Genomic DNA, 72,089 nt, shown 5'->3' on the forward strand with positions numbered 1-72,089 from the left:
ACATGACTGAGCACGCATGCATGGAGGGGAAATTAGAGTCAAAAGAAGGTTTAGGTTTTAAAATTTTTGTCAGATGGGAGAAATAACAACATATTTTTATGCTAATAAGAATGATCCAAGAGAGGAGAACTTGAGATGGAGGAGAGAGGAGAAATTTGTGGGAACAAAGTTTTTGGTTCTGTGAGAGGGGACAAAGTCTACTGCACACTCCATTCATAGTATCTGAGCAGAGGATCTGGGTGCAAATGCAAGGTGGGAGCCCGTGGAAAGCCTCTTCTGTTTTCTCATTAAAATAGGAAGCAAGGTCACCAGCTAAGATGGGGCTCAGGGAAGAAGGGTGGGAGGTATAAGGAAAGAAAGGAAGCTATAAAAGAATTTTCTAGGACAATGGAAGAGAGAATGGACTAAGAAAATATGATTGCCAGGCAACATTAAGAGTTCATGTAAGGTAAGGACCATTAGCTTCAAATGAGACCAATCACTATGGTTGTAAGGTTTTCTCCTGGGACATTCTACTGAGTGGGTAGAGGGTAAGTATGAGAAAAGATGGATAGGATGAGACATGAGGACAAGCCTACCACAGGACTCTGGGAAAGTGGTCCTCTCATTCGAGTAGCACACTCAGGTGGGGTGGGAATTGCAGCTTTCATAGTTTGAGGTGGGTATTCATTGTGAAAAACAATACAAAATTGCAAATATAAAATTATTTCTAAAAATTGATATTTAGATGAGACAATACATCACAAGTTAAGGACTTTGTGAAATCTGACCTCACAAGATTAGCAGAACAACTATCCAGCAGATTACTCTAATTTTTTTTTCTGAATATTCTTTGATCACCTCTTTTAAGGATAATGATTGTATAATATTTTCTTTGCAAAGATGAACTATTCCCTTTCTCTAATGTGATTAAATTTTTATTTCTCATCATTGGTAATTTAGAAACAATGCTTTCAGCATCACTGCTTGATGTTAGTAACATCAAATAGATTTTTAGAACTGTCATATTTAGAGAAAACCCCTATCAAGTTTCTTTCATATATGATGAAAGACTTGCCAGGTTTTCTTGGGCAGAGGTCACTATAAATTGATCACATTCATGCACCTGTTTGTGGAATGTCCTAGTAGTGGCAAATCAAGTTTTATATTTTCTTTGTCAATGTCCTAATTTCATGACAAGTCAAAAAAATTTACTTTAAATATTTTCCTATATGCCTATGTGTTTCATCCCTCTTCATTAAGTGGAATATCAAGAATCCAGGGTTTTTCACTGGATGTTTATAATTAGTGATCATGTTGATGAATGAGAACTTCCTTTTTGTTAGTTTTAAATGAAAACCAAGGTTTCCCTTATAATTTTACATTTTTGAGTGTTGGAAGAGTTTTCTACAGACTAGCTTCTGGCTCTGAATGTACCTTGTTTCTTCTTTAAAATCCACATGTTTCTGAGGCTGAGCTTGGTAGGACCTAAAATACCATGATATGATTTTTGTCCAACACCTTCATTTCATGATACAATGTAAGGCACTGCAGTGGTCAGTGGGATAAGTTAAGTATATGCAAAAGTAACTGAGAAAACATAAAACTGTATCACTCAATCCATACTAAATGTATCAACAATTCAGCTCTCCCTTAGCAGGATCCCCAAAATTCCTATGGCCATTCCAGTGCCACCTGTCATAAGGGAAAGTGGGACAGAAGGGATGTGAGTGGAAGGAGACAGAGGATTAAAGTGGTTAAAATCTCTTATCTTTTAAAATTTTACAAAAACCTATGACCATGTGAACACATTGCTAGGCCCTCCCCAGGGCTTTGGAAAGAGTTGGTGCCCATGAAGGATCCAAAGCTTCACCAAGCTTCATTAGCAGCACAATAAAAGTTTCTCTGTTCTTGTGAGAGACCGAGCAGAAGGATGTCTCACTCTCCTGGACATTGTCCCATCTCTTGTTGATACTTAGAACTGGAGCAGCATCCTGCTTCCAAGCCAGAGAATGAAGCCAGTCTGAAAATGATAGAGCAGAGATGGAGACTACTCAGATCCTCGATGGTATTGTTGAGCCATCGATGAAACAACCTTGGAGCCTGTCTTAGCTCTGGATTTCCTGTGACATGAGATAATACATGATTTTACTGTTTTAATCATTTGTGTTTCTGCTAGATCTATCTGAAAACATCGTGATTCACTATTTATTTTCCTCAAAGTATTTATTATTCCTTAAAATAATCTTTTGAGTTTACTTGGTTTTTTTGGGGGCTTATTTTGGTATACCTAAATGTTAGTTCCATAAGACTTTATCTTGTTTGATGTGGTATCTATATAATTTAAATCAGTGCTCAGCTCATAGTAAGTGATGGGTAAATATTTGTGGAATTGGACAAGTGAATGGGGTGCAGCATTAATAGTGAGGGAGGCTGGCAATCAGTTTTCAGTTTCATTATGTTTTACACTCCCAGCTATGGACCTTCACAGAAAGGAGCCCATGTCACTAAAGATATTCCCCTGGTATTCTGAGGTTGCTATGCTGAGGCACTGTCATTGCAGACATTGCTCCACTCAAGGCCAGTGACTCATTGGTTTCATCCTGTCGACAAAGCCCAGAGCTGCATTGTTTTGTCTCCTATGAGAACTAAATTATGGGCTATCTAACAGTTAAAGAAACAGACTTCTTGGTGGGGGAAAGAAGCAAATTTTCTTTGGTGAGTAACTTTTGGCTCTTAAGTATGCTTTGTTCCTCACATCCCATCTGTCCACCATGTTCTGACATTTCTCCAAACAGAACATCATCTGTGTTTGCCCTCTTCTCTCTATTCCCTGAGTTGGCTCCTTTCTGGAATTATCTAGTATCCTTAGCACTTTCAGAAATATTCTCCAGCAATTCACTCTCCATCTTTGGCCAGTTTCACCCTTAATTTTCTACATCAATAAGTGCTTTCTGAAAGAGCCTTTAGTCATTTCCTGGAGTTTTGGGGGTTCAGGTCACATTTGTTTCCTCTCAGCTTTAAGAAAAATTTGTTGGATTCCCTAGAGACAACAACTAGGGTCTGTAGTGCTAGTGCTAGTGATGACAGGCCATTCCTATTAGAAGCTTAGCAAGGCATAGGACCATACTGCAAACTGGAGAATACCACCTAGGTATGGACCTATCTGTCTCTTTCTTCCTTCCTTCCTCCCTCCCTCCATCTTTATGACCCTCTGCATCTCCTTCTTTCTTTCTCTTTCTTTCCTTTCTCATTTATGATGTGTCAGACACTATGGTCGGAGCTAAGGATACAGAAAAGAATGGTGGAGTCCATGCATTAAGGTGCTCACTGTCTAGTGAAGGAGAAAGACACATAAGCTGTTGTTTACAATGCAGTGTGATGAGGGTATGCATTCAGTTTTATGAGATCCTTTAGAAGGGGCATCAGGCCCACTCCTGGTGGCTCAAGGAGTGTTCAGAGAAGTTGAACACTATGGTAATCTATCTATCAAGGATGAGTAGATTAGTTCAGTTTTGGTAGAGTATTGAGGGCTTCCCTGGTGGCTCAGATGGTAAAGAATCCACCTGCAATAGGGGAGACCTGGGTTCAATCCCTGGGTTGGGAAGATCCCCTGGAGGAGGGCATGGCCAACCCACTTCAGTATTCTTGCCTGAAGAATCCCCATGGACAGAGGAGTCTGGTGGGCTCCATGGGGTCACAAAGAGTCTAAGCGACTAAACACATAGCATAGAGTATTGACGGAAGATATTCCAGAAAGACAAAGCAGCAAGAACAAAGGTCTCAAAGCAAGAAAGTACATGGCACATTCAAGGAACTAAAAAAATCACTATATCACCGTAGTAAGTTAAAGAGCTGGGAGAATAAGGTTGGTAGAATGGCATTAGATGAAACAAAAGAGGGATGAAAAACCATAGCCTAGAAGACTCCAGGAGAAATGGATAGGCATTCATGGGTTTTCAGCAAGGAAGAGACATGGTCAGAGTAGTGTTTCAGAAATATCATTATGGCTAGTGTAGAGAATGGATTGGAAAGGATTCTCATAGTAGGAAATCTAGTTAGGAAGTTGGTGCAGTAGCTTAGGTGAGAGATATGGTGGTTCGACCTGGGATGATAGCAGTAGATGTAGAAAATACTGAACATATTGGAATTTATTTTGGAGGCATGGTTTATGGAGGAATTGGTACTAGTTGTTGAGTTGAAGGAGAGGGAGAAGTCAAAATGAAGATGCAGGTAGACAAGCATATCTTAAATGTGACATAGCTTAAAAAGCTATAAAATGAAAGATTGATATATTGATTTCATTAATGTTAAGAACTTCTATTCATCCAGAGATGCCATTCAGAGAGTGAAAAGGTGAGCAAAAGACTAGAAGACACCCACATGCCTATGTCTACTGGATAATCCCTGTCTGAATATATAAAGAAATTCTACACATCAAGAAAAAAAGGCAACCCAATTTAAGGTTTGGGTAAAAGAGTTGAATAATCACTTAACAAGAAGACTTTCAAACGGCCAATAAAAGCATGAAAAGGTGCTCAGCCTTATTAGTCATTAGGGAAATATGCATTAAAACCACAATGAGATACCACTACCCACCTACCAGAATGGTTAAAATGGCTACAATAGCAGAATGTTCATAAGAATGTGAAACAATTACCCCTCTCATATACTTCTGTAGAAGTGTAAATTGGTACAAGCACTTTGGAAAATTGTTTGACAGCATCTACTAAAGGTAAACATATCTATTTTGAGACTCAGTGGTTCCACTTCTGGATATATACCTGGGATAAATGAATGGCTGTGCTTACCAAAAACTTGTAAAAAATGTTCATATCATTATTCACAAAAGTGCCAAATGTCCACAAACAACCCAGATGTCTATCAACAGTGGAATGGATAAATACATTTGGGTAATAGACATACAATGGAACACTACTGAGCAATACAAAGAACAGGCTATTGATAAAAGCAATAATGTGGTTGATTCTCAAGGACAGAATGTTAGTGAAAGACAAAAGAGTACCTACAGTGTGAACCCACTCATGTGAGCTGGGAAAACTAATCAAATGTGATGGACTCAGACTAGTGGTTATCTTTGGATGTTGGGAAGGGGCACTAGGGAGCTTTCTAGGTACTACAAATAGTCCATATCTTGATACAGGTGGTGGTTACATAGGTGCTTATATATGTAAATATTCATTGAGCTTTATATATAAATTGTTTTCACTTTACTTTATGTATATAATACCTAAGACATAATGAAATAGGAGTCAAGGGTGATTTGCATATTTCTAATTTGAGCAACTGAGTGGATGGCGGTGTCACTGGCTGACTTGAGGAATATAACTCTACTCAGCTAGGGCCAGCAGAAGGGTTTCATGGAGAGGAGGTCAGATGTGGACACTGAGTTGTAGATGCCTAAACATCCTGAGATGTATCAAACTGAAACTTAGGGGAAAGATCCAGGCGGGATTCCTCAAATTAGTGAGTATTTTCACATACAAGTGTGTATCGCAGCCATAAAACCTGATAAAAGCATAGAGCCCCTAAGATTCACAGTCATGAAGGATATCTGCTTTTACACACCTTCATGCAGAAAATAGCATGGAGTAATGAATAACACTGGTGAAAAATAGTGAGGCTAGTTGATGGAGGGTCTTAAATCTTAATCTGAGGAATTGAGAATTGATTCAAGATGTTGTGGGAAGCCATTATGGGTTCTTGAGCCTATGGAGGAACCTAATGAAAATTCTCCTTAAGAGGGATTATCCTTGTAGCCATGTGAAAGATGTGCACAAGAAGGCCAAGACTGGAAAGGAGAAGGCTAATGAGGAGGTCAGTGGTCATTCAGGCTTGAGGTCAGAGTGCCTGGCTGGAGGAGTGCCACCAGTAATGAAGGGGAGAGGATACAAGACCCAGAAATGGTGAGGAAGAGTCAACAGCACGTGACGGCCGATGATGTAGGGATGTGAGAGGAAAAAAACAGTCTAGCTGCACCTGAAATAATATGAGCTAGCAGACTTCTTCAAACCGGCACTTGAACCTATTTCATAATTACTGAGCATATTTAATAAGGTAACATGTGTAAAGTAGTTAGCACAATGCCTGACACATGCTAAGCATTCAATTAAGTTAGCTGCTATTATTCTATCCACAGCTGCTTACTGCTGGAAGAATTCATGCAACAAGCCAAGTTGGTTTCACTTTAAATTCATTATTACCAACCTCAAGTGGGTCTTTAACACAGCTTACTCCTTCACTCGCTGTACCCACTGTTTCAGATCTTTGCTGCCTTCCTCAAGGGCCACGCTCCACTTAACCCTTTCATTCTTGATATATGACCTAGCCTCTTGCATTGCAGGCAAAATAGATACCATCAGAAAACGGTCTCTGTCAACAGTTCACCACCCCATTCACGTGTTTGACAGCATCTGTCCCACCCTCTCCTCAACACTTGTTGTTTCCAAAGAGAGGTGTGGTACCTCTGCTGCCTGCCTACTCTGGATCTTTAGGAAGCCTTGGATCAACCTATCACCTTTATCTTTAACCTCTTTGTCTCTAGAGCAAAGGGAGTAAATGCAAGGGCTCTTACCGCCTGAGTTCACACACTGACTCTGTCACTTACTAACTGTGGGATCCTGGGCCAGTCTCTTAATCAGTGCCACCATGACCTCAAACTGTCAACAGTTATCAAATGTGAATAAGCACCACCTTATTGGGTTGCCGTGAGCCTTCAATGAGACCGTCAACAGAAAGTGCTTAGCCAGTGACCTGTATGCATAGTATTCATTACTGCTTGGGTCTATCAGAATTTGAATATTCTCAAGTGTTTCCCATCTAAAAACAAAACCTAAAAGCCCTTGTAGACCCCACATGTTCCTCCAAATATTGCATTTATTTGTTGTAATATAACAAATGAATGAATAAGCTGTACGTATTATACATGACTCTTCCCCTCCAATTCATTCTTTAAATCTTTCCAGTTTTTTCAGGGTTGCCAAGGGCTGGAATGTTGTGGGATCCAACAGATACCCCTCTGCCCTCATCTGATTTTACCTTTCAGCAGAACTTCCACGGCTTTTGAGCATGCCTTCATGCTTTACTGTCTCAATAACTTTGCTTTCAGAGTCTACCATGATCTTAGTTCTTCTTCTACCATTTTGGCAGGTGCTGCACAATTTCTCTTAAATTTTATTATTGTTTAAAGACTTCTTTGATGTGAACAATTTTAAAAGTCTTTATTGAATTTGTTACAGTGTTGCTTCTGTTTTATGTTCTGGTTTTTCCGCCAGGAGGCATTGTGGGTCCTTAGCTCCCTGAAAGTGAAAGTGAAAGTGAAGTCATGTCTGACTCTTTGCGACCCCGTGGACTGTAGCCCACCAGGCTCCTCCATCCATGGGATTCTCCAGGCAAGAATACTGGAGTGGGGTGCCATTTCCTTCTCCAGGGGAATCTTCCTGACCCAAAGATCAAACCCAGGTCTCCCACATTGCAGGCAGACGCTTTAACCTCTGAGCCACCAGGGAAGCTCCCTGACCAGGGATTAAACTTGCACTGCTTGCATTGGAAGGTAAAGTCTTAACCACTGGGCCACCAGGGAAGTCCTGCTGCACAATTTTTGTTGCCCAGTGTTCCTCTGGTTCTCAAAGCTCTGTCCTAGGCCCTCCTGTCACTTTAATTCTCTTCAGCATTAGTATGGCCTGTGTTATGCTATGGCCACAAATTAGTCTTGAAATCTCAGGAGCTCAACACTCAGGAAACGAAGATCATGGCATCTAGTCCCATCACTTCATGGGAAATAGATGGGGAAACAGTGGAAACAGTGTCAGACTTTATTTGGGGGGCTCCAAAATCACTGCAGATGGTGATTGCAGCCATGAAATTAAAAGACGCTTACTTCTTGGAAGGAAAATTATGACCAACCTAGATAGCATAATGACAGAAAACTAGTCAATCCAATCACATTAGGACCACAGCCTTGTCTAACTCAATGAAACCAAGCCATGCCTGCGGGGCAACCCAAGATGGGCAGGTCATGGTGGAGAGGCCTGACAGAATGTGGTCCACTGGAGAAGGGAATGGCAAGCCACTTCAGTATTCTTGTCTTGAGAACCCCATGAACAGTATGAAAAGGCAAAATGATAGGATACCAGAAGAAGAACTCCCCAGGTCATTAGGTGCCCAATATGCTACTGGAGATCAGTGGAGAAATAACTCCAGAAAGAATGAAGGGATGGAGCCAAAGCAAAAACAATACCCAGCTGTGGATGTGACTGGTGATAGAAGCAAGATCCGATGCTGTAAAGAGCAATATTGCATAGGAACCTGGAATGTCAGGTCCATGAATCAAGGCAAATTGGAAGTGGTCAAACAAGAGATGGCAAGGGTGAACATCGACATTCTAGGAATCAGCGAACTAAAATGGACTGGAATGGGTGAATTTAACTCAGATGACCATTATGTCTACTACTGCAGGCAGGAATCCCTCAGAAGAAATGGAGTAGTCATCATGGTCAACAAAAAAGTCTGAAATGCAGTACTTGGATGCAATCCAAATGACAGAATGATCTCCGTTCGTCTCCAAGGCAAACCATTCAATATTACAGTAATCCAAGTCTATGCCCCAACCAGTAATGCTGAAGAAACTGAAGTTGAACGGTTCTATGAAGACCTACAAGACCTTTTAGAACTAACACCCAAAAAAGACGTCCTTTTCATTATAGGGGACTGGAATGCAAAAGTAGGAAGTCAAGAAACACCTGGAGTAACAGGCAAATTTGGCCTTGGAATGCGGAATGAAGCAGGGCAAAGATTAATAGAGTTTTGCCAAGAAAATGCACTGATCATAGCAAACACCCTCTTCCAACAACACAAGAGAAGACTCTACACATGGACTTCACCAGATGGTCAATACTGAAATCAGACTGATTATATTCTTTGCAGCCAAAGATGGAGAAGCTCTATACAGTCAACAAAAACAAGACCAGGAGCTGACTGTGGCTCATATCATGAACTCCTTATTACCAAATTCAGACTCAAATTGAAGAAAGTAGGGAAAACAGCTAGACCATTCAAGTATGACTTAAATCAAATCCTTTATGATTATACAGTGGAAGTGAGAAATAGATTTAAGGGCCTAGATCTGATAGATAGAGTGCCTGATGAACTATGGACTGAGGTTCATGACATTGTACAGGAGACAGGGATCAAGACCATCCCCATGGAAAAGAAATGCAACAAAGCAAAATGGCTGTCTGGGGAGGCCTTACAAATAGCTGTGAAAACAAGAAAGGAGAAAAGCAAAGGAGAAAAGGAAAGATATAAGCATCTGAATGCAGAGTTCCAAAGAATAGCAAGAAGAGATAAGAAAGCCTTATTCAGCAATCAATGCAAAGAAATAGAGGAAAAGAACAGAATGGGAAAGACTAGAGGTCTCTTCAAGAAAATTAGAGATACCAAGGGAACATTTCATGCAAAGATGGGCTCGATAAAGGACAGAAATGGTATGGACCTAAGAGAAGCAGAAGATATTAAGAAGAGGTGGCAAGAATACACGGAAGAACTGTACAAAAAAGATCTTCACGACCCAGATAATCATGATGATGTGATCACTAATCTAGAGCCAGACATCTTGGAATGTGAAGTCAAGTGGGCCTTAGAAAGCATCACCATAAACAAAGCTAGTGGAGGTGATGGAATTCCAGTGGAGCTGTTTCAAATCCTGAAAGATGATGCTGTGAAAGTGCTCCACTCAATATGCCAGCAAATTTGGAAAACTCAGCAGTGGCCACAGAACTGGAAAAGGTCAGCTTTCATTCCAATTCCAAAGAAAGGCAATGCAAAAGAATGCTCAAACTACCACACAATTGCACTCATCTCACATGCTAGTAAAGTAATGCTCAAAATTCTCCAAGCCAGGCTTCAGCAATATGTGAACCGTGAACTCCCTGATGTTCAAGCTGGTTTTAGAAAAGGCAAAGGAACCAGAGATCAAATTGCCAACATCTGCTGGATCATCAAAAAAGCAAGAGAGTTCCAGAAAAACATCTCTTTCTGCTTTATTGACTATGCCAAAGCCTTTGACTGTGTGGATCACAATAAACTGTGGAAAATACTGAAAGAGATGGAAACAACAGACCACCTGACCTGCCTCTTGAGAAATCTGTATGCAGGTCAGGAAGCAACAGTTAGAACTGGACATGGAACAACAGACTGGTTCCAAATAGGAAAAGGAGTGTGTCAAGGCTGTATATTGTCACCCTGCTTATTTAACTTCTATGCAGAGTACATCACTAGAAACGCTGGATTGGAGGAAACACAAGCTGGAATCAAGATTGCTGGGAGAAATATCAATAACCTCAGATATGCAGATGACACCACCCTTATGACAGAAAGTGAAGAGGAGCTAAAAAGCCCCCTGATGAAAGTGAAAGAGGAGAGTGAAAAAGTTGGCTTAAAGCTCAACATTCAGAAAACGAAGATCATGGCATCTGGTCCCATCACTTCATGGGAAATAGATGGGGAAACAGTGGAAACAGTGTCAGACTTTATTTTTTTTTGTCCTCCAAAATCACTGCAGATGGTGATTGCAGCCATGAAACTAAAAGACGCTTACTCCTTGGAAGAAAAGTTATGACCAACCAGACAGTATATTCAAAAGCAAAGACATTACTTTGCCGACTAAGGTCCGTCTAGTCAAGTCTATGGTTTTTCCAGTGGTCATGTATGGATGTGAGAATTGGACTGTAAAGAAAGCTGAGCGCCGAAGAATTGATGCTTTTGAACTGGTGTTGAAGAAGACTCTTGCAAGTCCCTTGGACTGCAAGGAGATCCAACCAGTCCATTCTAAAGGAGATCAGTCCTGGGTGTTCATTGAAAGGACTGATGCTGAGGCTGAAACTCTAATACTTTTGCCACCTCATGCTAACAGTTGACTCATTGGAAAAGACTCTGATGCTGGGAGGGATTGGGGGCAGGAGGAGAAGGGGACAACAGAGGTTAAGATGGCTGGATGGCATCACTGACTTAATGGACATGAGGTTAGGTGAACTCCGGGAGTTGGTGATGGACAGGGAGGCCTGGGGTGCTGCAGTTTATAGGGTTGCAAAGAGTCGGATGTGACTGAGCGACTGAACTGAACTGCACTGAACACAGAACCTTGTGAAACACAATTTTTCACAAGCTTTTCACACTTCCTCCACCAACCTCTATCTCCTTCCTGGAGGAGACTATCCAGTCAATCACCAAGTTTCTATTTATTTCAAAGCCATAATATTTGTTGAATCCCACCTCTTCTCACAGAAATTGTCATGTTACGCCCCCACCCCCTCCCCTGCCTGGCTCAAAACTATTGAAGGACTTCTTGTTACTCCAAGATAAACCCAAACCTTCTCTCATGAACTGCATAGCTTTGAGTGATGCCAACCTTCCTTCAGTTCCTTGAACACACCTTAGACTCTCTCCTTTGGACCTTGTTTGTTCTTCCCCAAATATTCCTTTTCCATCTCTGTGCAATTTAATTTCAATAGGCAGTGTAGCATCCTGGTGGCAAGAGCAAGTTCTTCAGCTTCAGAATCTAGGAGATCTACCTACATTTTCTATGCCTCAGTTTCTCCATTTGTGCAATATGACACACAGATGCCTTCTGTTAGGGTTAAATGGGTTTGATCATGTAAAGCCTGGCACATAACAAGTGCCCAATAAACAGGTTCTTTTCTTATTCATTCCTTTTGGTCCAGTCTCAGTGTCTAGTCTTTAGTGATGGCCCCTATGCCAGGACCATGGCAGATGTAACCACAGGCCTCTCTGTGTGTCTTCACCTCCCTGAAGTGAGAGTTCATCCCTTCACAGGTCTTCTGTTTCTGGTGGTTAAACAAAACATTTTAACACAAATCATGAAACAAAGTCATACACATACCTCACACCACTCACTCCACAGAGATATCATCATACACACTAACATGTGCCCTGAGCTCTGTAACACAGTTTCAACACTTATCTTCAAACAAAGCAGTACATGGAAAAAAAAAAAGTAATATCCTATGAAACACAGGGTATCACAGAGATTTTACCAGAATGAATCATTTCTATGCCTAGCTCTGTGAAAGAGGCTTCCAGGTGGCTCAGTGGTAAAGAATATGCCTGCCAACGCAGGAGATATAGGAGACAGAGTTTCCAGCCTTGGGTCCAAAAGATCCCCTGGAGGACGAAATTGCAACCCACTCCAGTACTCTTGCCTGGAGAATCCCATGGACACAGGAGCCTGGAAGGGCTATAGTCCAATGACTTGCAGAGTCAGACACAACTAAATACACATGCACCTCTGTGAGAAATGGTTTCATTGTGTGTCCCTTACTGAAGTATGGTGATTGTAAACAGTTTCATACAGATACCACTGTAGGGAGGCATTCATGCACCTGGCTGTGTTAAGCACTCTTTCAGTATATGTCATTAGAGATAATAGTGTGTGTACCACTCATTGCAAAACACAGCATCTCACAGAGATCACACTATGTTGAGTAACACATGCGTATAGTTCTCTTGAACAGAGTATCTTTGGTGGGAATATTTGGGAAGGAAGGAGTGGGTCATTGTGTATTCCTGAGGCTGCTGCTTCTTTGTCTTGCCTGTACCTTCTTGCTGCTCCCATTTCCACTGGCTGCAGTTCCCATAGGTCTGTTTCTGTAGTCCAAGTGACTATTGATGAAAAAAATTAATCTAGATTCTATGTAAGAAAGAAATGGAAAATTTTATTTGAGCCAACCTGAGGATTATAACTTGGGAGACAGTCTTTCAGGAAGCTCTGAGGACTGTTCCTCCTGCTAAAGATCAAAGCACAGTTATCTAAGTTTTGGAAACAAAGGGTTGTGTGTCAAATGACTTATTAGTAGTTTACACAATTCAGATCGACACGTACTAAGTGAGTAGTGTGTCATTATGATCTCTTAGAAGATTAATGAGGAAAGTAGGCTCCTAAGGAGTTACGGAGTTGAGTTGTGGGTCACCATGACTCTATAAGATTAAGAAGGCATGTCGTGTCCTAAGGAAGTCTGGTGAATGCAGATGAACAACACACACTGAAGGGGAGGGAAGAGGCCCGCCTGGGGAGAGAAAATTTTTGTGTTTAAATTTGTCTTGGCTTGCAACCAAAAAGATGAATTTTATTTCAACAGGAAAGCGTACATAAGCTTTCATAGGACATCCACTTGTGGGTTCACTCCAGTGCTTAGGAATGTTTCATGGTCCTCAGGCTGGAGCCCTGCACAGCCCCCATCTCCACAGAGAGTACCTCCACCATCAGATCTCATCTGTGGTCCCCCACACAGATTTAGAGATGGTCACCCTTACCCAGAGGGACTGGGCAGGCCCTCAGTAGAACCCATGCCTTCCCCACTGGGCTACAATGATTGCCCACAGCTCACGTCCCAAACTGAGGTCTTGTTTAAGAATAAACCATGGGGTATAGGTCGGGGGCTTCCTCAGGACCACCAGACAGGTGACAGCTCTCCACTCTCAGGCCCCATGACAGCTTCCCCCTGGACTGAAAGGCTCACTTCATGCCTTCACCTTCCAGGTGATCTGATGGGTACTTATTGGAAAGAGACACAAGCATGATTACAGACCTATGCACATCCCCAAAGGACCCATACAGCTTCTCCAAACAGGGTTGTCTACATCCTTATTAAGGAAGAGTCACATTTCCTGATTCCACAGTGATCAGCCCAGCTGACCCAGGACCGCTGTGGAGGTAGTATTTACTCTCTTATGCAGAGCTGGGTCACTCCCCTTTATTGTTTTTAGTGCTTCCAAGAGTTTGCCTCGTGGGCCTATAGGCGCAGAAGAAATGGAAGCCATTACCAGGCTGCTTACCTCTTAATGGCTGTCATTTAGCTACACAAACACCTGGGAAGCCTTAAAATGAAAAGGGTTTCCTTTGTCTGGTCTTTTTGAGTGTAGTCCCTTTACTGGGCAGGGTGCTCAGCTATCATCTCAGTGGGCCCAAGGGACTCCAAAATGAGGGGTCAGTATCTCATTGCCTAAGTAACTGCTTGGGGTGGAGATGCTGATGCGACAACCTATAAAGTGATTTAAATGATTATCTGTCTTTGCCTCAGACTGGATCCTCCGTGTTTGTCCCCATTTCCTCGTGCCTGGCACATAGTAAGTGCTTAATCAGTGAACAAATCCCTAGAAGTGTGAGTAGGTGATTATACTTTAGAGATAAGTGATGAAAGAATTGGGAGACTTGAAGTCTCAGGCAGGACTGGTAGTATAGGCTACCTAGTGAGCAGAAAGGAGACTAGCTGAGTTCACTAAGTGTTAAGGACCAGGTGGTAAAGGACTCTAGCTAGGAGGTGATTTTGTATAGAATTTGTGTTGCCAGTATCATTAGTCCAGGTATGGAGGTCAAGTCTAGAGGTTCAGGGCTGGAATGAGGACAGAAACTCAGAATCATGAAGTGGCAACTTTCCCAGGGAGTAGATGAATGCCAGGAGGAAACCGTTGAGTTTCAGAGGCTTGAACAATCAACCTGGTGGAGAAACAGTCCTGGAAAAGGCAGAGCTGGATACTGGCACTCAGAGAAGCTGGTAACAGGAAGCTGATCTGTAGGCCCAGATGAACTCATTGACAAAAGTCACCAATTCATATATCCAGAACATGGATCCTAAGCACAGAAGTATGGTGTCTGAGCAACAGGCCCAGAGCAAGCAGCAACACTTAATATTGTTGTGAGATGGAGGTTGTGCATCTGGTCTAAGGACAGTACTAGACACCAAAAGTGTCAGCTGCATGGAGCCCCCAGGTGGAAACTGGCTTGGCTGTGGGTAAGTTTACCAATGGAGGACAAGGAGCCAGCAGAGGATCATGGAATTAAAAAGAGCACCTGAATTTTTCTGACCCCTTTGCATGGTCTCTATTCCTCCTCGTGTCATTTTGCTTTTGCTCTTCTCTTTCCACCTTTGCATCAATTCCATTCTGTTACTTCTATTATTATTAAATGGGTAATCTATGAATACCTTTTTATATTCATTTATAGAAGATTCTGACTTACTGTTCCTCCTCTGAAGTCTAGATCAAGATCAATCTGTTCTCAGAAGCCTTTCTGACCCTGACCCCATTCTGATGTTTTCATGTGTATCCTTGGAACTTACGTGAATAATTCTATTCTTTGTTGGGAAGTTCCCATTACTAAGAAAGAGGAGAGTGAAAAAGCTGGCATAAAACTCAACATTCAAAAAACAAGATTATGGCATCCGGTCCTATCACTTCATGGCAACTAAAAGGGGAAACAGTGACAGGCTTTTTTGGGGGGGCTCCAAAATCACTGCGGATGGTGACTACAGCCGTGAAACTAAAAGATGCTTGCTTCTTGGAAAGAAAGCTATGATAAACTTAGACAGCATATTAAAAAGCAGAGACATTACTTTGCTGACAAAGGTCCATCTAGTCAAAGCTATGGTTTTTCCAATAGTCATATACAGATATGAGAGTTTGACCATAAAGAAGGCTGAGAACTGATGCTTTTGAACTGCGGTGCTGGAGAAGACTCTTGGGAATCTGTTCGACAGCAAGGAGATCAAACCAGTCAATTCTAAAGGAAATCAACTCTGAATATTCATTGGAAGGACTGAATATTCATTGGAAAAGACCTGGATGCTGGGAAAGATTGAAGACAGGAGGAGAAGGGGACAACAGAGGATGGGATGGTTGGATAGCATCTCTGAGTTGATAGACATGAGTTTAGCAAACTCATGAATACTGAAGGAGATACTGAAGGGCAGGCAAGCCTGGAGTGCGGCAGTCCATGGGGTTGCAAAGAGTTGAACGTGACTTAGCTACTGAACCACAACCCATTACTATGATGTCAATTACTGTCACTTTGGAAACTTTCTAGAATTTCATTTATGGTCACTACAAGCTTTCAAGGACAGAGTCTATTTCCTGAGTAAACCCATCATCAATTCATTCATTCAAAGTATATGTTGACTATTCTCTACTGGGTGTTCTTCAATCTTCAGATTGTTTTCAGAAGGAATAGCTGCTGACCAACACAGAAAATGTATTTATTGTCAGATTTCTTTTTTTTTAAAAAAAAAAACAATGAAAGAGGAATGTAGTTAATATTGTGAATGCTGATTAAACAACCAAGATGAGTCCCATTTTCATTAAGGAATAATAGTTGGTCCAGCCTAACTGGTTTGGCCTTTTGCCAGTTCTTTTAGCACAACCTCAAGTCAAGCCCTTTGATACCTGTTCCCCAACAGGAAAGTTAGCTGTTCTTGCTAAAGGTCATCATTATTGCAGGCTGCTGTAGTTTATTGCTCCTAACCTGGGAGAATTCCCTTTAAGAGGTTCAATTTTCATAAAGTCTTTTCTCTTTTTTGGAGCAGCCATAATTTAGTGCCCCTAATTAACTGAGGAAGCTAAAATTTCATACACAGTTAACTACACCTTCAATCAGTATTTGGTGCCTAGAAAATAAGTCCCCAGTGGACATTTGCCCCTACAAGTCATGCTGCACTAAAATATTGGGGCCCAATTGCAGACTGTTTCTCCTTCAAATGTTCAAGTTCAGCAATGATAGCAGGAGGCCAGGTGGAGAGTGTTTCCAAGAAAAAGAGCACTCAATGCCACTCTAGGGTATCTGGCAGAGAAATGGAAGTGACTTTAACTTCCTCCAGGTAGATGAGTCAATGGTTATAATGTCCACTCTTCAACCCATGCTAAATGAGTGAAGGTCCCCAAGAAACTATTTTTTTCCAATGAGTTACAAATGTTTGGTAGAAGCAGTTACTCAAGCCAGTGGCTGAAAAGCCCTCACCCATTATAGAGTGTTCAGATATGGCAGCTTACCCTCTGTACTCCTTCAAACTCCTGGGAAGAAATATTTTTGAAATGTTCACACAGATCTCTGACCGAGATGGCCACTGTTGGGCAGGGACCGAGTCCTGGCTGGGAACTCAAGAGCTCTGGGCTCTGGATACATCCCTGCACCGACTCCTTGCTTGAGCTTGAGTCTGGCCCTTCCCCCTATCCTGGCTCTTTTCCCCAACTCCAGGACACTGATCTCTGCCAGCCATCACTACACACTGTGAGAGGATTTAAAACAGGCCCACACAATGAATGCTCATAACTGCATTGTTCATAATAGTCCAAAAATGGAAACAACCCAAATGTCCATCAACTGGCAAATGGATATATAAAACACAGTATGTCCACACAAGGAAATATTATTCAGCCAAAATGAGGAATGGAATTCTGGTACATGTAACAACATGGGTGAGGTTTGAAGACATTGTGCAAATGGAAAGAAGCCAGATACATCCTATAATTCCATTTACATGAAATGTGAAAAATAAGCCAATTCATAGATTAGTGGTTGCTGGAACTGAAGGAGGGGGAGTGTGGGGCAACTGCCCAGTGATTGTGGTGTTTCCTTGTGGGGAAGATAAAACGTTCTGGAATTGGATGCTGGGGATGGTTGCACAACTTTGTGACTATACTCAAAACCACTCAACTGTAATCTTTCAAGTAAAATACTCCCCAGAGTAACTTGTTGAAAACTGAGATTCCAGTCCCTTCCTTTATAGATATGGTGCGGAGAAAATCAGGGGTGGGTGCTCAGTTCAGTTCAGTTGCTCAGTCGTGTCTGACTCTTTGTGACCTCATGAACTGCAGCACACCAAGCTTCCCTGTCCATCATGAACCACTGAATCTTGCTCAAACTCATGTCCATTGAGTCACTGATGCCATCCAACCATTTTATCCTCTGTCGTCTCCTTCTCCTCCTGCCCTCAATCTCTCACAGCTTCAGGATCCTTTCCAATGAATCAGCTCTTTGCATCAGGTGGCCAAAGTATTGGAGCTTCAGCTTCAGCATCAGTCCTTCCAATGAATATTCAGGACTGATTTCCTTTAGGATTGACTGGTTTGATCTCCTTGCTGTCCAAGGAGACAAGGGGGTGGGTGCTGGATATGCTATATTTTTAACAAGTGGCCTGGTAACTCTAATGGCCAGATAAGTTTATAAGGCACTGTGATAATGACTTTTTCCTGAGGGTTCATTCAGGTTTCTACTACTTTTACAAAATAAATATTTATGATTTTGGTTGTGTTGGGTCTTAGATGTGGCATGTGGGATCTAGTTCCCCAACCAGGGATTGAACCTCAGGCCCCCTGCATTGGGAGCACAGAGTCTTAGCCACTGGACCACCTGGGAAGTCCCCAGGTCTCTATTTGACTTCTTTGCTAATCGAATGATTCATTTGGTTGTGATGTGCCATGCTCTGTGTACTTGAACCAGCATACCAGACACCTCCCCTGCCCCTACCCCACCCCTGCCAGACGTAGACGTGGATGGTGTCCACAGTGTTTTTCCTCATGGAACTTACATTTAGTTCTTTTCTGTGCATGCTTCTAAATGCCTTTTATATTTTAATTCACTTTCTTTCAAACACCCTACCAAGCTGCTAGGAAGACAGAGTCCAGCACATCTACTTAATAAAATCTTTTTCAGGTGAAAAAAAAAAAATGATTCAGGATACCCAATGTGGCTTTCAACCAAATTACTCTCCTTTGGTCTAGTGCTGCTGAGTTCATGGCTGACTTTCACAATCCCTTTGGTTAAATTACTGAGAGGCTGCCTGGTCTTTTGGGGGAGCACAATAATATGGACGACTCCACACTGAGACATCATTTCTGAGGCAGCTTTAGTCGCCGGCAGCACAGAAAGCTGAATACATTGGAGCTTTGGGGGAAAGCCGCCCCAGCTCCCTAGCTGGAGGGGGCTGGTAGCAGATGCCTCTCTTGGCTCTCAGAAGGAGCTGCTTCTCACAGTATCAGTCGCTGTCACAAAGCCTGGAAAATTCTAAGGTTGCCTTGAGAAAGATATGAAACTGCTACACAATGGTGAGATGGAAATTTCAGAAAGGGTGTCAAGCTATTAATACTTAAGGTTTGGAGACACATTGCCTGCAATGAGGCTGATAGTTTCAAATGCAATAGAAAAACGTCTATTCTCAATCAAGAGTATGCACTCAGTAAATTTTTACAATTGAGGAAAAAGACAATAGAAGGCTTAAAATAAGGGAGGGGGGCTGCTCCAAGGGTTCAGAGTTTCCAAATTCCTGGTTAATTCTGGTGCCCATTTTCTGGGCATTTTGTGAGCTGTGTGGTCTTCACAGGGGCTCTACATGGCTACAGGAGCAAGGTTACAGGAGAAGGAGAGAATGATGTAACCAAAGCATTCACTTTTCCTGCAAAGTGTTCTGCTTTGGATAGAGCTATTGAAGACCATCTTCTTTTAAAACTAGAATTCTGGGAGGCTCATGAAGCTCTTCTGGTTCAATCCACTCTGTCTCTTGACAGAACTAGGATGGGCAAACTGCAACAGGAAGACCCCATCCGGGGACTTGTATCGCTGTGCAGGGACCCACCCCTATTTCTCTGCCTGCCCTTTCTCCCTCTGTTCCACTTCCCTTCTTCCCTTTTCTTTTTGTCTGTGATCTGGGGAGCAAGGAACCAGAGATGAGTTACCCTGGTCCTTGCCCATAGGGAGACCTGCTGTCTGTGGAGGGACACAGCAGACAAATGAATACCAGGCAAAATGATCCCTGCCTAACAGCCCTGTGGATAGGAGCCTAGACCTTTATGCATTTGTGTGAGTCTTTCCAGGAACGTAAGATGCAAAGGAAACTGACTTACTGGCTTCCACTGGGGACTAGTGGTCCAACATTTTTTGCTTCTTTCTCTACTTTTTTGCCAGTTCATTGCTGCAAGCATCTTAGGAAGTATTGTTTGTGGGCGATTTATTAAACATTTCAAATTAAATGCTGTCGGTGGAAAGAAAGTGAAGTCGCTCAGTCGTGTCTGACTCTTTGCGACCCCACGGACTGTAGCCCACCAGGCTCTTCCATCCATGGAATTTTCTAGGCAAGAGTATTGGAGTGGGTTGCATATCCTTCTCCAGGGGATCTTCTACACCCAGAGATCAAACCCGGGTCTCCCACATTGCGGGCAGACGCTTTACCGTCTGAGCCACCAGGGAATCCCACTGTCTGTGGAGGGTTATAGAAAGTTTGTTTTGTTTAAGCAGCAGGGGAGTCTTCTTTTTAAGGAAAAGGCTGCCCTAATTCCCAGAATGCCATGAAGTAAGGGCACCTGTTTCTTTCCTTGGAGGCAATGCTTTTCAAAACCAAGACACTTTTCAAATTGCTGAGAGCTCCTTGGTTCTTAGATGGTTGTTAAATGAATGTTTTCAGGATAGGAATATGCCTGGGCTTCCCATGTAGCTCAGCTGGTAAAGAATCTGCCTGCAATGCAGGAGACCTGGGTTCAATTCCTGGGTCAGGGAGATCCCCTGGAGAAGGGATAGGCTACCCACTCCAGTATTCTCGGGCTTCCCTGGTGGCTCAGATGGTAAAGAATCTGTCTGCAATGCAGTAGACCTGGGTTCGATCCCTGGGTTGAGAAGATCCCCTGGAGGAGGGCATAGCAACCCACTGCAGTATTCTTGCCTGGAGAATCTCCATGGATAGAGGAGCCTGGAGGTCTACAGTCCATGGGGTCTCAAAGAGTTGGATGCGACTGAGTGACAAAGCACAGCATAGCACAAAAATCATAGAATAACAAGGCATCTCTCTGACTACTAGATACTTGGGCTGTGGACTCTTCGATGTGACAAGCTAGAATTAAGGCCCTGAATGTTGCCTTCTGTCTCGTGTGCTACAGATCTGACAGTGCTGGGGAGCGTGGTAATTCACACAGGGCTGTTGTGTCACCTCAGCTAATTCTGAGATGTCGGAGCAGGCTAGTACGCATTGTCTGAGAGCTTACCTCTAGTGTGACTTCGAGTTCAGGTCGATTCATATTGGTTCAGATTTTATCTAGCGGAATCCTTGATTGTAGAGAATTGGGAAACTTAGACCTGGGCAAACCCTGCAAGGTCTTATTCCTGGGACTGAGACTGTTAATTAGGTTCTTTCAGTCTGCTTTAAGCTCATCAAGCCCTGCTTACATATGCGTTATTATTTTCCTCTTTAGATAAAATCTGAAGAAATGGTAATACAGTCATGAGATACTGCAAGTAATCCGATGAGAAAAACAGAGACATATTGCTTATTTCTCACTTTTTTCTCGTGTTACTGAATGCCCTTCCCTTCTCTAGTTGTTTCCTTGTGATTTTGTGCCACAGTTTAACACTGCACATGTCCTAATTCTTCAGTACGGTTTGCTGGGTATCTCTAGGCGTGGAGAATAGAGCTGAAATAGAATGTATTTTTAGCCCACAGTTAACTCCTGATTGACTGTGCACAGAGATGCAGTGCTACCAAGGACATGGGCTTTGGGAGGGAGCAGAAGCTTTGTAAGGACCTCAGTCCTGCCCTTCAGGTAACAAATATTCGTTGAACAGCTGCCATTTTTCACTTCTTCATGTGTAACATACTTAACCTTTCTGAAACTTGGTTTTTTCATCTGTAACATGGAATGGTAACTATCACTTAGTATGTACTGGGCATTGTTCTGATTCCTTTATATACATAAAGTCCCTACATCAGAAAAACAACTCTATGGTGCAGTTATAGTTATTATTATTATTCCCATTTTACAGGGGAAGAAACAGACACACAATCCAGTTACTTCCCCAAGTATGTAAATTACTTAATCTTTCTGAACCTCAGTTTCTTCATCTATAACATGTGATAAGTGCCAAATTTATGAGATTATTGTGAGGATTAAGTAGGCTAAATAGATTAAGCCACTTAAAACAATGCTTGGCATAGAAGTCTACTAGATTTCTATTTTATTAACTTTAAGGCACTTGACACTTTCTGAAATTACCATATATATATATTTACTTGTTTATTTTCAGTCTCTTTTACTAACTGTGAAGTCCCATCAGATCAGGGCCTCTGTCTGGGTTCTTCCCTGTTATATCTCAAATGCCTACAGGAATGGCTGTACACAGAAGGTAGTTATTAACTATTTTATGAGTGAATTCATGACTATGTTAATGACTTCTACAATTATCTGTCAGGGAAATGACAATTTCCATTTCATTCCTCCACCATAGCTAGCCTGACTCTTTGCAACCTTATGGACTGTAGCCCTCCAGGCTCCTCTGTCCATGGAATTTCCCAGGCAAGAATACTGGAGTGGGTTGCCTTTTCCTCCTCCAGGGGATCTTCCTGACCCCAGCATCAAACACATGTCTCCTGTGTCTCCTGAGTTACAGGCAGATTCTTTACCAGCTGAGCCATGGAGGAAGCCCAATGTAATACACAGCCCAGGACAGATGTAAATTTGAATCACAGCAAGGCTCCCCAAGTTTGGAACCATGAGTCCAGGGAATCTGGCAGGGGAGCATGGATAAATGATTGGAGATTGGGGTATGTTAGGGACCCAGTCACTTTGGGATGTGAGTCCAAAAGTACAAGTAAGATCTGGAAATTAATTTATGACAACAAAGGATAGGGAGTTTGGTCCAGCGGCCCAAATTTTGGAAGTGTAGTTGATTAAGGAGGAACCAGGCTACCAACTGGTGAGGAGAGGTCTAGTGAGAAAACTAAGGATAGGGGAAAAAATGCACTTGCTGGGATAAACTGGGTTGTTGTTGTTGCTCAGCCAATAAGTCATATCCGACTCTTTGTGACCCCATGGTCTGCAGCATGCCAGGCATCTTTGTCCTTCAGTATCTCCTGGAACTTGCTCAAACTCATGTCCATTGAGTCAGTAATGCCATGCAACCATCTCATCCTCTGTCATCCCCTTCTCCTCCCGCCTCTAATCTTTCCCAGCATCAGGGCCTTTTCCAATGAGTCAGCTCTTCACATAAGGCTGCCAGAGTATTGGAGTTTCAGCTTCAGCATCAGTCCTTCCAGTGAATATTCAGGGTTGATTTCCTTTAGGATTGACTGATTTGATCTTCTTGCAGTCCAAACTCTCAAGAGTTTTGAGAGTCTTGAGGTGCCAGGGTCTTCTCCAGCACCACAATTCAAAAGCATCAATTCTTTGGTGCTCTGCCTTCTTTATGGTCCAAATGGGTTACTTATCATAATGAGCTTCGTTATGTCCCTTCCCTGTTCAGACTCCTCCAATGTCTTCCCATCACATTCAGAATAACATCTGAAGCCCTTAACATGGCCTGGGCAGTGTTTCAGAAACTATCCTGGAGGTAAGAACTATCCAGAGTTTTTGTTAAAAGTTTTTAATTTCACTCCAAAAGACAGTATCTCCCCGTACCAAAATGTTTTCTTCTCCCAGTCCTTGGGTGACTAGACCTAGTTTCTTTTTTTCTTTTTTGATGATTTTAGCTCCTAGCTCACTGTCACTCTCTCTAATACTACTCTTGTATTAATTATTGGTGATTTCAATAGTGACGTAATTAATCCTTTTGACACTCTGGTCTCTCAGTTCCTTGACCTCTTCTGTCCTCAGGTGACCTGGATCCATGGCCACACCCTTACTCATGTTGTAACAAATAACCACAATCCTTACAACTGCAGGGTTTTTTTACATCCTATTCTCTTCCCACCACTATCTTCAAGGCTTATTTCCTCCATTGCCTGATCACCAACCATCTCTTCAACCATAGCAGACCCTATCACCCATTGATTCTAAAAACTTTTCACTGTCTCTCACCCATCATATCCTCTCTCCTCCTGAATTCCATGGTCGAGCACTATAATTGCTTTGTGTATATATCCTCAATAACTGTGCTCCCCTATCACTTTTCTTAGGAAGACTACAACCTACTTTGCAACTGTAAATGACTAGGAAAAACCTCACCAAGATGCTGGCTGGTCTTACTTGAATTTCACAGCCATGCACCTAAAGTGGATCCTTAATATTGCTCAGCAGTTGTGCACTCTTTGTTAGGTCTTATACTCTCCCACTGTCCAAGATGACCATTTCATACCTTCTTCTCACTCCCAAAGTTTCTATCTCTTCCTTTCCATCTTAACTTTCACTTGATAACCATGCTTTCTCTTCCTTGAGAAAATGGAAGCAGTCAGAATAGTTTCTGTAGACTTCACCCCATCCACCTACCTGTCTTCCCTCCTGTTAAACTGATAAGGTCTTGGTGTCAAATCTCATGGACAATTTTTAGTTCTCATCTTACCTGACCCAGAAACAACTTGTTGACACAGCTGAGCATTTGCTTCTCCTGGAAATGCTTTTTTCACTTAACCGTCAGGACACCAGACTCTTATTTTTTCTCCTCACTCACTTGCTGGCTACTTGTCCTCAGTCTCTTTTACTGACTCCACCTCACTCCCCCAATCTCCAAACACTGAAGTGGCCCAGAATCAGTCCTTGGACTTCTTCTCTATCTATGCTCATCCCCTTGGTAATCTTAGCCAGTCTCACAGCTTTCAGTCCTCATCTACATGCCAACAACTCCTCAGTGTCTATCTCCAATCCAGACTTGATAATCCTATACACAGTTGCAACCCATGGACCAATATCTAATGTACAATATGATTTTAAGGATGTTTATTTTCTGTCTTCCCTATTAGACTATGCCTCATTGAGACAGAAAATTTTGGTCTGTGTTTTTTTTTTTTTCTTTTGACATATCCTTAGTGCTCCACATGGCACTTCCCATATAGTATGCGTTGAGACTATTGAATTCGAATTTCTAGAGGAGAAGCCGTTGGAATTAGTTTATTTAACTGGGGCTCAAGGTAATTGCCATGCATATCAAGGAAGTTGGGGGAATCCTGACCTAATCAACTGCTCTATTAGCTGGCTTCTCCTATTCTCCCTGATCTGATTTTATCCTTTCTCTCCATTGCTCATATTGCTTTATTACCCTGAACTTTTCCTGCTTTCTGTAGCATTCCAAATATCTTCCTAACCCCAGGGCCTTTGTACTTGATAGTCTCTCTGCTTGGAATGTTCTTTACACGACTTGCTCATTCAGGTTAATCAGAATGATATTTCATTTATTCATTTGAATTCAGTTTATTTACAGCTGATAAATATTTAGGACTATGCTTAAAAAACCCTCTGGGGGGATCTTTCTTGCGCTCATCATTCTCAGTCTCCTCTGTTTTTTATTGTTCTTCCTAGCACTTATCACTGCCTGGAATTAGGTAATATGTTTGGTTTTTTGCCCTTGTAGATAACATTGTAAAAATAACAATAGCTAACAGTTGCTACTGTCCAGATAGTATTAAAACTCGTTTGCATGTAATAGTTTTTTTTCCCTTCACAACAACTCCAACGTCAGTTATTACGGATACCATACTCACTTTGTAGATGTTGAAATCTACACAGAGAGGTTGACTAGCTATCCCAAGGCCACACAGAGAGTCAGTATTAGAGCCTGGGCAATTTAGTGCCTGAGTCAGCCTGTTGTTAGGTGACTTAAAAATCAGGATTTATCTCTATTTTCTTTTCTTTTAAATATTCAGCAATTATTTAATTAATTGTTATTATTATTTTTTAAATTTTTGGCTGCATCATATGTGGGATCTTAGATCCCCAACCAGGGATCGAAACTGTGCCCCTTGCACTGGAAGTGCAGAGTTTTCACCACTGGACCACCAGGGAAGTCCCTGTGTCTATTTTCTTTACCATCATCTCTCCATGTGCTCCATGGCTGGGCAAATAAGAGGTGCTCAATAAATAACTGTTAAATGTTGAATCACTGTGTCTTTTATTAACTTGTTAGGGCTGTTTTAACAAAATACCACAGATAAGTGTTTTTAAAAAGAGAAAGCTATTTTGTCACAGTTCTGGATGCTGGAAGTCCAAGAAGCTGTCCTGAAGTTTAGTTTCTCCTGAGGCTTCTCTCCTTGGTTTGCAGGTGGCCACCTTCTTACTGTGTTTTCACGTGGCCTTTCTTCTGTGTGTGATAGACCCTTGGTGTCTCTTCCTCTTCTTGTAAGGATACCTGTCCTATTGGATTAGGGCCCCACCCTTAAGACCTTATTGAACTTTAATTAATTACTTCTTTAAAGGCTTTATTCCAAATACAGTCACATTGGGATTAGAGCTTTAACATATGAAATCTGGGAAGACACAGTTCACTCTGTAATAGGGCTGAAACCCAACTCCTGGAGAATTAGGATACCTGGGTCAGAATTGCTACCAAGGACAGGACATGCCAGGACATGTAGAGAAATTCCTACACTATGTAGTCCATTGGTTTTCAAGCTTTTGTTTTTTAGAGACTGAGTCCTTTCTCAAAAGAATCCCCCCATGGAAGCCTACCATAGCAAAGATACAAACAGGGGCTGCAGTACCGGGAGCTGAGGTGGGTGGTCACATGGACCCTCTGTGAGCACTGTCGCTGGAAGGTACCCTGACAAGTCCTAGCACTTCGTGTTATAGAAAAGGTGTGTGAGTCTATAAAGCAACTCAGGAACTCCACATTTCCGGTGTCTAACAACAGGCTTGATTTCGGCTCAGAGAGGGTGGCCTCATCCCCAGCTCTGGATCTGCCCACTCCAGCTGGAAGCCTGGAGACCTTGGCAGCAGGATTATAGGTGGCCTTTAAACCAAGGGAGCCAGGAAGGTGCCCATCATGACTGAAGCAGGTAGAGCTGCAGAAGATCGACCTCACCCAATCAGAATAATGACCAGGCTGCTGAGCCCTTTGTATTATTAGCAAGTCATCATTTTTAATGAAAGGTTTAGGCTGGGTTGGAGTGAGACAAAACACTTCAAGTTCTCCGATTGTATAGCTCCATATTGCCTTCATTCGAAAGCACAGGAACTGTTGAAAACATTATAAATCACTCCCAAGTGCCTCAGTTCAAATATTATTTCAGTATGCAAATTACAGTCATAAAGCATAATGAAGCACATTTGAATATCTAGTACAAAAGTCACCATATAAATATAAAATAGGAGTGAATGAATATGGTCAATGTTTTATTTTATAAATGCAGTTTGCCTCCTGAAACCATTAGAGAGCTTTTGGCCAATATTTGGAGGGCCCAGCCAAATTCCATGACCAGAAATTTCATTGCTGTAATTATGAAAGAAGCAAGAATATGAATATATATTTATCTGTATATGCATAAAGATGTGTGTATGCATACACACATCATTTTGCCCTCTTCTCTAAATTTCATACTACCTTCTGGATTTTAGGTAGATTGTCTTGGCTGTTCCTTGACTCAGGGATTCTTACTTTGGAAATCAGAAGTATACCTTGGGCCACCTTGCTGGCAGGGCTGGGATGTGGGAAGATCTCAGAGAAGGAAAGCTATAGGGACATGTGAAAGCACTGAATATGAGGCTGCCTTGTGGAGTGCGTTCCCAAGTAACAGCCATCACACTGAAGAGCCCAGGGGGACTGGGACAATTTTTGTCCCAGGAAATTCTAACGGCATAATCTAGAATCTCACTCAAAACTTTGGTGTTAAGTCCCTTGGTGCATGTGTGTGTGCTAAATTGCTTCAGTCGTGTCTGATTCTTTGTGACCCCATGGACTGTAGTTTGCCAAACTTCTCTGTCCTTAGGATTCTTCAGGCAAGAATACTGGAGTGGGCTGCCATTTCCTTCTCCAGGGGATCTTCTTGGCCCAGGAATTGAACTTGAGTCTCTTTTGGTTTCCTGCATTAGCAGGTGGGTAATTTACCACCAGCACCAACTGGGAAGCCCTAAGTTCCTTGGATTTTTGTTTAATTCCAATTGGTAGACTCTCCATGGATGACTGAGTTTGGAGAGCCTACCATTCCAGGAGTGTAGGGTCTCGGAAGTGGATTTGAGATGGTTTAAAGAGAATATGAAAAAGATATGACTCCAAAAAATCTCTCATGTCCTCCTACCCATATCTGTGTCCATCTCTGAATATAAATGAGAGTGAAGGTCTCATCCATGGTCTTAGATTTGCTTTCATTCTTCTTTTTCCTTCCTTCTCTTTGTCAATTATGCCCTATTATATCTCTTATATTGCATTCATATTATGTAAGATTCTGAACTTACCATTGCTTCTGTCAAGACCCAGCTCAAGATTGATATTTTCTAAGAAATCTTGCCCACCCTGATTCCTATTTCATGTCTTAATGTCTGGCTCTTTGGAACTTTAGATATTAGTTTATTCCCTATTATCAAGATTCATTATCTATCATTTTGAAAACATTTTGGAGTTTCAGTCACACATTTTATCTCTCAGATAGATTATCATCTTCACAAACAAAGGGCTACATAAGAGCCTTTTATTTAGTAAATAAAGTCTTGTGCTCAATTCAGTAATTCAAAGCATTGTGGAGTGCTGGTTTTGTGCAAAATAATGCATTAAGTCCTTTTAAAATTAATGAACACAATAATTGCTTATGGAAAGAGAAGCTTATGATCAGGTTTGGAAGAAGAGAGCCTCAAAGACTGAAGTATTCAAGCTTCATGACCTCTGCTAATCTTGTGTTCATTCCCTTTGCCCCTAGATCTAGAAGGTTCTATATTTCTTGGCTTTAGACAATCTATCCTTGTCCCTGGACCATTCTCTGTCCTTTACTATTTGTCTGAAGCTGAGTCTCTGTTCATTGATAAAGCCAGCCAAGCCATTACGAAATGTATCTTTACTCTTTGTTCTAAACTATGGTTTGGATCACTCTCTCTAGTATGAGTTCTCTTGAAATGTGGTCCAATCCCTTAGTATGTTAATGTAGATTCCTAAGCCCACTCCTGGACCTTCAAAATAATACCTGTGATGGGACCAGAGGATCTGCATCTTCACATATTTACCCCAAGTGATTCTAAGGCACACCAGTATTTGAGAGCCCTCTCTACTAGCTCTGTAGCCACTGTGGTGAGGTCTGTTCGACTCTCACTGTCACTGCTTTGTCTCCTCTTCCTTCACCCAGAGAACATACAGCCTCCTCTTTCTGAATAGCTCTCTCTAGTCTGGGAAATTAGCTCTTGCCTAGATGCAAAGCAGATCTGCCAAACAAAGAATGTACTCAGTGGCCAAGCAAACCCCTGGTTGATATAGCCATGTCTACTGCTCATCTCTCTGGCTATTTTTCATTCATTTCAAAACCAAGCTCTTTTCAGGGGGATGGTCTTCCAGAGGCTTTCGTAATTGGGGCTATACTCTAATATTTTAAACGAGCATTAGTCATGATGTAAGCAACAATCTCCCCAAGGAAAGAGGAACTTCTATGGATGTTTAAAGCCATGTACTCAGAAACCATTGCCAATATATTCAAAACACTGTATATGTGCATTAATTTCAGTACTATTTATCTCGGGTGCTTTATGTGCTGGATAATATGTTAGGCAACATGGAACTTTAAAAAAGTATTAAGGAGCAATTCTTACACGTGGTCAATATCTCCACATTCTGATTGTTGTTTGACTTCTCAGCTTCTGAGGGAGTTGAGTCAAAAGGAAAGAAACCAACCATTTATTCAGTAAATATTTAACAAACACCAGGCACTGTGTTGGGTCCTGTGGGCACGGTGGTAACCAAGACAGACATGGTTGTGGCCCTCTTGGAAATGACACTGTAATGTGGTATATAGGTAATAAATAGATAAATGAACTAAAATGATTACATATTGTTAAATGCATATATGCAATGCAAAAAACTACATGGTATATTTTATGGGCTAGAGCAGAGATGAAGAGAAGTAGATGGCTTCAAGGTATATTTTGGAAATGGTGCCTTCTAGAAAGATAACCCATGTCCAAGGACAAAGGAGAAGCCCCAGCAAGACAGTCAGTCAATCAGTCAGCCAGTTCTGTTGCTCAGTCGTGTCTGACTATTTATGACCCCATGGAGTGCAGCATGCCAGGCTTCCCTGTCCATCACCAACTCCCAGAGCTTGCTCAAACTCATGTCCAGGTTCCAAATCAGGAAAGAAGTAAGTCAAGACTGTGTATTGTCACCTTGTTTATTTAACTTATATGCAGAGTACATCATGAGAAACTCTGGGCTGGATGAAGCACAAGCTGGAATCAAGATTGCCAGGAGTTCCAGATTTGGAACCAGTCTGTTGTTCCACATCCAGTTCTAACTGTTGCTTCTTGACCGGCATACAGATTTCTCAGGAAGCAGGACAGATGGTCTGGTATTCCTATCTCTTGAAGAATTTTCCACAGTTTGTTGCAATCCACACAAAGGTTTTGGCATAATCAATAAAGCAGAAGTACATGTTTTTCTGGAACTCTTCTGCTTTTCGATGATCCAATGGATGTTGGCAATTTGATTTCTGCTTCCTCTGCCTTTTATAAATCCAGCTTGAACATCTGGAAGTTCACAGTTCACATATTGTTGAAGCCTGGCTTGGAGAATTTTGAGCATTACTTTGCTAGCTTGTGAGATGAGTGCAATTGTGCAGTAGTTTGACCATTCTTTGGCATTGCCTTTCTTTGAGATTGGAATGAAAACTGACCTTTTCCAGTCCTGTGGCCACTGAGTTTTCTAAATTTGCTGGCATATTGAGTGCAGCAGTTCCACAGCATCGTCTTTCAGGATTTGAAATAGCTCAACTGGAATTCCATTGCCTCCACTAGCTTTGTTTATTGTGATACTTCCTAAGGCCCACTTGAAATTGCATTCCAGGATGTCTGGCTCTAGGTGAGTGATCACACCATCGTGATTATCTGGGTTGTGAAGATCTTTTTTGTACAGTTCTTCTGTGTATTCTTGCCACCGCTTCTTAATATCTTCTGCTTCTGTTAAGTCCATACAATTTCTGTCCTTTATTGTGCCTATCTTTGCATGAAATATTCCCTGGGTATCACTCATTTTCTTGAAGGGATCTCTAGTCTTTCCCATTCTGTTGTTTTCCTCTATTTCTTTGATTGCTGAGGAAGGCTTTCTTATCTCTCCTTTCTATTCTTGGGGACTCTGCGTTCAAATGGATATATCTTTCCTTTTCTCCTTTGCCTTTTGCATTTTTTATTTTCTCAGCTATTTGTAAGGCCTCCTCAGAAAACCATTTTGCCTTTTTGCATTTCTTTTTATCTTGAGGATAGTCTTGATCCCTGGCTCTTGTACAATGTCACTAACCTCTATCCATAGTTCTTCAAGCACTCTGTCTATCAGATCTAATCCCTTGAATCTGTTTCTCATTATCACTGTAAAATAGTAAGGGATTTGATGTAGGTCATCCCCGAATGATCTAGTGGTTTTCTCTACTTTCTTCAATTTAAGCCTGAATTTGGCAATAAGGAGTTCATGATCTGAGCCACCGTCAGCTCCCGGTCTCATTTTTGCTGACTATGTAGAGCTTCTCCATCTTTGGCTGCAAAGAATATAATCAATTAGTAAGCAAGATGGTAGGAGGGAGGAAATTGCATTTAGAATCAAACCCCATACCTGCCAGGGATGCTCAGAGGGCTGAAACAAATCTTGTGTGCACCAGAACCCAGAGACCTCAAAGAGACTGAGACAGGACTGTGTTTGAGTGTCTCCTGCAGAGGTACAGGTCAGCAGTGGACTGCTGCAGGGGCAGGGGTTCTGTTGCATGCAATAGACCTGGGTATGGCATAAGCCCTCTTGGAGCAGGTCTCCATTAACCCCACCATAGAGCTGCCAGGACTTACACAGGACTGCGGAAAAAGACTCTTGGAGGGCACAAACAGAAACTTGTGTGCACCAGGACCCAGAAGAAAGGAGCAGAGACTAACCCAGACTTGCCTGTGAGTGTCCAGGAGTCGCAGGTGGAGGCCTGGGTCAGCGGTGGCCTGCTGCAGGGTCGGGGTCACTGAGTGCACAACTGCGTGCATGGGACCTTCTGAAGGAGGTCGCCACTATCTTCATTACCTCCGCCAGAGTTTGGCCTCAGATCAGATAAAAGGGAGGGAACACAACCCCTTCCATCAACAGAACATTGGATTAAAATGTTATTGATAATGGCCCCAACTTTCATAACAAGATCCACTTTCCCCCTCAGTCAGTCTCTCCCATCAGGACGCTTCCATAAGCCTCTTATCCTTCTCCATCAGAGGGCAAACAGAATGAAAACCACAGTCACAAAAAACTAACCAATCTAAACACAAGGACCACAGTTCAGTTCAGTTCAGTTCGGTCACTCAGTCGTGTCCGACTCTTTGCAACCCCATGAATCACAGCACGCCAGGCCTCCCTGTCCATCACCAACTCCCGGAGTTTACCCAAACTCATGTCCATCGAGTCGGTGATGCCATCTAGCCATCTCATCTTCTGTCATCCCCTTCTCCTCCTGCATTCAATCTTTCCCAGCATCAGGGTCTTTTCCAATGAGTCAACTGTTTGCATGAGGTGGCCAAAGTACTGGAGTTTCAGCTTTAGCATCATTCCTTCCAAAGAACACCCAGGGCTGATCTCCTTCAGAATGGACTGGTGGGATCTCCTTGCAGTCCAGGGGACTCTCAAAAGTCTTCTCCAACACCACAGTTCAAAAGCATCAATTCTTTGGTGCTCACCCTTCTTCACAGTCCAATTCTCACATCCATACATGACCACTGGAAAAACCATAGCCTTGACTAGACAGACCTTTGATGGCAAAGTAATGTCTCTGTTTTTGAATATGCTAAGTTGGTCATAACTTTCCTTCCAAGGAGTAAGCGTCTTTTAATTTCATGGCTGCAGTCACCATCTGCAGTGATTTTGGAGCCCCCCCAAAATAAAGTCTGACACTGTTTCCACTGTTTCCCCATCTATTTCCCATGAAGTGATGAGACCGGATGCCATGATCTTCATTTTCTGAATGTTGAGCTTTAAGCCAACTTTTTCACTCTCCTCTTCCACTTTCATCAAGAGGCTTTTTAGTTCCTCTTCACTTTCTGCCATAAGGGTGGTGTCATTTGCATATCTGAGGTTATTGGTATTTCTCCCGGCAATCTTGATTCTAGCATGTGTTTCTACCAGCCCAGCATTTCTCATGATGTACTCTGCATATAAGTTAAATAAGCAAGGTGACAATATACAGCCTTGACATACTCCTTTTCCTATTTGGAACCAGTCTGTTGTTCCATGTCCAGTTCTAACTGTTGCTTCCTGACATGCATATAGGTTTCTCAAGAGGCAGGGCAGGTGGTCTGGTATGCCCATCTCTTGAAGAATTTTCCACAGTTTATTGTGATCCACACAGCCAAAGGATTTGGCATAGTCAATAAAGCAGAAATAGATGTTTTTCTGGAACTCTCTTGTTTGATTGATGATCCAGCAGACGTTGGCAATTTGATTTCTGGTTCCTCTGCCTTTTCTAAAACCAGCTTGAACATCTGGAAGTTCATGGTTCATGTACTGCTGAAGCCTGGCTTGGAGAATTTTGAGCATTGCTTTTCTAGTGTGTGAGATGAGTGTAATTGTGCGGTAGTTTGAGCATTCTTTGGCATTGCCTTTCTTTGGGATTGGAATGAAAACTGACCTTTTTCAGTCCTGTGGCCACTGCTGAGTTTTCCAAATTTACTGGCATATTGAGTGCAGCACTTCCACAGCATCATCTTTCAGGATTTGAAACAGCTCAACTGGAATTCCATCACCTCCACTAGCTTTGTTCATAGTGATGCTTTCTAAGGCCCACTTGACTTCACATTCCAGGATGTCTGGCTCTAGGTGAGTGATCACACCATCGTGATTCTCTGGGTTGTGAAGATCTTTTTTTACAGTTCTTCTGTGTATTCTTGCCACCTCTTCTTAATATCTTCTGCTTATGTTAGGTCCAGACCATTTCTGTCCTTTATTGAGCCTATCTTTGCATGAAATGTTCCCTTGGTATTTCTAATTTTCTTGAAGAGATCTCTAGTCTTTCCCATTCTGTTGTTTTCCTCTATTTCTTTGCACTGATCACTGAGGAAGGGTTTTTTTTAATCTCTCCCAGCTACTCTTTGGAACTCTACATTCAGATGTTTATATCTTTCCTTTTCTCCTTTGCTTTTCACTTCTCTTCTTTTCACAGCTATTTGTAAGGCCTCCCCAGACAGCCATTTTGCTTTTTCACATTTCTTTTCCATGGGAATAGTCTTGATCCCTGTCCCCTGTACAATGTCATGAGCCTCCATCCATAATTCGTCAGGCACTCTGTCTATCAGATCTGGCCCCTTAAATTTATTTCTCACTTCCACTGTATAATCATAAGGGATTTGATTTAGGTCATACCTAAATGGTCTACTGGTTTTCCCTGCTTTCTTCAATTTCAGTCTGAATTTGGCAATAACGAGTTCATGATCTGAGCCACAGTCAGCTCCCAGTCTTGTTTTTGTTGACTGTATAGATCTTCTCCATCTTTGGCTGCAAAGAATATAATCAATCTGATTTGGGTGTTTGCTATGACCAATGCATTCTCTTGGCAAAACTCTATTAGCCTTTGCCCTGTTCCATTCCATATTCCAAGGCCAAATTTGCCTATTACTCCAGGTGTTTCTTGACTTCCTACTTTTGCATTCCAGTCCCCTCTAATGAAAAGGACATTTTGGGGGGTGTTCTAAAAGGTCTTGTAGGTCTTCATAGAACTGTTCAAATTCAGCTTCTTCAGCGTTACTAGTCGGGGCATAGACTTGGATTACCGTGATATTGAATGGTTTGCCTTGGAAACAAACAGAGATCATTCTGTCATTTTTGAGATTACATCCAAGTACTGCATTTTGGACTCTTTTGCTGACTATGATGGCTACTCCATTTCTTCTGAGGGATTCCTGCCCACAGTAGTAGATATAATGGTCATCTGAATTAAAATCACCCATTCCAGTCCACTGTAGTTCGCTGATTCCTAGAATGTTGACGTTCATTTTTGCCATCTCCTGTTTGACCACTTCCAATTTGCCTTGATTCATGGACCTAACATTCTAGATTCCTATGCAATATTGCTCTTTACAGCATCGGACCTTGCTTCTATCACCAGTCACATCCACAGCTGGGTATTGTTTTTACTTTGGCTCCATCCCTTCATTCTTTCTGGAGTTTTTTCTTCACTGATCTCCTGTAGCATATTGGGCACCTACTGACCTGGAGATTTCCTCTTTCAGTATCCTATCATTTTGCCTTTTCATACTGTTCATGGGGTTCTCAAGGCAAGAATACTGATGTGGTTTGTCATCCCTTCTTCAGTGGACCACCATCTGTCAGTCTCAATCATGACCCATCCGTCTTGCAGCCGAGAGGAGCAACCCCATATCCAAAGAGCGGCAGCTGTGCAGGCACAGGAGGGCTGAAAGAAACTACTCCATATTCAAGGTCAGGAGAGGTGACTCGTCCAAGGTAAGGAGCAGGGGCTGTGCTTTGCTGGAGCAGCCATGAAGAAATACCCCATGTCCAAGGTAAGAGAAACCCAACTGAGATGGTAGGTGTTGCAAGAGGGCATCAGAGGGCAGACACACTGATACCATAATCACAGAAAACTAGCCAATCTGATCACAGAGACTTCGTGGACCACAGCCTTGTCTAACTCAACAAAACTATGAGACATGCTGTGTAGGGCCACCCAAGATGGACAGGTCATGGAGGAGAGTTCTGACAACATGTGGTTCACTGAAAAAGGGAATGGCAAACCACTTCAGTGTTCTTGCCTTGAGAACCCCATGAAAAGTATGAAAAAGCAAAAAGATAGGACACTGATAAATGAACTCCCCAGGTCAGTAGGTGCCCAATATGCTACTGGAGATCAGTGGAAAAATAACTCCAGAAACAATGAAGAGATGGAGCCAAAGCAAAAACAAAACCTAGCTGTGGATATGACTGGTAATGAAAGCAAGGTCCGAGCTGTAAAGAGCAATATTGCATAGGAACCTGGAATGTTAGGTCCATGAATCAAGGCAAATTGGAAGTGGTCAAACAGGAGATGGCAAGCATGAAAGTCGACATTTTAGGAATCGGCAAACTGGAATGGACTGGAATGGACTGGAATGGGTGAATTTAACTCAGATGAACATTATGTCTACTACTGTGGGTAAGAATCCCTCAGAAGAAATGGAGTAGCCATCATAGTCAACAAAAGAGTCCAAAATGCAGTAATTGGATGCAATCTCAGAAACAACAGGGTAATCTCTGTTCATTTCCAAGGCAAACTATTCAATATCACAGTAATACAAGTCTATGACCTGACCAATAATGCTGAAGAAGCTGAAGTTGAACTGCTCTATAAAGACCTACAAGACCTTCTAGAACTAACATCCCAAAAAGATATCCTTTTCATTATAGGGGACTGGAATGCAAAAGTAAGAAGTCAAGAAATACCTGGATTAACAGGCAAGTTTGGCCTTGAAATACAGAATGAAGCAGTGCAAAAGCTAATAGTTTTGTCAAGGGAACACACTGGTCATAGCAAACACTCTCTTCTAACAATACAAGAGAAGACTCTACATAGGGACATCACCAAATGGTCAATACTGAAATCAGATTGATTATATTCTTTGCAGCCAAAGGTGGAGAAACTCTATATAATCAGGAAAATCAAGACCAGGAGCTGACTATGGCTCAGACCATGAACTTCTTATTGCCAAATTCAGAGTTAAATTGAAGAACGTAGAGAAAACCAATAGACCATTCAGGGATGACCTACATCAAATCCCTTACTATTTTACAGTGGTAGTGAGAAATAGATTAAGGGATTAGATCTGATAGAGTGCCTGAAGAACTATGGAGGAGGTTCATGACATTGTACAAGGAGGCAGGGATCAAGACCATCCTCAAGATAAAGAAATGCAAAAAGGCAAAATGGTTTTCTGAGGAGGCCTTACAAATAGCTGAGAAAATAAAAAATGCAAAAGGCAAAGGAGAAAAGGAAAGATATACCCATTTGAATGCAGAGTTCCAAAGAATAGAAAGGAGAGATAAGATAGTCTTCCTAGTGATCACTGCAAGGAAACAGAGGAATACAATAGAATGGGAAAGACTAGAAATCTCCACAAGGAAATTAGAAATACCAAGGGAACATTTCATGCAAAGATGGGCTCAATAAAGGACAGAAATGGTATGGACCTAACAGAAGCAGAAGATATTAAGATGAATTGGTAAGAATACACAGAAGAACTATACAAAAAAGATCTTCATGACCCATATAATCACAATGGTGTGATCACTCACCTAGAGCCAGACATCCTGGAATGCGATTTCAAGTGGTCCTTAGGAAATATCACAATAAACAAAGCTAGTGGAGGTGATGGAATCCCAGTTGAGCAATTTCAAATCCTAAAAGATGATGCTGTGGAAGTGCTGCACTCAATATGCCAGCAAGTTTGGAAAACTCAGCAGTGGCTACAGGACTGAAAAAGGCCAGCTTTCATTCCAATCCCAAAGAAAGGCAATGCCAAAGAATGCTCACACTATCACACAATTGCACTCATCTCACACACTAGTAAAGTAATGCTCAAAATTCTGCAAGCCAGGCTTCAGCAGTATGTGAACCGTGAACTTCCAGATGTTCAAGCTGGTTTTAGAAAAGGCAGAGGAGCCAGAGATCAAATTGCCAACATCCGTTGGATCATGGAAAAGCAAAAGAGTTCCAGAAAAACATGTACTTCTGCTTCACTGATTATGCCAAAGCCTTTGACTTTGTGGATCACAACAAACTGTGGAAAATTCTTCAAGAGATGGGAATACCAGATCACCTGACCTGCCTCCTGAGAAATCTGTATGCCAGTCAAGAAGCAACAGTTAGAACTGGATGTGGAACAACCGACTGGTTCCTAGTCGGGAGAGGAGTATGCCAAGGCTGTATATTGTCACCCTGCTCATTTAACTTATATGCAGAGTACATCATGAGAAATCCTGGACTGGATGAAGCATAGGCTGGAATCAAGATTACTTGGAGGAAGATCAATTATCTCAGATATGCAGATGACACCTCCCTTATGGCAGAAAGTGAAGAAGAATAAAGAGCCTCTTGATGAAAGTGAAGGAGGAGAGTGAAAAAGTTGGCTTAAATCTTAACATTCAGAAAACTAAGATCATGACATCCTGTCCCATCACTTCATGGGAAATAGATGGGGAAACAGTGGAAATAGTGACAGACTTTATTTTCTTGGGCTCCAAAATCACTACAGTCATGAAATTGAAAGACACTTGCTCCTTGGAAGAAAAGTTATGACCAACCTAGATAGCATATTAAAAAGCAGAGACATTACTTTGCCAACAAAGGTCTGTCTAGTCAAAACTGTGGTTTTTCCATTAGTCATATATGTATGTGAGAGTTGGACTATAAAGAAAGCTGAAGGCCAAAGAATTGATTATTTTGAACTGTGGTGTTGGAGAAGACTGTTGAGAGTCCCTTGGACAGCAAGGAGATCCAACCAGTCCATCCTTAAAGAAATCAGTCCTGAATATTCATTGGAAGGACTGATGCTGAAGCTGAAGCTCCAATACTTTGGTCATCTGGTGCAAAGAACTGACTCATTAGAAAAGACCCTGATGCTGGGAAAGATTGAAGGCAGGAGGAGACAGAGACAATAGAGGATGAGATTGTTTGATGGCATTACTGACTCAATGGACATGAGTTTGAGTAAGATCCGAAAGTTGGTGATGGACAGGAAGGCCTGGTGTGCTGTCTTCCATGGGGTCACAAAGAGTTGGACACGACTGAGCGAGTGAACTGAACTGAACTGAGAAAGGCCAAAAGTAACAAAGCTGATTCTTAGAGTTCTGTCTCAAGGAACTGATTGCATAGTGGTGCCATTTATTTGTATGAAAAAGACAAAGTATATAATATTTTGATGATAGAGGGACTGGGGAATGAAAAGCTCTAAGTTAGATGTGTTATAGTTGAGATGTTTCATGAGAAAGGCAAGACAACACAGTAAATCCCCTACATATGAACCTTCAAACTGTGAGCTTTCAAAGATGCAGACATGCGTATGCATATCCAATCATATAAGTTAGTTCACGTGTCTGGTGTACATTGTCACATGCATGCATCTTCTACAAGTGGTTGTGCTTCTGTATACTTTACTGTATAGTACTGTATAGAGTACAGTAATACAGTATTTTTATTTCAAACCCAGGTTGTCCAGAAACAAGTGTCAAAGATGTGGTGATGTGGCTGATACTGTGAAGAAGTGCCAACTGTTGGACTATATCACTGTACTTTTCAAGATACTGTAGTGTAATATTAAAAATGTTTTATTTTTGCATTTGTTTGCTTTTAATGTTTTATTTGTGTGAAAAATATAAAACTATCACAGTGTAATGCTCCAGAGCCAATTGTGTTAGTTGGGTAAGGTAAGGTAACTTTGTTGGACTTATGAACAGATTGAACTTACCAATGCAGCCTCAGAACATAACTCATTTGTGTGGGGGGGACTTACTATATTTGATATATGGGTGTGGAACTAAAGAAAGCACCAAGGCTGGAAATATAAAGTTGGGAGTCATCATCTCAGAGATAGACTAATTTTTCTGGGTAGATAATATGGAGACAGAAGATAGAGAGGAACCAAGAATGTAGAAAGCATTTGAAGAGATGCTCAAACTCACTAATGATAACAATGAGATCACCCAATGGGAAACATAAACTTTAAAAAGTGAGAAATGCCAAATATCAATGAAGATGTAAGATTAAGTAGCCCTCAGATACTATTGGCAGGAGTGGAGAGTGGATCAGCCATTTGGGATGGCAATCTGGTAATACATGGTGAAATTAAACACATACTCCGTGACTTGTCAATTCAGTTCCTGGTGTGCAGCTGAAAAGGTCAATGGGAGACACTTGCAAGGATGTTCAGGGCAGCGCTGACAATCACAGTGGTTGTGGTGAGCTGGTGATAATCCATGTGCCTACCTTTGTGGGAGTGGACAGGCAAATGAAATACCATGCAACAGTAAGGAACAGACCATATGAATTTAACTGGTGTTGAGTAAAAAAAGTACAAAACAGTATGCCACCTATAAAGCAATACCATTTACATAAGTGAAAGTTTATGTATACAAGATGACTCTGTATTTTATAAGAAGACATGTAAATAAAAGGATAGACATTGAGTACATATGAATGATTATCCACACATCCAAAGGGAAATGATATTGGGAGATGGTGTTGAAAAAGAATAAATATATAAAGCAAGAGAAGGGCCTGGTGCAGGCTAGTGATAATGGGCCATGATCTGAGGACTAACAAAGCCCAATCTTCCACAGGTTCCAGTAAAAATGAGAGAAAAAATGAGAAAAGCAAATTCCAGAGTGAAGAGAAGCAGCATTTAGAAGTTAGAAGAGGTGAATGCATGAGTTCACCGAGTAGATGTCATGTCCACTAGGCCTAAGAATACATGCATGAAGTATTTGCATGTTGGTTCCCTGTGGGAGGTCAGCGGTTTCTCCCTTCCTGTTTTTGGATCTCCAACCACTCCCACTCCACCAAGGTATTTATGTTTTAACTCTGGAAATAAATGATACATAATTCAGAATAACCATTTCTGATTTATCTCAGGAGAAACTATCCTTCAACATTGTAAGAGTAAATGCTGTACTGTGCTAAGTCAGTCGTGACTGACTCTGAACAATCCTATGGATTATAGCCCACCAGTCTCCTCTGTCCATAGGATTCTCCAGGCAAGAATACTAGAATGGGTTGCCATTTCCTTCTCCAGGGGATCCTCCCAACCCAGGGATTGGACCTGCATCTCTTGTGTCTCCAGCATTGGCAGGTGGGTTCTTTACAATTAGCGCAACATGGGAAGCCCTAAGAGTAAATGGGGCTACAAAAATAGGTTTGTGCCACAATTCTCTCAGATATGAAATGGCAATCACTTGACCCTCCTAATCTCTTGCTTGGACTATACCAACAGCCTCTTAATTGATTCTCTTGCTTGAGAGTTCTCTCCTCCAATCCACCCTCTGTGTTGCGAGAATGAAAGTTCTAAAATTACGGATGCGATCTAGTTATTCCCCTCCATAAAACTTGTGTGACTCACCAATGTCTTCAGGAAAAATATGCCCTGCCTGGAGCAAGGCATTATGATATCAGAAGACCAGGGACTTGGGGGTTAGACAGGGCAGCTCCACCATTAATTGGCTGTATGATCTTATGTAAGTTATTGCACCTCTGTGAATTTAGTTTTTATACCTGCACAATATGAGATAGGGTTTCCTACTTAGAAGACAGTGTTACTCACATTGCCTTAGAAGCCTCTGGAGGGCTTGCTAAAGGAGTACTGGAACCGCCGCCCACCCCGCCCCGCCACCACCAGAGCTCCTAGTTCTGTAGGTTGGGGATGAACTTAAGAAGCTGCATTTCTTGTAGGTCCCCAGGTGATGCTGATCCTCCTGAACTCAGGATCGCATTTGCTGAACCACTGTTCCAGGTTATTTTGAGTAGCAGAAATGATGCATGTCAAGAGCCTCCCTGCTCTGCTCTCTGTAAATGGAAGTGGCTCTTGGTGCTTTCATGCCCCTCCGCTGCGTGGTCTCCACTTCTCCAGTTTCATTGCCCACCGCCAGCCTGCACACATCCTGTGTGCCAACCGCAGCCAACCACTCATTGTTCCCTGAACCTTCTGTACAGTTTTCACCCTTGGGGCCTTCGCCCATTCTTGTCTTTCTGACAAGAAGGTCCCTGCCCCTTCTCCCATGCACTTTGGAAGAACCTTCTCCTCTTCAAGGCCCAGCTCAAATGCCCAGGAAGTTTTTGCAAAGCTTCTCCAGTTGGGATTAATTGGTCTTTCACCCATCTGTTCATTTATTCATGCATTTAGTAAATATTTAGTGAGTGTCTACTCTGTGCCAGCCTCTATGCTAGCTGCTGGGAATGCAGTGGTGAGCAGAAACAAAATCTTTACTGCTCTCAAGGAGCTCAAAACCTTAGAGGAGAAAAGGGATATTATTCAAATAAACACAAATGATTTTCAAATTAGAGTAGTGAGAAGCAATTGGCAGGGATCAGTGGGAGCATGATCCCCTTGAAGCACTTAGAGGAAGGGTCACAGAGATTTAAAATGGGTCTTTCCACATATAAATTGTTTAACTTTGTAAGGTTGGAATGGAAGAACCATCCAAAATTGTTTGGGCTGCCTTATTGCCTTTTGTAGTCACCAGGTGGTAAAGAATCTGCCTGCAATGCGGGAAACCCAGATTCAATTCCTGGGTGAGGAAGATTCCCTGGAGAAGGGAATGGCTACGCACTCTGGGTAGCCATGGACAGAGAATCCCATGGACAGAGGATCCTGCCAGGCTAGAGTCAATGGGGTTGCAAAGAGTCAACACATGCCTTTTATGCAATGAACTTATTTTTTTCTGGCCCATTATGAAGTTTATTTCATTAATTCTCTTAATAGCACAATAAGCAATCTCCAGCTAACACTTAACACATACTATGTCCAGAGTGGTATTCTTGCTAATGTCAGGGGAGTCAAGAGAACTGACACATTGCTCTTGCTTTCATGTTGCTCATAGTCCAGTGGGAGAGGCTGTACTGCACACGAAACTCAGCCTCAAGGCGTGACAGGAGAAAAAGTGTAATCACCTCCTCCTCCCATCCCCCATCACAGTTCAAGCCCCAGGCGGAGAGTGCCGGTTTTCCACTTGGGGTCAAGACCAGTACCTAGTGGACAGTGGACAAGCACTCACTCACCTCTGTGCGGTGAATGGATCCATCCCCATCTCCCACACTTGCTGCCCTAGCTCTTCGTGGTTCACTGAGACTTTGCAACCTGGGATACCTGACTCTGGAGGTGCTGCCTTCAATTCACCCCTCATTAAAAAGCAAAAACAAAACACAACCAGGCAACTCTCCCTATTTAAAACCTTTCAGTTGCCTCCTCAGGGTTCTCTAGATTCCTCAGGTGGGCTATAAGACCCTTGAGGTTTGGATCTGATATGTAGCTTCTGCCTCTGTGCTCTGCATGTATTCCAGTCAGAGTCGTGCTCCCTTGAATGTGCCAGACTCTTTCTCTTCTGGAAACTGCACCCCTCACTCCCATGTCCATTGGCCACTGCTGGTGAATACAAGTTAAAAGCTGAATTTCCCTACTTTGGGATAATTGTGCCAAAGACTTCCTCCTATCCTTTCCTACATTCTCTCTTTCAATCTTGGGGGTGGGAGAATGGAGTTGTTGATTAATGATGATGTCATTAATAAGGGAAAGGAGAATTCCAATGTCTTACAGAACCCCAGTCAGTTGTTGAGTTCAGTTCACTTGCTCAATCGCGTCCGACTCTTTGTGAACCCATGGACTGCAGCACGTTGGGCTTCCCTGTCCATCACCAACTCCTGGAGCTTGCTCAAACTAATATCCATAAAGTCGGTGATGCCAGTCAGTTGTAGCTCCTGATTTAACAATCCTATTCTCAAATTCATTTCAGATTAAAATGCAATAGTTTGATGAGTGAACACAAGAGTCTCACAGAAGTGAGGTAAGTAACAGTGACCAGTCTTTAAAGAGAAGCTTCCCTATGTGGGAATCAATAATGGACCTACAGATTGTCCCCTGGGCTCTGCTAGGGACAGAGAATATCTCTGCATTTCAATTTTCTCTACTTACATATGGAAAATCGATATCTCTTTACCCACAGAATGCCTCAGGATCCCAAAGGGATCTCCTCCATAAATTCAAAGCCTAGTGTAGAAAAAGGCAAACATGAAAGTCATGGCCAGATCATGTGGCTGCTCCTTGAGGGAAGGATCCAGTCTCTTAGGAATGTCTGTACCCTCTTCCTGCCATGTTGTTGACTGTTAGCACCTGGCTTCCAGTGCCACAAGAAGAAACTGCATTAAAGTATTTTGGCACTTCTGCTTTTAGTAGAACTGGGAGCCTGTGAAGCATGCAAACAGGGCATGAAAATAAAATACATCCTGAGGAAGGTTATGAAACTTTTTCAGACCCAAGAAAAGTTTCACTTTAGTCTGCATTTTGGCTTGGGTGGGAATCTGCACAATTTCCTTCACTTAAGCCCACAGATCCTTGTCTGTGTTCTGACTAAACTTTTGGTTAGGAAGCCCTATTGACCTTCCTGGGAGGGACTCAGGCCCAATAATGTAGAGACAGGCCACTGTGGTCCATCATCCAAGTCCTAAAAATTCAGACTGTAAAGATTGATTCACAGACTTCTGAACAACTAGTCTGTGAGCTTAACCAACCCTGAGTGATCAGGTTGCTGTTGCTGAGTTGTGTCCAACTCTTTGCAACACCATGGACAGCAGCACTTCAGGCTTCCCTGTCCTTCAGTGTTTCCTGGTGTTTGCTCAGATTTATGTCCATTGAGTTGGTGATGCCATCCAATCATCTCGTCCTCTGTTGCCCCCCTCTCCTCCTGCCTTCAATCTTTCCCAGCATCAGGACATTTTCCAATGAGTTAGCTCTCTGCATCAGGTGGCCAATGTATTGGAGCTTCAGCTTCAGCATAAGTCCTTCCAGTGAATATTCAGAGTTGATTTTTCTTTAGGATTGACTGGTTTGATCTCCATCAGGAGGGCATCTTAAAAGGAGGCGCAGGCACCAGTCAATTTTTATCTCACAATAGCGTTGTCTGTGTGCCTGTTTCTCCACTAGCATGTGAGACTTTGTAAGGCAAGGGTTCTCATCAGTCTTTGAGTTTCTTCTCTTTCAATCTTTCACAGCCACTCCACTCCCACCTGCTACTCTCTGCTTCTGCACAGTGCCTTATAGATCTTCAGGGAATTTGTTAAATTTAAATAGGTTATATTTTGGACTTCCTTGGCAGTCCAGTGGTTAAGACTTTGCCTTCCAATGCAGGGGGTGCAGGTTCAATCTCTGTTTGAGAAGCTAAGATCCCATATATCTTGTGACCCACCCCCCAAAACAATAACAACAACAAAATAAAACATAAAGCAGAATCAATATTGTAACAAATTCAATAAAGACTTTAAAATAAAACAAAATAGCTTCTCTTCATGTTGATACACTGACCCCTTACCACAGATCCACTTGCATTTGCTATAGAGTAGAATGTTGTCTGGGACCTCATTCTTCTAGTGGGTTAATAGTGAAGCTCCAAAAAGACTTTTTAAATCACAGACCCTGAGTCTAACATAGTAGGGAAGCTTCCAAATGGCAAAAATATGCCTCTTTCCCTCAAAGTTTCCTTTTCATTCAATCAGCAAAAAAAAAAAAATCTGGTCACTATTTTTCTTACTTTCTTGTAATGATGAAAAATATGATTGCCATATCATCCATTTATAAATATATTGACAATGAAATATCAGGATGCTGAATTTTTCTATTCTTTTATCATATTTGAATCCTCTTTATGAAGTCACTTCACCTAAACAAAAGAAATGGTCCCTGCCATTCCTCTGTTACTGCTAGTCTGGAAGGTAACGCAAGAGTTCTGGACACATCCAGGCAAGACATGGAAGCATAGAATGTTCTAGGGTTGCAAATGATGTGGGGAAAAAATTCTGCCACAGCCAATAGGTAACAGCAAAAGAAGCCCTGGACACTGCATTCTGATAGGCTGCTGGTGCTGAAATGTACACAGCATTCCATGTCCTCTCTGTTTCTAACGATGATGTAATGATTATGAAGTGGCAAACCATAACATTCGGATGCTTAGATAACTGCATGAGCATCTATTTTATCTGTGAGGGGGGCTGGGAGCTAAGTCAGATGAAGAGGTTCTAGAGATTCCCATTCAAAAACCATTTTGGAAGTTTGAACTTGGCATGTGCCTGGAAATACCTTGTGAGTAGTTTTCATCTTACCTATTCATTGTTGCTCTGGTTACCAAATGCTAGCAGTGAAAACTAACACAGAAATAGATCTCTATGTCAGAAAATTGAGAAATTGTTGGCTCACATCTGAGCTGATGGTTCCTAGTCTGATTGGGTCTTTTATTTCAGCTCTCCAGTTCCTCTGATCAAAAATTTTGGAGTGATCCTTGAATCCATCACAATCCAAATCCAACACATCAAGGAATCCTATTGGGTTTACTCTCAAAACATGTCCAGAACCTAACCAATTCTAACTATCTGTACTGCTATTACTCTAAACTACTATGGACTCTCCCTGGATTACTCAATGGCCCCTTTCTTAGATATGTGGGTTTATAGCTTACATCAGAATTGAAAGTTTTTCGATGATTAACTCATCAAAATTTTCCCTGCCCCCTCTCTCTTCTCTTTGGGGACTCCAATTACACAGATACTAGGCAGCTGGAAGTTGTCTCCTGGCTCATCTATGCTCTGTTTAGTTTGGGGGTGGCTTACTTCTAAGCTTCACTTTGGATGATTCTTATTTCTTTGTCTAACAAATTGGTTAATCTTTTCTCATTCAATGTCTAATCTGTTGCTAATCTTAATCCAAGGTATATTTCATTGTTTTCATGTCTAAAAGTTCAATTTATATCTTTTTTATATGCTCCACTTCTTTATTTAACATGTTCAGTCTTTCCACTGGCTTCTTGAGCATATGGAAAAAAAAGTGAAAGTTAATCACTCAGTTGTGTCCGACTCTTTGTGAGCCCATGGACTGTAGCCTACCAAGCTTCTCTGTCCATGGGATTCTCCAGGTAAGAATACTGAGCATATGGAGTACATTTTTAATGTCCTGATCTATTGGGTTGGCCAAAAAGTTTGTTCAGGTTTTTCCATAACATCTTATGGCCAACCTAATACTAATTTTGTCATCTGTGTTAATTCTGGGTCAGTTTCAGTTGGGTGATTTTCCTCCTCATTCTCTATAGTATTTTTCTCCCTCTTTACATGCCTGATCATTTGTAATAGGATGCCATACTTTGTAATGTTTTTCCTTTGTAAGGTGCTGTGTATTTTTGTTTTCCTATAGAGATTCTTGAGCTTTGTAATGACCACAGTTCAGCTTTTGGTTGGGTGGGGGGGGTTGCTATATTTGCATCGCCATGGTACCTGCAAACTTTTCCACTAAATACCTAATGTTACTGTGGGGTTTGGGGCTTTGGCAAAAACAACAGTCTACAAACTATCTCATGCTCCTTGATTGCTTTTCACATCTTATGGGGGTTTTTATCCTGGCATTGGCACTTCTCTATTCACCTCCTTTCCATCTTTGCCTCTTCCCTATGCATTTATCCCCTCATGATCCATGCAGTTGTTTGTGGTCCTGGCCTGTGAGTGTTAATGATTCAAGCTCTGTGATACTACATGTAGGTATTTGATAGTCCCTGAAAGGCCCAAGAACATCAGGAGTGTCCTCTTCAGTTGCAACATTTAAGGCATCATTAAAACAGAACAAAACTAAAAGACTAGATGTGGATATCTTAATACAAAGAACTTGATTATAAGCAGGATTTTCCACATTTCTAGAAAATATCTACTCTATCTGCTTCTGATGCATTTATCATAATCAGTATTTTAGTAAGGATTGCACTTTAAATATTCATCATTTTCAAGCACACACATATCATGTTTGTTAAGGGAAGAATGAAAGATGACAAATGGAATGGAACCATAGCATTTCCTGAATCCAGACTATTGAAATCTGTTGTAATGTGTAAAACAATAGGTGTCACAAATGTATTCCATCTTGAAAGGCTTGAGTTGTATAATTTCTGTGTGGGGGAAAAAAAGGATAGATGACAGTTAATACTTTTTGTAAATGGAAACAGCATGTAGTGTCTGCCTGAGGAAGAATTGTCTATGAAGATTATATTTCTGAATAAAAACAGGATTTCCTTTGTGGTTTAATTCAATGAGCAATTATGGTACAACATTATTAATTCATATATACTCATTTTCAAAATGTGGTCTTTTGGACACAGTGGACTGAAGCTTTTCTTTCTGTCTAGCAAACTTCTTCATCATGATTTTTAGATAATTCTCATTGCTGCCATTTATTTGATCATTATTCATAACTTTATCTTATTAAGGTCCCATTCTTGATAATCCTGTTTTCTTTGTTAGCATCCTAGCTGCCTACCCTTCCATGTGGTGCCTTTGTGGTTCATGTTCTTATCTTGATATCAAAGCCAGGACCCCATGAGCCACCTTGATAGTGATCCTTCAGAAGTAGAGTACTTTCCACTTTCCAAAGACTTTAAATTTGTATTTCATTTAATCTTCACAAGTTCTTCTCCTCCCTATTTTACAGATGTCAACATTGCAATTCCATGGGGTAGTCATTAATACCACTCACCAAATGTTTCTACTTCTCCCCCTCACATGTAGCTGCTAGGATGGCATTTCTTAGCTTGTTTATGGTTGTGTGACTGATACTCACCAATAAGTATTGAGTTGGCAAAAAAGTTTGTTCAGGATTTTCCATTACATCTTCTGGAAAAATATAAACTTATTAGCCAACCCAATAGTTAGTGGAAGTGACACACACTTCTGGGCTGAGCACTCAGTTACCAATGTCATACCCTCTAGAACTCTTTTCCCTTTGCTACAGAGACTGGCAGTGTTGGCACCAGCATCTCCTAATACTAGCATGAACTATTAGGATTTGGGGGTTCTAAGTTATTGTAAGCATCTTGATTGCTTTATTTTGTAATAAATATAAGCTGGACCATAATGCAAGTCTCCTTGCCCATTCTACTTCCCACTACGCTAGTGTCTCCAGAAGACAAAAATGTCTTCAAGTTGACAGTACAGTGTTCTGTTTAACTTTGTATGTCCAGTTCTCTAAATATAAAGATGCACTGTGGATGTCTAAGATGTAAACAGCATACAAAACTTTCCAAAAGTATTTAAGCAGAAAACCTATCTTTTCTTGCATAAGAACTTGCAGGATTACCTTCTGAAGAGCATAATTTGGGATACGTTGCACTAGATGCCCTGTGCTAGTCTTCATGTACCTCTCTTCACCTTCCTGTGGTTAAGGGCTTTGGTTAGAGATCTGGTTAGGGAAGTCAAGTGGAGGTCTAGAGGAAGAGTAGGGTTAGAGTAAAGATCACTTACCAGCAAGATCAGCTCAAGCTGTGTAGGGCAGTGGCTAGGGGGAAGATCTAAAGAAGCAAGACCAAGACAAGCTGTCAGTTACAGCACAGGGTGAACATGAAGAGGGGAGGAGGGCAGCAGCCTAGAGAAAAGGACAGATGATGACCCATCAAGTGATCCTCCAAAAGACTCTGTTGATGGAAGAATCTGTGGATAAAGCAGTATGCCCATCAGTCAGCGAGCATGGGAAAGGCCAGGTCAGAGATGGAGCCTTACAAACAGCTACTATAACAATCAGGGAAGTCCTCATTTGGAGAACTCACTCAGTACTAGCTACTTTGATTAGCACTTTACACATTTCATCACTTAATCTTGCAGGCACTGTTAGTAGCCCCATGTTACAGCCCAGGAGCTTAGCCAGTATCACCTGTGTCGTGACTTGCATCCGTATTGGTCTAATTTCAATACCAGGTTTTTAGTCACTGTGCCCTACTGTCCCCTGCCCCCATAGTTCATAAGATACAGTTCTTACCAAAGATATTTCCTGCTTCTTTGGCTTTTCTCCTAACTAGCCAAATTAGGGGAATCTGTGTGCATTAGCAATGGAGAACCTAGAGCAGTAGCTAGTTTTCTTCTCAAAAGTCAGTCTCATAGATAAATAATCTTCCAAAATTGTGGTAGGCAGTAAACAAAATACCTTCAAAATACCTTTTATGAATAGAACCATTTTCTAATTTAAGTCAAATTCATTTTGATGTCGAAAAGAAACTCCAGTGTGGTTTATGACAGAAGTAGAAACTGGTGACAAACCGATCTTTCTTCTGCAGATGGTTTTGGTCATTTGTAATTGGAAAAATAAGTTTTAAATTGCTAGGCCTCTAAAAGAGGTGATTTCTTCTAATTCAAAAACTCTTTATTCTTTCTGCTAAGAGGCTGGATTTGGATCATTTAGTTTCCCCCTCTACATTTAGTTTCTGTGATTAGGTTCACAGAGGTCAAGAGACATGAGTCATAAACTTTGAAATTAAAAGGTCTCTGATTCATCTAGAATTTGTTGAGTAGATGAGTCAGTGTATTGATTAACTTGAGTGGCTACTGGACTTTTCCCTTTCATTACTGGTCATCCAGACCCAGAATTTGTGGTGAGATACTATTTTGTACTTCTTGATCCTCAGACTTTGTTTGCTGTGGTTTGGTAAGGTTTTTAAAACTTTCTTGGTTGTCTCTTCAGTGCTGAAAATCAAGCTACAAACAAAGGGATTGATTGACTCGGTAAGTTGAATCACTTGGTGTTTAATTACGAACTACTTAGAGATGGTTAAAAATTCATGCAGTCTTGTATTTGTGGCAGTACAGGTTTAAAAGTCATTAAGAAACAGCATGACTAGCTTAGATAATTAATATTTGGCTTGAAAAATAAAAACATTGCAATTATGAACAGCATGACCCATGGTCAATTATCTATCACATTTTTTTTGTAGTGAACTCCACAATTCAAAGGGGCTTCCCCAATGACTCAGGTGGTAAAGAGTCTGCCTGCAAGAGACTATTTTGAAAGGAGACCTGGGTTTGATCCCTGGGTCTGAAAGATCCCCTGGAGAAGGAAATGGCAACCCACTCCAGTACTCTTGCCTGGGAAGTCTCACGGACAGAGGAGCCTGGCCACTGTATGGTCCATAGGGTTGCAAAGAATTGGACATGACTGACTAACTTTCATACACATCCACAATTCAAATAGATTTATGATGAAATCATTCATTCAACAAGCATTTATTATTAATTACTAGATGTTAGGAACTGTGGCAAAAAGTTTCAAGGACACAGAGACAAACAAAATCCTTTCTTGTCCTCAAAAAGCTTATTTAGCAGAAGAGTTAAAATCTCTTCCCACAAAACACACTTTAATACAAGATATATGTAGAAAATTATTAATAACAGTAAAACACTAAGGTAGTTCAGATATTGTACTTGTGAGGGGAGAGGGAGAAATAGGAGAATCTTCATAGTATATATTTGATTCTGAGAAGCAGTAATAAAGAAATCAAGAAGTCATGAAAGGTAAGGAATATTTAGGAACCGAAACTATAATATTTTAACAACTACAAATGCATAGTGGAGGGCAGTGCCTTCCAAACTCTATTATTTGTAAGAATCATCTAAAGATCTTGTTGTTCATTTTTTTATGTTTTAACATTTTATGCAGATTCTTTTCTGGTCTATCCAGAGTGGAGTATACAACTGTGTATTTCTAACCAGCTCCCAAGTGATATCCATGCTTTTAGTCCATTGACCACATTTTGAGTAACAAGATCCTGGAGAAAAAGTGTAAGTGTTAGCCACTCAGTCATGTCCAATCTTTGCAACCCCATGAACTATAGCCTGGCTATAGAGGAGAACCATGCTTCTCTGTCCATGAAATTCTCTAGGCCAGAATACTGGAGTGGGTTACCCCTTCTTTCTCCAGGGGATCTTCCCAACCCAGGGATCAAACGCAGGTCTGCTGCATTGCAGGCAGATTCTTTACCATCTGGGCCACCAAGGAAGCCCAGCAAGGTCCTATGGTGCTGCATTAGGAGTGAAAGACCAAGGTGTGAGAGTGGTCAGCAGTGTAAGATAGATGGTAGGGACTATCAGATTGTATATGAAGGTGAAGTTAATGAAAACTGGAGTGGTTAGAGAATGTTTCATAGAAGTAGAGCTAGGATGAAAGTGTGAAAGAATAGAGGACTCAGTCAAACATGTTTGAGGAGGTAGAGATTCTAGGCAGGTAAAATATGATAGATGAATATACAGAGGAACGGATGTATAGGATGTATCCAGGCAACAATAAGCAGACCAGTTGGACTGGAGAGAAGGCATAGTGGAGGGGATTAGTGGATTATAATGCTAAAAGCATAAGGTTAGTCTGGATTATGGACAGACTTGACAGACTAAGATACTTGGATATGAGCTTACATACAGGCATGGCATGATGAGAGTACTCATCAAAAAGTCAGCAGAAACTGCACAAAAGTACCATCACATTGTTAAGCTGTGTACCCACAGTGCTGTGCCTGCAAGAAAGGGGCACTTTTTCTATTTTGTACAGAGATGCCAATATGAACATGGCAAGGAAGATTAGTTAAGTGAGGCTGGTTAGTTTGAGTATATTTGCTAATACTTAATACTACTGCATATTAGGAGGTCACATTAAGAGTCAGCTAGACTTAAAGGACTGAAGATAAGGAAGAAGGTCAGATGGAAAATTAAGATTTAGAAGGCTATCATTTCAGCCTTGGAGGATGATGAAATTACAAGAACAAGAGTTAATAAATTCTGCAGGATCATGGACCCTTCTGAAATCTGATGAAAGTTTTGGACTCTTTTGCCCCAGTGAATACACAGGTGCACATGCAAACACAATCTGGCATAAACTCACCCAGGTTTCCTGAAACTTTCTGAAGCTTGTTTATTCAGAGAATAAACTGTTCTAAGCTTGTTTACTCTCTTTATTTCTAAGTTTAGAAACTCTAGCTTCTGAAAAGGAATAGAAAAGAGGTGGAAGTATGAAGGCTTGGAAGAGGAAGCCATAAAAACAAACAAAGACGAGTAAGAAGAGAATATAAATACTTCAGTATAGGATTTCTAGAGCCAAGGGGAAAGAAGAGTTTCTAGAAGGGAACAGGCATGTCAGTATTATCACGGGTCGGTAAGGAAGGAAGAGCACATTGGATCAGGCAAAGTCAAGGTTGATGTGCAAAAGAAATTTCAATAACATGTTGAGAACATAAAACCCTACTAAGAGTTAAGGAGTAAGTAGGCAAGGAGGGAGTAGAGTTGGAGAGAAAGGTTTAAAACAGAGAGAGATCCTAGAAGAGATGAGCAAGACAGAGAGGAATTCTATGAAGAATAGAAAGAAAAAGTTCATCTCAGTCATCCAGAGGGAGAAGTCAACTGAGGATGGTGTATAGAATTGGCAGCTTGAGAAAATATTGGAACTGGCCATTGTGAAACTAGGGAGTCCATCCGAGATGAAACAAAGATTTGCTGTCAATATTTGATAGAATACTAAGGAAGAAATGGCTCGTGCATTTGAGTTTGCGGTGTTTTTCTGTGCCAAGTGCTTCCCAAGGATCAACCACATATATGTAATGTGGCCAAATGCAGGGCTAAATTCTTGGGACAAAATTCTAGGCATTCCTGCTCCAAGTTATACTCATCTCATGTTTCTGTGAGCCTGTTTTCTGTAAACAACTTTCCAAGAGTGGTTATGTCATCCTTCTAGTCAAATTCTCCCCATGGCGAGGCAGTGTTATCTGTATAACTGACCCACTGGAGAGGGGGCCATTGTCAGTGAAATAAATACTGCACCTATTGTACTTAATTCACTAAATTGAAATGACTTTATAAGCATGCATATAGGGTAGACTTTGATATAAAAGTGTGAATGTAAATCATGAGACTCAGATAGCCCATCAGCAGGAATTTGGAAGATATAATGGTTATTGGCATACTACCCAGTGTAGTGATAACAGTCCAATTTGGAGAGAACTGAATATAGGCAGATTTTGGCTTCCTCTGCCTCCTGGATAAGGGTCTGAAGGTCCTGAGGGGGATGTTATGTGGATCAGAATGGATAAGGGACTGATCCTGGCTAACATGGTGAGGCACACATGCATTTTGCAGACAGAATATCAGTTTGTGCCTTCCACAATTGGGAATGGATTTGTAAGACTGACTGAAACGTAACAATTGCCTCTGGTGTAGACAGTCTAAAATCATCCCATTCGGCTGTTATCAGCTCTGATGTGCAGTGTCCACGACGAGGGTGTGCAGAAGGCACCTGGCTTGGGCTTGGTATGCACTGCAGATTCTTAAGGAGGCCACTTTTTAAATTCTCCCTTTTAATTGCTGATTGCAGGAAGAAAGTGCTGCTGTTTTGATAATAGCGCAGTGAATCCAGCTTCAGCAATTAAGGTTTCTACCCCTGGTAAAACTGAAATTTAATTTTAATTCATAAATAGTTAGATTTTTTGAGCCTCCACACAAATTTTGTCGACATTTGTCCACATTACAAAAACACAACGCCAGATGACACATCTTGGCACTGCATTTCATCTCCATTTGAGAGACAGAGAATTGTAATGGGGAGTTGGCAGAGGTGTGTCTCTGCATTTTGAGCTGGTGGTAGCATTCTGTTCCTCTTTGAAGCTCTAAAAATTCATCAGTTCTCCAAAGCTGTAAGACAACGACTGGACTCTCCAAGGTATCAATAGTTTAGCAGCATCAATTCATCCAGGACCTGAGAACATGCTCCTCAACCATCTCTGGCATTCTAACAAAATAACCAAAGCAGAGAGCTGTAAAATTTGGTGCCGCAGCCTATTGACCACTCAGCACAACATTGTCTCCATCAAAAAACATTTGCTAAACACCTAATTGCCATTTTGGGGTGATTCTAGGAAGGCAAGGGCATAGAACCAAAATCTTTCAAGAGGAGAACATGGGCCCTGAGCCCTTGGAGATAACAAATGCCCACAGGATCAGTGAAACACACTTGACAGTGGGCTCAGGAAATGTGCTTGGCCATGTGTGACTGTCTAGTCAAGCATGTGGCATGGAGAACTTCCTCATTTGACATCTTCTCTCTTTTTTGGTGTCTCACAATCAGTTAAAGATTATTTTTGAGGGTCTGCTATGGGCCAGGTCCCAGGTTTGTATCTGTGGTGATCTCCTCAACTGACTGGACCCAGAAAAGACAACCCGGTGGCCCTTGTTAAAACGTACACTATTTTCTCTGGAATTTTCTAAGCTTTGGATGAAAGGATAAGGAGGAATGATGGAAACATGAGCTCGATGTTTTCCTTAATTGAAAGAAATATATAAGGCAAACAGAATTTTGTCATTAAAATATTGGTTATTAATGTTAAGATGGGCTTCCTAAGTGGCACTAGTGGTAAAGAACCTGCCTGCAGGAGACTTAAGAGATCCGAGTTCAATCCCTGGTTGGGAAGATCCCCTGGAGGAGGGTGACAACCCACTGTAGTATTCTTGCCTGGAGAATCCCATGGACAGAGGAGCCTGCTGGGCTACATTCCATAGGGTCATAAAGAGTCAGACACGACTGAGTGACTAAACAACAACATTTATATATATTTAGGTCAGGAAGCAACAGTTGGAACTGGACATAGAACAACAGACTGGTTCCAAATAGGAAAAGGAGTACGTCAAGGCTGTATGTTGTCACCCTGCTTATTTAACTTATATGCAGAGTACATCATGAGAAACGCTGGGCTGGGAGAAGCACAAGCTGGAATCAAGATTGCCTGGAGAAATATCAATAACCTCAGATATGCAGATGACACCACCCTTATGGCAGAAACCGAAGAACTGAAGCGGCTCTTGGTGAAAGTGAAAGAGGAGAGTGAAAAAGTTGGCTTAAAGCTCAACATTCAGAAAACGAAGATCATGGCATCTGGTCCCATCACTTCATGGGAAATAGATGCAGAAACAGTGGAAACAGTGTCAGACTTTATTTTGGGGGGCTCCAAAATCACTGCAGATGGTGACTGCAGCCATGAAATTAAAAGACGCTTACTCCTGGGAAGGAAAGTTAAGACTAACCTAGAGAGCATATTAAAAACTAGAGACATCACTTTGCCAACAAAGGTTATGTGTAGTAAGGCTATGGTTTTTCCAGTAGTCATGTATAGATGTGAGAGTTGGACTATAAAAAAAAGTTGAGCACCCAAGAATTGATGATTTTGAACTGTGATGTTGGAGAAGACTCTTGAGAGTCCCTTGGACTGCAAGGAGATACAACCAGTCTATTCTAAAGGAAATCAGTCCTGAATATTCATTGGAAAGACTGATGCTGAAGCTGAAACTCCAATACTTTGGCCACCTGATGCGAAGAACTGTCTCATTTGAAAAGACCCTGATGCTGGGAATGATGGAAGGCGGGAGGAGAAGGGGATGACAGAGGGTGAGACAGTTGGATGGCATCACTGACTTAGTAGACATGAGTTTGGGTAGATTCCAGGGGTTTGTGATGGACAGGAGGGCCTGGTGTGCTGCAGTCCATGGGGTCACAAAGAGTTGGACAAGACTGAGCGACTGAACTGAACTGATATATACATACATATACATATATATATTATATATATTTATATATAAAACACTACACCTATATTCCATTTTCTTCATGGCCATAATGAAAGGATGCTACTGAGGAAATGAGATCCAAAATCACAGCCTCAGAATTTCCGAATCAGTTCCCCATTACCCACTCCCTGGATACATATTCTCTGAGAGGTGCAACATGACTGGCAGATACAAGCTGTATGAATTCAAATCCCTTCTCCACAACCTACTAGCTTCATGAGCTTAGCAAGACCCTTAACCTCTCTATGCCTCAATCTCCCTGTCAGCAATATGGTGATAACAGTACTATATACCTCAGTGGGTTAGTCTGAGGATTCAGTTTGTATTTAAGACAGTACATGGTGTATAATAATAGCCATCATTCTATCAGTGCTGATCATTCTTAGGTGGGGGAGAAGGAGAGGGAGTAAGGGGAAGCAAGATGGTCTGTCCCCCAGATCCCCAGCTTTGCTGTGGGGGTGGAGGAGGATAGGATTATGGGAACTGAGGGGAAGTTCTGGGATTTCAAGAACACACATGACTTGTGCTGCTGCAGTTTGTAGATGGTGCTCTGGGTGTTAGCAAGCCCCAGGGTGATTTTCCTCCTAGCCCAGCATGACTCAGGAGAAAAAACTTTAGAAACTCCTGCGGGGAGGTCCCTAGGCTGAAGACACAGAGGCAGACTTACAGTCTCCGTCAGCTAAAGAGCAGCCCAAAAAATCAGTTGACACAGAATTCACAGCTGAGAAAGAGCCAGGGTAGGGAGAGGGTCCACAGTGGGGTGTGAGGGCTAGAACAGTGGCAGCTTGTACAGACGCCAGCAGGGGAGGACACTTCCCTCCCATGACTGGATGCACTTCAATCCGGCACCCTAGTGCTAAGTGTGGAGAGAGAACCCCTGAACTGACTGAGACAATGTGTCTGCCACAGAGCAAAATAGGGACCAGAAAAGAATTCATTTCATTTATAGAAGAAGTCACAAATCCTGCACACCTGTGTTGAGGCCTGAGATTCACACCTGAGATGCATATTTAGTTCTTTTAATAGTCACAACCATGCTAGGCGTTGGTTATTACTCTCCTCACTTCACAGATGAGGGATGTGAAGCCCACCCAGGAAGGTGTAGTAACTTACCCAAGTTCATGAGGCTAGCGAGTGACAGAGCTAGGACTCCGGCCAAGTCTTAGCACCTGAAGGCCTAGAGGGACTGTGCAGGTCCAGATCTCAGTAAAATCAGACTAAGTTCTGTGCGTGTGTGTTCAGTCACTTAGTAGTGTCCAACTTTTTGCGACTCTATGGACTGTAGCATGCCAGGCTCCTCTGTCCAGAGTTCTCCAGGCAAGAGTACAGGACCAAGTTGGTCTCCACCAAATGACAGGAAGCACACAATGTGCCTTCTGTTGGGTTTGTGTCAGAATGAACCACCCAGCCAGGCGAGTCACCTCTGCTCTGTTCGCCTTTCAAAGCTCACCTGGCAGGTTTCCCAGAACAAAACAAGGCAGGGTCATTTCATTGCCCAGAAAGGAGCTAGATAACACTCATTAGAGCTATTTTCACATGGTGCTATTTCTCACTTTATGAAATAAATATGTCAGGCATCAGACTCTCAGTGACAAGAAATCTCCAAGAACATCTTGGATACTGTTTTTGAAAAAAGGTTTAATCCAAAGATCGGTGTGTCATTGGAACAAAGATACCTTAAACCCTTAAGCCTAGAATTGTTTTGGCAGCTAAGCTGTGTGCCGTCTTCTGATTCAGACAGTTTCTCTGATTGATTTGTATCTCTATAGGCCTCTGTCTTACCTTTAATGTTGTGCCTTCTTGAATATAGCTTCTGATTTCACATATTAATGTACATATGAATCATAGCTCAAAAACTTGATTAAAAAACATTGAACACTGGACAGGAAAAATCTGATACTAACACAATGATCTGGTAACAAAGGAAACCCCAGTTCCAGCATCCACCCTGATAATTAGAGATTGGGTGAACCCAAGAGGAGAAGGGCAAGCACTGGAATGCATGGGCCACATGTCTGGCATTGAAAAGGCCCCTGGTAGACAGTCATTACCTCAGTTGAGTTTACCTGATTTTCATCAAGCTTTACACAGCTATTAGTATCTAAGCCACAGAATTTAAACACATTGTAGAAGCACACATAATACATGAGGCATTTTTATTTGTAAAAATCTCCCCTACTTATGCACAAAATCGAGTCAGTTCAGTTCAGTTGCTTTGTCGTGTTCAACTCTCTGCAGCCCCATGGACTGCAGCACGCCATGCAGCCCTGTCCATTACCAACTCCCAGAGCTTGCTCAGTCGCATGTCCATTGAGTCAGTGATGCACATAATATTGAAATTTATTTCCTTTCTGTTTTTGGAATTCTGGCTGAGCTTATTTAAATCTTCCCTGATGTACCTTTAAGCAGAATCTCATTTGAATGCTTTCATTGCCTAATGCTAATAGTACAGTTGTTGTTGTTGTTGTTGTTTTCCGGGGTGGGGGTGCGAAAGAGGAGAAGGAAGGATTTATTACTTATAGCAAGTGAGGAGAACCACAAGGATCTCTTCCCAAAGCAGCGTCTTCCCCCAGTAGTACTGTTTTTCTAGATGTTTTTGGTTTTATTTTGCTTCATCAGAGGCTATGTCATTTACAGGTGTAAATGATTAAAAGAAAAATAATGCAATAAGGGATTTAGATACACAGATAAATACTTTGTGCTTTCTGTACATGGTAAGACGCTTCCCTCAGTTATGAAGGCATAACAAGAGTGAATAGACATAACTCTCACCTTCTGCATATAGTATAATAGAGGCAACTCCTGCCTAGCCTGGATCTTCGCCCCTATGTGAATTGAGTTAATTTTTGTAGTGTATGTATCATCTTCTCACAACCCCATTCGCTTTTCTCTCAGACCATCACTTCCCATTAACTGGAATTATTTACAGTCTCATTTAATGGGGATACTGACTAAAGTTAAAAACATGAGACAGAATTAGGAAAGTAGGATAAATTAAAAGACAAAATGTCCTAACCTAAGATAGTACACTTCCAAAGCCAAATAGAAATGACTTTGGGTTTCAGACATCTTGAATTATCTGTACTACAATTCCTTTCCCTTTTATGGGTTATGGAGCATTGGCTGCAATTGCCATTTGGTGTGGAATCATGCGCATATGAGCAGACTTAAGCCAGGAAACATGTACATCTTCCATATGGAGCTGTTACAAAAATTACCTAGCTGATGTTGAAACAGTGAAAATAAGAGGCTGATCTTGCTGGAATGGTTAAAATAAAGATAAAAGACCAGAGGATAGAAAAGTTGACCTCCATTTTCTTCTTTTTCCTCTGTTACTCATTTTTGTTCTGCTTTTCAAATAAAAATACCTGTTGTTTATAGAGATTTGGGTAAAATTCATTAAAAGCTGCATTTTAATTCTTCAGCCACAAAAAAATGAAATATTGCCATTTTCCACAACAGAATGGACCTACAAAATCTAATATTTAGTGAAATAGGTCAGACAGAGAAAGACAAATACTCTATGATATCACTGATGAAAGTGTTAGTAGCTCAGTTGTATCCAACTCTTTGCGACGCTATGGCTTGTAGCCCACCAGGCTCCTCTGTCCATGGAACTCTCCAGGCAAGAATACTGGAGTAGGTAGCCATTTCCTTCTCCAGGGGATCTTTCTGACCCAGCTATCAAACTCAGGTCTCCTGCACTGCAGGGAGATTCTTTACCATCTGAGCCACCAAATGTGAATCTAAAAAATGATACAGATGAGCTTATATACAAAACAGAAACAGACCCACAGACATAGAACACAAAGTAGTGGTTACCAAAGGGGACAAGGAGGTGGGGGAAGGAAAAATTAGGAATATGAGATTAACAGATACAGACTACTATACATAAAATAGATATGCAACAAGAATTTACTTTATAGCCCAGGAAATTATACCCCAGATCTTGTAATAAGCTATAATAGAATATAATCTGCAAAAAAAAAATCAAACACTATGGTGTACATCTGAAACTAACACAACATTGTAAATCAATTATACTTCAAAAAAAAGTTGCATGCTAGAGGGCAAAGAAAAGAGAGCACTTCAGCACCTGTGCACATGTTGGCATCTCTGAATGGTTGGGCACAGTGAACTAAGTAAACTGTGTTTGTGCCATGATTAACTTAGCAAACCATTCTTCAGGTATTTGTGAAAAGTTCAAATGCCTTTTCTCAAACTCTATTTTATATGGAAAAGTGAATCTGTGTATTTGAGAAAAATACTTAAGGAGATGTTATGTATTGTTTAAGTAACGTGTTAAGCCTTTTAATAAGATTTTTCTTAGAGACTAATCATCATGTTAGGTAAAATCATACAGACTTAAAATAAGTTTATGTTCATCCAAGACAAACTTGGAAACTGGTATTGGTTGCAAATTTTGGTTAAATTCATTCTCAGTTTTTTACTCTGGGTCTTTTTTAGAAGTCCATAAAGAACATATTTAGTTAGTACCTTTAAGCAGTATCTCGGTTGAATGGTATCATTGCCTAATACTAATTTTACAGGTTTTCTTAATGATTTTGGTTTCACCTTCCTATTATCAAAAAGAAGGGAGAAGAAAGTCTAACAGTGGGGTTTGCTTTTTCTATCTATCTTGGTTTCATCTTACCTTACATGGCTATGACAGAAATATCAGAGTTGTTTTTTTTTTATTATCTGTTGACATTGCTTTTATAGGTAAATAGTATCATGATTGTGCTATTGGCAATCAGCTCTTGCCTTTGGGACCTGTCTAGCTTATGTCCAACTGGAAAAGCATGAGAGCTAGCACAAGAATGACAAGATGTTTTCTTTACTGACAGGAACAGTGAGCCAAAACACTTGAGTTGCATTAATTCCTTTGAAATATTGGTTCCAAGCAGACCACAGGATTGAGACTTGAAGTTTTGCAGCACGAGAGAGGAAGTAAACAAGTCAGAAGCACATCATTTCAAAATGACCCATGAAGTGGTCCAGGAAATAGCCTGAAGGGGTGGAAAGAGCAGTGGGTGAGGACCCAGGAAACCTGAGGCCAAGCCCTGTTGCTTTCACTAAGAAGCCAGAGGACTTTGGACAAGTCACTTCTCTCTGAGCTCAGGTTTCTCATCTGCAAAGTAGATAAGAAATGTCTCATGTTTTCTTGTGAGAGTAAAATGAAAGAGTTTTGCAAACCATAAAATATCAGAGACTTGTACTGGATTCTTATTATTGAGAAAAGGTATTGCTATTCTTCTAAGAGAATAAAGAAACTGTTTGTTGTTTATCTTCATGTCAAATGTAATATATGACATGTTGTTGTTTAATAACTATAGAATGTTTATACTCCACTAGGATGCCAGCTGGTGGAGTTTACACTGAAGTCAAAAGAGATAAATAAGGAAATGGATCATATTAGAAGGAAGAGTAGGAGGATTCTTAAGTGTTACATGTTAATGGTTATACCTAAATCAGTTTCCATGTCTCATTGTTTAGTTAATAATTTATGAAAAGTGGTTTGGTTTCTTTGACCTTCTAAATTCTATTCAGATGCTCTGTTGTTCCCCAATCGAAGTTCTCTCATTTTGAAAGCTTATAAACCATTAATAGCCTTTGCAATTCAGTTTCCAGAATTTGCAGTGTGCTCTAGGTATTATCAATTGGTGATACTCAAGAAGGAATCACGTCATTTTTGTATTCATCTTTTTTCCAGTGGCACAATATCACTGTGACATTCTCAGCCTCTTAATCACTCAGGTCAGACAGTGTCACTGTTTCTATATGCTGTGCTTTACATGCAAACTCCCCACATTTCCACTGAACACTCCATGTCATCTTTCCAAACACCCACACATCTGGGTGTGGCTTGATATCCCTTTCTCAAGTCACTTTAGTCTTAAGTGAAACAGACTGGTCAGAATGAGAAAACGTTTGAAACTCCATGTCTTGGTTATAGTAGGTAGTCTTAAAGGATTAGTGACAATTGCTGTTATTTTGGAAGCACTTGAGCTGATAATATCCTTTGGTGTATTTTCTAGAACTCCTAGTGACAACTATTCTGGAATCATTAGCAGACATTGCTGGTTGGCAAATTCAACAGCCATTTTCAACTCCCTTTTCACTGCTGCCTGTAGATCCTGGAGTGAGGTCTGGCCACAGGATTCAGTTCTGACAATGAGACATAGACAGAATCTGTTGTATGACTTGGAGGAATGCTTGTTGTCTCCTGATAACAAGGCACATATGATTTCTCCTTTTCATTCTTTCTACTAAAATTCAGACAATATGTCTGAAGCTATGGCAGCCTTCTTGTGACTATGATCTACTAAGATCTCATCACCCCCTACACATGCATACACTTTGAGTGTAACATAGAGATGAAAAGAGCCAAAATCCATGAGTCCGTGAGGACATTGTTGAGCTATCTGCCCAACTGAGGCTGCCTTACTTCATACCTGCTTTTAAATGGCAGGTAAATATCCTTGTACTTTCAACTAATATTCATCAGGTATTAGCTACTTTAAGCCAAAAACATTCCCAATGAATATATAACTCAAGACTGAATGACAGTTTCAGAAATGTGAAGATACTTTTCATATAAATATCCATGACTTCTAGCTCCTGGTTTGCCAAAGAAGCTATACAAAGTATACTTTAAGGATATGTCTGATGGTAGAATGTTTTCATAAGACATAATTTTTATATCTAAAATTTAAATTGTCTCTTGCCAGTGGGTAGTCCTCCTACTTCAATTTTAAATCCTTATACTTTATTCTCTTTATTCTCCATTGAATTGTAGGAACATTGCTGTTCTTATTACTCCCATCTGCAAAAGGGAGCAAAGTTATTTTTTTGTAAGTTGGAATAAAAAGCATCCTTAAATTGATTTTTAGTTAGTAAACACAGACATCAGATAGATGACAATGATTACGGCATAACTACCTACTTCCTAATACATGCTACCACAATGAATAAAAGGAAAAAAAACAACAACAGATATTTAAAGGGAATCTACATGAAAATCAGACTGATGCTGAAGCCAAATACTTTGGCAACCAGATGCAAAGAGTCACCTCATTGGAAAAGACCCTGATGCTGGGAAAGATTGAAGGTAGGAGGAAAAATGGGTGACAGAGGAGGATATGGTTGGATGGCATCATCGACTCAGTGGACATGAGTTTGAGCAAGCTCCAGGAGATGGTGAAGGAAAAGGAAGCCTGATATACTGCCAGCTATGGGGTCACAAAGAGTTGGACCCAACTGATGACTGAGAAAAAACAACAACATGAAAACCATGCCCTTAGCATAACTTGAAGACAAAGAATGTGCCCAAACTTCAAACAACTGTAAGTGAAAAGAGAAAATTCACCAATTCCCAAGGTGTGATCTGTTATAGTTCTAGCACTTGCCTGGACTACTGTGAGGCTCTATGGCAAACAAAGATAGACCAAGAAAATCTTAAAGGAAAACCGAACAGAGAAGTTAGCAAAAGGTCCTAAGTTTATTGTAAATCTAATGCCAGCAAGTCTAAGTCTACACTAAGTCTGAAACTACTAGAAGTAAAAGTTTCTAGGAAGACCAGAGCTTGAACTATAAAGAAGGAACTTCAAATTATACATGATTTAGAGGGGGTACATGTGGTTTAAAGTGTTCAAGCCCTATCTGAACAAGGAGGAATGATGTAAAAGGACAGGCATGATGTGAATGAGCAGTTTTCAACATTCATAGCTTTGATGGGGGAAGAAAAATCACAAGAAGGAAGGGCGTATTCAAAAGGACTGAAAAGGAAAAGGGGGAAGTTTAGGGTCCTGCACGAAAAAGAGAACCACAAGACCTAAAAACTTCCAACAGCCACCACCACTACAAAATTAGATGGGCTTTGCTCTACTGAAAAAAGAGCAAAGCTTGTATTAAGGCAGCTTGGGCTATCACAAGAAATACCATAGACTGAGTGGCTTCTAAACTACAGACATTCATTTTCTGATAGTAATGGAGCCTGGAAAGTCCAAGAACAAAGTCTGGCAGGGTTCAGTTTCTTTTGAGAATTCTCTTTCTGGCTTGCAGACAGCTGCCTTCTCACTGTGTCCTCACGTGGCCATCTTTTGTGTCAATGAGGGCTCTACACAAGACCTCTATTAACCTAATGACCTCTTTAAATAACTCATCTCCAAATACAGTCACACTGGGGGTTAGGGCTTCCACATGTAAGGCTTCCCCTGGTGGGTCAGATGGTAAATAATCAGCCTGCAATGTAGGAGACCAGAGTTCAATCCCAGGGTCAGGAAGATCCCCTGGAGAAATAAATGGCTACCCACTCCAATATTCTGGCCTGGAGAATTCCATGGACAGAGGAGCCTGGTGGGCTAGAGTCCATGGGGTCACAAGTAGTGGGACTTGACTGAACGACTAACATTTTCATATAAATTTTGAGGGGACACAATTCAGTCCATAGTGGCACCATTAAATTAGAAGTCTTGTAAAAAACCATAAAAATGAACAAGAAAGCTATGGCAGAAAAATCAGGAAATAAAATATAATATACATGAACTGAGAATAATATCACCCTTCAGACAAAACAAGACAAAACATGAAGCATAAAAAAAAACCTATATGTCATCCACCATACATCCGAAAAATATACTCAAATAAGATCTTAATAAGGTTTTAAAAAACTATGTTACTATGTTGAATCAAATTCAAAAACTAAAAGAAGCAGTGGATTGAAAATAAGAAGAAATAAAGAGATTTGGATGGACTTTGGAAATAATGAAAGGAAAAAACCAAAATTATCTCATAAAAGAAAAATAAATTAGAAAAGGCTCAAGGAAGGGAGAATTGGTTGAAATGAAAAATTTCAAAAGGAAGGGATAAAAAACCAAGAGGATAAAAATGCCACAAAGAAATAATTTAAAATGGTCAGGGAGAAGACAGTGGAAAGGGAAGAGATACAAAGGCAAAGATTAATATTTGTGTTATTGGAGTTCATGGAGGAAAAACAGGAGAAAAACTGATGCCGAGCTAAGATTTAAAATGATAAAGCAAGAAAACTTCCCAGAAATAGAAAAAGACCTGAACTGACCCATGGGTACCTAGAGAAATTAATAGATAATGATCAGCTCCATGACGTGATCCAATAAAAGTATTAGATTTCAAAAACAAAAATAAAATATTCAAGGGCTCCAGACAAAAAAATCAATTAACATATGAAGCAATTAGACTGACATTCACTTTTTTCAAAACCACATGCAAAGCAGGGCAACAATGGAGCAACATTTAAAAGAAAAACAATCAAAGAAAGTATATATCCAATCAGGCTCTCCTTTGAGTTTCAAGACTGTACAAGAATAGTTTTCAACATACAAGAGCTCAGGGAATTCAGAAGTCATCAGCTTACTTTGATGATATACTAGGGGATGAACTTCATCCAATCATGTTACTATTGGGAAATTCTGTAAAAGAACTAATGGTAAGCATATAAAAATATATCTAAGACCAAAAGTAAGAATGATGGTAGACTATTAATGCAAAGAATTATGAATTTTGACAAAGTAGAAATTATACTAGAAAAGAGGAAAAGCTCTGTGCTATATAGGCAATATGGCTTCCCAAGTGGCACTAGTGGTGAAGAATCCACCTGCCAATGCAGGAGATGTAAGACATGCAGGTTCGATCCCTATGTTGGAAAGATCACTTGGAGGAGGACATGGCAACCCACTCCAGTATTCTTGCCTGGAGAATCCCATGGACAGAGGAGCCTGGTGGGCTATTGTCTATAGGCTCACACAGAATCAGACATGAATGAAGCGACTTAGCATGCATGCATGCATATAGGCAACAGGTATGTTTTAAAGGAATTGGAAAACAAACAGGTAAACCAAATAGTAAAAGGTGAAGTGAGAAATCCAGGCAGGAAGTACATTTTTCAAAGAAGTGTAACAACAACAGTATATATAAAATAAAAGTACAAACTTTGGTACACAATCAGTTCAGTTCAGTTGCTCAGTCATGTCCGATTCTTTGCGACCCCATAAATAGCAGCACACCAGGCCTCCCTGTCCATCACCAACTCCCGGAGTTTACCCAAATTCATGTGCATCGAGTTGGTGATGCCATCCAGCCATCTCATCCTCTGTCGTCCCCTTCTCCTCCTGCCCCCAATCCCTCCCAGCATCAAGGTCTTTTCCAATGAGTCAATTCTTTGCACGAGGTGGCAAAAGTACTGGAGTTTCAGCCTCAGCATCAGTCCTTCCATTGAACACCCAGGACTGATCTCCTTTAGAATGGACTGGTTGGATCTCCTTACAGTCCAAGGGACTCTCAAGAGTCTTCTCCAACACTACAGTTCAAAAGCATCAATTCTTTGGTGCTCACCCTTCTTCACAGTCCAATTCTCACATCCATACATGACCACAGGAAAAACCATAGCCTTGACTAGATGGACCTTTGTTGGCAAAGTAATATCTCTGCTTTTTAATATGCTATATGGTCATAACTTTCCTTCCCAGGAGTAAGTGTCTTTCAATTTCATGTCTGCAGTCCCCATCTGCAGTGATTTTGGAGCCCCCCAAAATAAAGTCTGACACTGTTTCCATTGTTTCCCCATCTATTTGCCATGAAGTGATGGGACCAGATGCCATGATTTTAGTTTTCTGAATGTTGAGTTTTAAGCCAACTTTTTCACTCTCCTCTTTCACTTTCATCAAGAGCCTCTTCAGTTCTTCTTCACTTTCTGCCATAAGGGTGGTGTCATCTGCATATCTGAGGTGGTTGATATTTCTCCCAGAAATCTTGATTCCAGCTTGTGCTTCTTCCAGCCCAGCATTTCTCATGATGTACTCTGCATATAAGTTAAATAAGCAGGGTGACAATATACAGCCTTGACGTACTCCTTTTCCTATTTGGAATGAGTCTGTTGTTCCATGTCCAGTTCTAACTGTTGCTTCCTGACCTGCATATAGGTTTCTCAAGAGGCGGGGCAGAAGGTCTGGTATTCCCATCTCTTGAAGAATTTTCCACAGTTTATTGTGATCCACACAGTCAAAGGCTTTGGCATAGTCAATAAAGCAGAAATAGAGGTTTTTCTGGAACTCTCTTGCTTTTTTGATGATCCAGTGGTACACAATAGAAGAAAATTATTTTAAAAGAATTTATATCTTATAGAGAAAGACACAGAAAATATAGCAAAATTAATAATGATATAATATCAGAGCAGATTTGAGAAAAAATTAATAATATCAATAAATGAAAACAAGTAACTCAACTAATTCTTTTTTTTTTTTTTTTTTTTTGTCCCAGCCACATGTCATGTGGAATCTTACTTCCCCATCAGGGATTGAATCTGGGCCCCAGCAGCGAAAGTGCTGAGTTCTAACCACTGGATTACCAGGGAATTCCCCAGTTAATTTTTAATTAACACTTTAATTGGCTGGGCTTCCCTGATAGCTCAGTTGGTAAAGAGAGACCTGGGTTCGATCTCTGGGTTGGGAAGACCTCCTGGAGAAAGAAAAGCTACCCACTCCAATATTCTGGCCTAGAGAATTCCATGGACCATATAGTCCATGGGGTCACAGAGAGTTGGACATGACTGAGCGACTTTCACTTCACTTTCATTGGCTCACAACAGAAGATCCTACTACAAGCCATATATAAAGCTGGGCCTTAAACAACCTGATTTGGAAAGGCTAAAAATAAATAGATGGATAAAAGAAGAGAGGACAAATGGCAATCAAAGGAGATAGTTACGAGTTCCCTGGTGGTCCAGTGGTTAAAGACTTCACCCTTCCAAGATGGGGCTCCAGTTTTATCACTATTTGGTGAACTAGGTTCCCATAGGCTGTGGTGCTTGGCCCCCAAATTTACAAAAGATAGTCATACTAATACCAGACAAAGCATTAAATGTAAAGAAGTAGAAAACTTTATTCTTGTTAGTTTTTTCTTGGCCAGAGTTTTATCAATTTTACTACTCTTTTCAAAGAACCATCTTTTGGTTTCATTGGTTTTTCCTTATTCTGTTTTCAATATAATTGATCTCTGTTCTAACCTTTATTATTTACTTCCTTTGCTTTGGGTTTTATTTGGTCTTCTTTATCTAGTTATTCAAGGTGAAATCTCAGGTTACCAATTTTAGATCTTGTTTTCCAATTTATATGTTTACTGCAATAAATTTTCCTCTGACACTGCATTAACTGTGTCCCACAGTTTTTGATATGCTGTCTTCTTATTTGTATTCAGTTCCAAATACCTTTTTATTTTCCTCTGAGAATACCTCATTGACCTGTGGGATATTTAGAAGTATATTATTTCCAAATATTGTGTATTTCTAGGTATTTTTGTTGTTTGACTTCTATATAAAAACTGTTACAGTCTAAGAACATGCTTTTATTATTTCTATTCTTTTGACTGTGCTAAGTTTTGTCTTTTGGATCAGAATATGGTCCATCATCATGAATAGTCCATGTGCACTTAGAAAGTATATTGTGTTGTTGCTAGGTGGAGCATTCTATTAATATCCGTTAGGTAGAGTTGGTTGATAGTATTGTTCGGGCTAGTTAGATGCTTTCTGATTGTCTGCCTACTTGTTTTATCAATTACTAAGAGAGGAATATTGAAGTCTCCAACTCTAAGTATGAATTTGTCTACTTATCCTTTCAGATTGATCAGTGTGTTTGCATCATGTATTTTGAAGTTCTGTTTTCAGGTGCATAAACATTTAAGATTGTTCTGTCTTCTTAAAGAGTTGATTTTTTATCGTCATATAATGTCACCTTTTATCCCTGATGATGTTCTGTAGTCTGCTTTTTCTAAAGTTAATATATCTTTCTTTTAGTTGGTAGTTTCATGTTATATTTTTCTCCTTATTTTAATTTTAGTCTATTCATTTATTTATATTTAAAGTGGCTTTCTTATAGGCAAAAGAACACATATTATTGCAATGTCATAATTCACAATAAATATATCAGTTATGAATATTATGTACAAAGTAAGACATAAACCACCTTCATGAAACAAAAACTACAGGAGATGACACTAATAATGGAGAGATGAATAAACCTTCCCAGTACAAAAAAGATGAAGTGGAACAAAATTAAGTAGGTAGAAAGAAGATCTAAATAACATAATCAATTGGGTGGATTTTATAGTGAATTCTATTATAACAGCAAATACACTTTCTCTCAATAAGCCATGGCAGGGGCACTCTATTGATCAATGCTGGAAAGTAGAGAAAATATCAGTAGCTTCTATAAAATAAAAATATTACATGCAACACTCTCTTATCACAGTGTAATTAAAATAGACTTTTTGGGGGGCCACACCACACAGTATGAGGGATCTTAGTTCCCCAACCAGGTTTTGAACTCATGCCCCTGCATTGGAAGCTGCTGCTGCTGCTAAGTCACTTCAGTCGTGTCTGACTCTGTGTGACCCCATAGACAGCAGCCCACCAGGCTCCAGTGTCCCTGGGATTCTCCAGGCAAGAACACTGGAGTGGGTTGCCATTTCCTTCTCCAATGCATGAAAGTGAAAAGTGAAAGTCAAGTTGCTCAGTCATGTCCAACTCTCAGCGACCCCATGGACTGCAGCCTACCAGGCTCCTCCGTCCATGGGATTTTCCAGGCAAGAGTACTGGAGTGGGGTGCCATTGCCTTCATTGTTAAAAAAAAACACAAAAGGTAGAAAATGCTTTTCAATCTTAAATTGAACAGCTATTAAGACTATCTCAGCTCTTGAATGAAATAGACAATGTAAGCTTACATTACAGAATTAGTAAAAATAAAAAATAAATAAATAAATAAATTTTAAAAAAATTATTTTTAATAGAGGCAAACAAAAACAAAAATAAAATAAAATAATCCAATAACTACATTGAACATGCTACATGTCAGAATCTATGGAATGCATTCAAAACAGTGATCAGAGAATAATTCATTGTACTATACACTTTAATCAATAAAAATGAGAGAGAAAATAAATTGCTTGCCTTAAAAAAACTAGGAAAATAATAGACGCAAACCAAAAAAAATGAACAAACAAGGAAGAAAATAATAAAGTTAAAAACAAATTTATGAAGCATAGAACAGAAAAAGAGTAGAATTAATAAATCAAAACCATTGAAGATTTTTCCTTTAAAAATGTCAAAATTAAGTCAATAACTAAAGGAAAAAAAGAGTAATTAAAACTGTACAAAACAAGTAATGACAAGATGGAAGAAATCTAAATACAGCCTGAGATATTACTTTTCAGACCTATGTAAATATATTTGAAAAACTAAGTAAAATGGATGATTTCTTATGAAAATTCAGGTTACTGAAAGTGAAGTTTTGGATTTAGAAAGCTTAAATCTTAAATAGAAGGAAGAGAGAAATTTTAAGGTTTTATGACCACCTGCCCCCAACCCCCCCAAAAGACCAAATACCAGATTCAGACAGTTTTACTGGGGAATTCTACCAAATCTTCAAATATCTTTTTGTCCCAGTGCACTATAAATTATCCCTGAGGCTGAAAAGGAAGAAAATCTTTGTAACTCCTTTTATGAAGTGAGTATAGCATAGATACCTAAGTTAGATTCAGTTCAGTTCAGTCGCTTAGTCATGTCCTACTCTTTGAGATCCCATGGACTGCAGCACGCCAGGCTTCCCTGTCCGTCACCAACTCCCGGAGCTTGCTCAAACTCATGTCCATCAAGTTGGTTATGCCATCCAAACATCTCACCCTCTGTCGCCCCCTTCTCCTTCTGCCTTCAATCTTTCCCAACGTCAGGGTCTTTTCCAATGAGTCAGTTTTTCACATCAGGTGTCAAAGTATTGGAGCTTTTTCATAAGTATTTCTGGGAAAACTCAGAAGTCATTTTAAAAAAGATGAATTATATACTCATCTCATATAAAAAATGTGAACAGACTCCAAATGGATCGGGATTAAAATGAAACCATGTGAGTACTGGACAAATATTAGATGAACACCTCTTTAACCTTGGGGTATGGAAGCCTTTCTAAATATGACTCAAAATTCAGACCCAATAAAATAAAAGAGCAATTAGCTTGACTACATACAATAAAAAATCCATGGCAAAGAACAATATATATAAAATCAAAGACAAATGATAAACTTGGAGAAAAATATTTGCAATATATACCATGGACAAAAAGGCTTATGCCATTATGTAAAGAGCTCCTAAAAATTGAGGAACAAACTACGCAAGAACCCAATATAATAATGGGAAAACAGACAAAAAGGGAAAATTCACACACACACACACACACACACATGCTTCCTAGCTCTGTCTACAGAGAGGATCAAGGTGCAGTGATCCTTTTTCACATTTTTTATGTAATGTACCCTGGTCTTTTGGTCTCTAAATAACTTGCTCCCATAAAAGAAGTCAGGGATCCTGAAAGAAATGGTTGATTCCAGAGCTGGAGCAAAGAAAATACAAGACAAGCCTGGAACATCTTGTGATAATGAAAAATAATGATGCACGTAAGAAGGAAAACAGATTCCAAAAATGGAAGAGCTCTCCATGGCCAAAGGTGAAACAACGTGAAAAGCCAAAGAAATTATGATAGTGTTAGATTATAACTCATAAAATATGTGTCTGTGAGTCTAAATAATTCCATATATGGGGAGCAGCTCTTCCTTAGAGAATGATGCCAAATCATAAATGTAGAAGCATGAATTCCCTGGCTGTCCAGTGTTTAGGGCTCAATGCTTTCATCGCCAAGGACCCCAGGTTAAATCCCCAGTTGGGGAACTAAGATCCTGTAAGCTGGTGTGGCAAAACAATTTTAAAATAAGTGTAGAAGCAAAGAGGGAAATAAAAATTTCCATGATAACATCACAGTGATAAGTGTTGCAGCAAAATCTACTGCTAGATGTTAAAATCTGAGCAAAGACTTGAGGAGAAACATGATTTCCATAGTCTGAAAGTACATTCCTTCAGATATTTATTAATTACAAGGGGAAAATCATTACTTCAGAATTGGTGGGAAACCCAGCAGACATTTTAAATATGTGACTGTAGTGATAATATGTCAGTATCATGAACTAAGAAAGGTACAGTATTACTCATGTAATATTCTTGGCAGCAATGCATGACCTCAGTCTAATCATGAGAAAACATATTATGAAACCAAATTGAAGGGCATTCTCCAAATAAGTCATCAGTACTCTTTGAGATTACCAAGGTCACAAAAATCTAGGAAAGAGTGAGGAACCATAATAGATTGGAGATTAAGGTCACAGGATATCTAAATGCAAAGTGGGATCTTAGATTGGATTTTTGAACAG

Source organism: Oryx dammah, unplaced genomic scaffold (genome assembly GCF_014754425.2).
Source record: "Oryx dammah isolate SB20612 unplaced genomic scaffold, SCBI_Odam_1.1 HiC_scaffold_23, whole genome shotgun sequence".
Taxonomy (NCBI): domain Eukaryota; kingdom Metazoa; phylum Chordata; class Mammalia; order Artiodactyla; family Bovidae; genus Oryx; species Oryx dammah.